The sequence below is a fragment of the Oryx dammah genome, unplaced genomic scaffold (assembly GCF_014754425.2).
Source record: "Oryx dammah isolate SB20612 unplaced genomic scaffold, SCBI_Odam_1.1 HiC_scaffold_27, whole genome shotgun sequence".
NCBI classification, from domain to species: domain Eukaryota; kingdom Metazoa; phylum Chordata; class Mammalia; order Artiodactyla; family Bovidae; genus Oryx; species Oryx dammah.
Window position 1 is genome coordinate 31038484 of NW_024070211.1, and position 71292 is coordinate 31109775.

General features: G+C 48.4%; 1 protein-coding gene and 1 non-coding gene across 2 annotated transcripts; both read right to left on the reverse strand.

Moving 5' to 3' along the window:
• Window positions 1-2975: 2975 nt before the first annotated feature.
• Window positions 2976-31892, reverse strand: IGFBP2 (insulin like growth factor binding protein 2). The gene is made up of 4 exons (XM_040228544.1): window positions 31386-31892; window positions 6816-7045; window positions 5662-5802; window positions 2976-3489 (listed from the first exon to the last, which is right to left on the reverse strand). Exons 1-4 carry the CDS (start codon window positions 31801-31803, stop codon window positions 3325-3327), a joined length of 954 nt encoding a protein of 317 aa, XP_040084478.1. The 5' UTR covers window positions 31804-31892; the 3' UTR covers window positions 2976-3324.
• Window positions 31893-36383: 4491 nt separating this feature from the next.
• On the reverse strand, window positions 36384-36455 carry TRNAC-GCA. The gene has a single exon. It is a non-coding gene; the product is annotated as a tRNA-Cys (tRNA).
• Window positions 36456-71292: the final 34837 nt, after the last annotated feature.

The following is a 71292-nucleotide window of genomic DNA, read 5'->3' on the forward strand; positions in this document are numbered from 1 at the left end:
TAGACATCCCCATTAGGTGAGGAAAACTGAGGCTCATCCCCATAGGTGAGAAAACTGAGGCTCAGAGAAGGTGAGTAATGTTCAGTTCAGCTCAGTTCAGTCACTCAGTCATGTCCGACTCTTTGCAACCCCATGAATTGCAGCACGCCAGGCCTCCCTGTCCATCACCAACTCCTGGAGTTCACCCAAACTCTTGTTCATCGAGTCGGTGATGCCATCCAACCATCTCATCCTCTGTCGTCCCCTTCTCCTCTTGCCCCCAATCCCTCCCAGCATCAGAGTCTTTTCCAATGAGTCAACTCTTCCCATGAGGTGGCCAAAGTATTGGAGTTTCAGCTTTAGCATCAGTCCTTCCAAAGAACACTCAGGACTGATCTCCTTTAGAATAGATTGTTTGGATCTTCTTGCAGTCCAAGGGACTCTCAAGAGTCTTCTCCAACACCACAGTTCAAAAGCATCAATTCTTCAGCAGAAGAACCAGAGATCAAATTGCCAACATCCACTGGATCATCGAAAAAGCAAGAGAGTTCCAGAAAAACATCTATTTCTGCTTTATTGACTATGCCAAAGCCTTTGACTGTGTGGATCACAATAAACTGGAAAATTCTGAGAGATGGGAATACCATACCACCTGACCTGCCTCTTGAGAAACCTATATGCAGGTCAGGAAGCAACAGTTAGAACTGGACATGGAACAACAGACTGGTTCCAAATAGGAAAAGGAGTACATCAAGGCTGTGTATTGTCACCCTGCTTATTTAACTTATATGTAGAGTACATCATGAGAAATGCTGGGCTGGAAGAAGCACACGCTGGAATCAAGATTGCCGGGAGAAATATCAATAACCTCAGATATGCAGATGACACCACCCTTATGGCAGAAAATGAAGAGGAACTAAAAAGCCTCTTGATCAAAGTGAGAGTGAAAAAGTTGGCTTAAAGCTCAACATTCAGAAAACAAAGATCATGGCATCCGGTCCCATCACTTCATGGGAAATAAATAGATGGGGAAACAGTGGAAACAGTGTCAGACTTTCTTTTTGGGGGCTCCAAAATCACTGCAGATGGTGACTGCAGCCATGAAATTAAAAGACGCTTACTCTTTGGAAGGAAAGTTATGACCAACCTAGATAGCATATTCAAAAGCAGAGACATTACTTTGCCAACAAAGGTCCGTCTAGTCAAGGCTATGGTTTTTCCAGTGGTGATGTATGGATGTGAAAGTTGGACTGTGAAGAAAGCTGAGCGCCAAAGAATTGATGCTTTTGAACTGTGGTTGAGTAACGTAGCTCTGGGCAAACGAATAGTAAGTGGTGGGACAAAATTCAAACCCAGGTGTCTCAATTTCGGCTGGAAAGCACTAGAACCTTAATTTAATTACATTAATTAATTAAAACACCTTGCCTGTTTTTTGATGGCAGGGCACAGCCCCAGGATGAGAAATTTTTTAGTGCCTCAGTCGATTCAAATATTAGTCAAGTTGAAAACTGCCAGGGTAGCAGCCACCGGCTGCCGACGACAGCTGAGGGGATCAGAGGATAGGGGAAGCACCCCTCGTGGAGGGGCTGGTGACCCACAGGGCACAGATCCAACCAGTGCCTAAAGCCCTCTAGACTCTCCGGGAGAAACTCCCTACTTCCGCCCACAGAGGGCAGTATCACTCAGGGCTGAGCAGCAAACCCACCTAGAAGTCAGGGAACCAGGTCCCAGTCAGTGCAGGTTAGGCATCTCTGGGGGACTTTTTCCTTATCTGTGAAGTAAAGCTAACAATAGCACCGTATTTGTGGATTCCTGAGGACTAACTGAGCTTTAATGTACTTCCGGGGCAGGCAGCCACTCGCCGGTACAGCCCAGAGGCTCTGGCTGGGGATCTGCCTGCTTTGGGGGACCTGCTTTTTTTCTTCTCCAAGTGAAGCTCGTCTCACCCCCAGGCCTGGCCCCAGGTGTCCTTCTGCCTCTCCTTCCTGAGTTGCCAGGTGGCTGATCAGGAGGGTGGTGGCCCCAGGCATGGCTGCTTCTGGTCCCCTCCTCCACATGGGAAGGGGTACGATGTCACAGAAGGGCGCTGCGGAAGGTAAGGCCGTGTGAACAGTGGGCCTGAAAGCACCGAGCACCACTTCCCCGTGGCCTCCTGCAAAGTGGAGCTTTTGTTTAGCCACTAAGTTGTGCCCAACTCTTTGAGATCCCATGGACTGCAGCCTGCCAGGCTCCTCTGTCCATGGGATTCTCCAAGGCAAGAGCATTGGAGTGGGTGGCCGTTTCCTTTTCCAGGGGTTCTTCCCAACCCAGGGATCAAACCTGCATTGCCTGCATTGGCAGGCAGAGTCTTTACCACTGAGCCACCAGGTAAGTCAGCCAAGTGGGGAGCCCCCTGGAATTGGCCGGGGCTGGAGATACCAACAGAACCAAGCGGGCAGAATTCTGCTTCAGAAATAGGGCCTGTGTCTGTGCCCTTTCCCTGGTCCCTCGGCTTCAGCCAAGAGGTGCTTGCTATTCTGGAGCCAGACAGCTCCTTGGGCCCCTCAGCAAGCAGGTCTGAGACTCCAAGTCACAACAGACCCACCAACTTCCCTTGGGGGTGATTACATGTCTCCCGTGGGGTAAGGGAGCGCTCCTTAATTTGGGGGGGGGGCCAGAGGACCCTAATTCCAATTTCCGGGATCCCTTTCTTCCTCTGCAGTGTCATCTCAATGTGAGATGGAAGAAGAGACACTGGGGTCCACCCCTCTCCCCCCAGAGCCCACCCAGGGGCAGGGGAGGTTGGCCAGATTCCTAGGGCTGTGCTGGGGGGCTCCACCTGGATTCATGACTTCCTCCCGCCCCATCCATCTCATTTCTGTTATGAACCCAAGGCTGGCCTGCCCAGCTTGCCCACGCAGTTGGGGCAAAGCTGGAGGGAAGGAAGCTGGTAAGCGTCAGAACCTCTTTTGGACCGGGGGCGGGGGAGCAAAGACTCAGGCAAAAGACACACAAGCTTTATTTTTCCTTCCTTTAATCTTAAGCAAAAGAGACACAGGGGTTCAAAAATAAAAATTTCTTTTTTTCCCTCGCCCAAACATTTACCCCAGCTCCGCCACTGCAACCATCCCCTTCCTGCCCAGCAGGGCCTCGAGCAGGGAGGGTGCAGGCATCTCCAGCTGGGGAGGGGGAAGGTGGGGGGGGGGGGTGTGCCGAGCTCGGTGCCGGTCTCTTTCCAAATATAAATACACATGTCAGAACTCCTGGAAGCTCCGCCCCGCCACCCATCACGCATGCGCTCTGCATGCTCTGCCCGCTCCGAAGAGGGATGGAGGTGGGGGGTGCCAGGCACCGGCTGGCTGTGGTTTACTGCATCCGCTGGGTGTGCACCCCTCGAGCCCCCTGCTGCTCGTTGTAGAAGAGATGACACTCGGGGTCCCCCCGGATGGTGGGGGCTCCCTGGATCAGCTTCCCGGTGTTGGGGTTCACACACCAGCACTCCCCACGCTGCCCGTTCAGAGACATCTTGCACTGAGGAGAGAGGAGGACATAAAGGACACCCCGATAAAAACGAGGGGGTCTCACTGAAATGCAGACTCCTGTTCAAGGTCTGGGTGTGCCTGACAATTCTGCACGGTCATTCAAGCTCCAGTGTGACGCGTGATGCTGGTTATTAGCAAGGCTGCTGGGGGGTGGCTTCAATAGAATGGCTTGGCCCCCACATGTGCGGAGGTCCCATCCAGCAGACGACCCAGTGTACGGGATGGATGGATGTACACTTGTAACAGGAGGTCAGGAATGCACATAATGGTAAAAGGTTCCGCTCTATGCTGGGCGTGGTGTAAGCAATCTCTATGCTGCTTGCTTACAGTTCCTATCTAACATACATTCATTTAATCCCCACAATCACCTTGCAAATTAGGTACCAATGTTTTACCACTTTGTAGATGGTCAGAAGGCCAGTGTCACAGAGCTAGTGAGAGCCACAGCTGGTACACCAACCCAGGCATTCCCCTAGTGAGAGCCACAGCTGGTACACCAACCCAGGCATTTCCCTCCCAGGGTGCCTGCTCTTACCCATGAGCCAATTCGTCTCGAAAATCCTGTTTATCCATAAGATTTGGAAGAAAAGATTGCTATTGCTTCTTTGGCGCTCCAAAGTAGCTGGCTTACATTTAGAGGGCAGGTGTGCGAACTAATAGCTTTTAATGGCAGGCTGATATTTCAAGGGACAAGATGCCTAGGCTAAGAAGATGGGGAAGTGAGATCCCCTAGGGGGTCAGCAGAGCCCCATACCCCATCTTCTGGCTCCACACACCCACCTTTCCTTTTAATTTTTTTATTTGGTTGTGCCAGGTCTTAGTTGTAGCATGTGGGATCTAGTTCACTGATCAGGGATTGAACCTGGGCCCCTGCACTGGGAGCACAGTCTTAGCCACTGAACCACCAGGCAAGTTCCCACATCCCCAGCTTTTAAGTCAGCTCCAATACCGACTAGGATCACCAGGGGAGCCTTCGAAAAGCCAGTGCCCAGAAAGCACCCCAGACTCACAAAATATGGATGTTTGGGGGTGGGGCCCAAGCATTCATACTGTTTAACGCTCCCTAGAGAAGCCCGTTGTGCACTTGGGCTCAGATCCTCCATTGGAAAACAGAATGGCTGGTGGAGCCCACAGTCTCTCATTCCTGCCTTACGTGAAATGCACACGGACCTTTTCTCCCTACACAAGGGATGAGCTTGAGGAAGTGGGCAGTGGGGTAGGTTAAAAGGACAACCCACCAAGATTAAACAACTGGTAACAATCACCACTGTAAACTCTATGTGGTTAGGTAAATACACATAGATCATTAAAAGGCATATGAACAGAGTGGAAGAGGGGAGGAAAAAGGGTTCTTTTCTTTTAAAAACTTAAACTTTCTTAATTTTCTCTAATGTACTCATGCTGTTGTTAACTGTTTAGTCGCTAAGTCATGTCTGACCCTTTTGACCCCATAGGACTCTACACCATCAGGATCCTCCGTCCATGGGATTTCCCAGGCAAGAATACTGGAGTGGGTTGCCATTTCCTTCTCCAGGGGACTTTCCCAACCCAGGAATCGAACCCGAGTGTCCTGCACTGGCAGGCAGATTCTTCACTGCTGAGCCACTAATGGAAACCCTCTCCTATTACCTTTTTTAGTACTATTTCAAGTGGTGTTTCTCCATTCCTTGAGATACTGGAAAACCAGAGAGGCTACCTGGTTTTGAATGGTTCAAGTCAGTGATTCTGGAAGTGAGGTCCAGGGACCATCAGCATCCCTGAGAGCTGGTTAGACATGCAAACTCTCGGACCCCACTTAACCTTCTGAATGGCAATCTCTTCCAGCTGGGTCCCCAGAATCACCAGCACGTGATTCTAATGCTCAGTAAAAGTCAAGAGGCACTGTTATGAGGCCCTATCTCTTCTCCAAGAGGCTCCCTCTCATGCTAACCGCTGCTGGCAGGTAGCGGGGGAATTGAAGTCAGCCTTGGAAGGGACTGAAGCCAACAAGCCCCCGCCCTCCCTGGCCTGGCAGCTGGCATCCCCACCCCCCTCGGCTGGCATCCCTGCCCTCCTCCTAGCAGAAGACTGGTCTTGGACTCAGCGCTGAGACCTCAGGGGCTTACTGGCGGCATGGGGGGCAGGAACAAGGCACACTCAGGCCAGGGACACCCTCACTCACCTGTTTGAGGTTGTACAGGCCATGCTTGTCACAGTTGGGGATGTGTAGGGAATAGAGGTGCTCCAGGGGACCCCGCTCATCCGGAAGGCGCATGGTGGAGATCCGTTCCAGGACCTGGTCCAGTTCCTGCTGGCAGGGGGTCTGCAGGCATAGGCACATGGAGAGGACACTTAGAGAACGGGTTCATGCAACGCCAGCCCCGGCACAGCTTCAGAAAGAAGCACGTGTGCAGAATGCCACTTTCCCACGGCCACACAGCAAGCTGGTGGAACCAGGAACTTCTGACACCCAGCCCAGCAAGCTCACTGCCTTACCACCAGGCCCGCCCCACTCCAAGAGAAAGTCACCCTGCAGGTGAGTCTTCCCTCCTCTCCTCCATCCCTTTCAGGGGTCAAAATGGGATCTACTTGCAAACACTGAATTCAAGTATCTCTACCCCATCCAGTGGCCCAACCATCATTCCCTTTCATAAACCCATCCAAGGGCCAAGACAGCAGAGCTGAGCTGGAAAGAGAAGAGGGGTGGCTCAGTGAGGGAAGTGTATTGCAACAAGAGTGGGCAAGTTCAAGCGGTGGTGGTGGTGACGTAGTTGCTAAGTTGTGTCTGACTCTTTCGATTCCATGGACTGTAGCCTTTTCTGGGGGGGCGGGGCCCGTATATCTCAAAGCCAAGCAGTGCTTCCGCAGTAGCTCAGCAGTAAAAAATCTGCCTGCCGGTGCAGGAGATGCAGGTCACTTCCTGGTCAGGGACGATCCCCTGGAGGAGGAAATGGCAACCCACTCCAGTATTCTTGCCTGGAGAGTCCCATGGACAGAGCAGCTTGGCGGGCTACAGTCCATGGGGTCACAAAAGAGTCAGACACATCTTAGCAACTAAACAACAACAATGAAGCCAAGCAGAAATGTGGAGGCTTTAGAAGGGAGGGACTTCAAGAATCCTTATGTCCAGCCCATTTCACAGCCGAAGATGCTGAGTCCCTCAAAAAAATACTGATGTGCTTGAAAAAACACTGAATGTTAGCAATGGAATCAGAAAGTACTTTGCCTGCAGGCACACAGAACATGGATCTCACAGCAGTGCTCCTGACCTCTCCTGCTGGGACACTCCCTTTGACCGTCCTCCCACCCCTCCCGCCAGACCCGACCCTCTCTGACCCTGGCAGGTGGCGGCCGCAGCTTCTTGGGCTCCTCCAGGCCAAGGTGATGTTTGCCACCCTTGCCCATCTGCCGGTGCTGCTCCGTGACCTTCTCCCGGAACACGGCCAGCTCCTTCATGCCGGACTTGAGGGGCTTCCGACCGGCACCACCTCCACCTCCCATCAAGTTCCCGTTCCCGTCCACGTGGTTCTCGACCAGGCCTCCCTCAGAGTGCTCCTCGCCATTGTCTGCAGAGAGAGAGGACGAGACTGAGGGCTGCAGGTCTGGTTTCCCCAGATGCGGGCCCTCCAGGGACTGGCTGAACCCCTGACAATGACAAGAAAAGAGATGACCAATGTCTAAGTAACAGCGCTAAGCAAGATGCGTGGATGATCAATTTCAGTTTCACAGCCACTAGGAGTACCAACATCCCCCAACTTCTACAGACGGAGAAGCTGAGGCTCACGGAGGTCAGCTTCTTGATCAAGATCACAATCCAGGATGTGAACGCAGACTCTGACTCCAGAAAGGAGCCTGGGCCACCTACTCTGCTCTGTCCATGTCCCAGGAGGCCAGGCAGGGTTGGGGGATCGAGTGGGCAAGGCCCTCACAGGGACAGGATTTAAAGCCATCAACTCTTCCCTAGAAACACCTCTCAGATTCACCCACCACTAACCTCCCCCGTTTAAAGTCTTCATCACTTATGGTCTGAAAAGGCGCGGATTGGATAAGTTTTTGAAATTCAAGCCACAGAGAGCACTGGGCTGTGCGGTGTCTGGTGGTTAGTGCGGTGGAGAGTCAGGTCACCTGCAGAACTCAGCGTCCAACGCCACCTCCGCGGTTACTCTTCACCAGCCCGCCTGCCCCCTTCTGTGCTGCCCGCATGGACACTCCGCTCCTTCAGCGTGACCCAGGGCCCCTGACTTGTCTCCCGGTCTGTCTATGCATGCTGGCCCGCCCCCCCCACCCCCAACAGGGCTGCCCTGGTGGCTCAGATGGTAAAGAATCTGCCTGCAATGCAGGGGACTGGGGGTTCAATCCCTGGGTGAGGAAGATCCCCTGGAGAAGGGAATGGCAGTATTCTTGCCTGGAGAAGCCCATGGACAGAGGAGCTTGGCAGGCTATAGTCCATGGGGTCACAAAGGGTCGGACACAACTGAGCGACTACCACTTTAACCCATGACATCGAGAGCTCCCAGACAGGAACAAGGACCACGCTACAGTGTGTTTCATCTTATTGCAGGGCGTGTAGCCTCATATCCAAATGACTCTCCAAGGTCCACCCATTAAGTTTTTGAACCTTCTTAGACCCCCAGCCAGTCAGCCACAGGCAACAGCTCCTACTGCGTGCACAGCTCATGTGGCATGCCCCACACCCCCGCCGTCTCACGTAGGCTTAGGTGTGTCCAGCCAGGGAATAGTGAATGGTCTGGAAGGGTCCTGACCAGGAGACCATTTCCGGAGAGCTCTAGGCAGGCCAGGTTGCACACAGCCCCTAACAGACACAGCAAGGGCCTCAGGGCCTCAGAGAGCACTGCAGCCCCCTGCAGGCCCAGGGAACACTCAGGGCTATCTCCAAACAAACCGTGCACATTTTCTCTTCCCCTTTAGTGCACCTCCAAAAACCTACAGTCTGGATAACAAACCTAAATGTCTTTTATGATAAATACTTCTACACAAGAATTTCAAGCAAGGCGCTTAATACGCGGTTAATTCAGACACAGCATGGTGGGCTGAGGGTCGCTGTCCCAGGTAGTGCTGTATGGAGGAAAGCAGCTGACCCTTACCTGTAAAAGGAGGGCGCGATAACCTCTCTGGGCTGTTGTGAGCTTTGGTGTTCACTCCCTCGTCAGCTAAGGGATGGGACCCTCCTCCGTGCCTTGGGGAGCCAGTACCTACATCCTCAGCACATCTCCTTCCAGCAGACTCCAGGGGACCAGGCACCAGCAGGGTCCCCACAAACAGAGGAGTTCAACAAAGGTTGGGTCCCATCCTTTCCCTTCACACCGGACCTGTTGCCTGTGTGTCAGGGCTCACTAGCCAGAGGAGAAGATCCCTTTAGAACGTGATACATTATTTCCAGACTGGTGAGCACTGGTTAGAAGGGCAGATTCGGGCTAAATCCCAGCTCTACCATTTTTTATACCCGCCTGTATTTCTCCTGCATATATACTCGCTCTGTGCCTCTGTTTCCTTAACTGCAAATTGTTGGATAATAATAGTTCCTACTTCACAGAACAGTTGAGTGTATGTTAAAGGAAAGCCATTGAGATACAGGTGGGCGCAGAAACTATACCCTGTTGGTGATGATTACTTTGATGATGACGAAAATGGTAACAGTGATGATGGGATGCTGATGACATCTGCCTCAGTGATCCGCTACGCTGGCCATGCGGAACTTGACCCAGAAACAGGAAGCAGAGGAAGATAAGTTTCACAAGCCTCAGAACAGCGGTCACCACGTCCGAGCATTGTAAAGCTGTGATGCTTTCCCAACAAGACAGGGAAAGTCAATGCATGAAGAACCCTGATGGTTCACAGGAGCACTGCTCCAGTAAGCCTGGTTTCTGCATGTCTGGTTTCCAAAGCCTCCACAGAATAAAATCAACAAAATTAAAAGGAATAAGAAGGCAGGCATGTTGTCGGTACAAGAAGTATCAAACGGCAGACAGGATAGAAGACAGTTAATAAAAACAGACAGAAGAACTTTGGGGATGTTCAGTGCCCCACAAACAACTCCACAGCCACTGATGACCCCTGAAAACCTCCACATTTTGTGGCCCAAAATAAGACTTATGTTGATAATATGACCTTGAGTATGTTTTAGTTGCTCAGTCGAGTCTGACTCTCTGTGACCCCATGGACTGTAGCCTGCCAGACTCCTCTGTCCGTGGAATTCTCCAGGCAAGAATACTGGAGCAGGTTGCCATGCCCTCGGGGCATGCAAAAAGGGAAGGGGTAAACATGTCAAGTATTCAGTATTTAAAAAAAAAAATTTCTATCCAAAATTGTTAAATTTAGGAAAATAAAAATTGAAGTTTTTAAATGAGTAAGCCTTCTAAAACCCAGAAGATGTTTCTCCAGAATGGCTATTTCCCCAGAGGCTCCTGGGAGCCCAGATTTTATCATAAATAGCCAAATGCAGGTGACTTCCTATTCCAGAAACCCCAGCACCACCCGCAGAGGAACTCGGGCCTGAAGCATCTGACACCAAGTCAGGTGGGAGTCCGGATCCACCACGGTCTACACCAACCTGCCCCGGACGCTCCTCACCCTGTGCCCCTCCTCTTTCTGTCCTTGAAGCCCAAACAGCAGAAACCCAGAGGCCCTAAGAGAAGGCGCTCCTGGTTCCCCAGCTCAGCTACCGGCCATGTTCCCCTGAATGGGGGGCTGGCTACAGCTTTCCTCTGGGAATGTTCAGGCAGCTGAGGCCAACCACAAAGAAGATAAGATCCCCCCTCCCTCCTCAGATATCAGAGGTGGAGGGCAGCAGGTTGCAGGGAAGGCTTGAGAGAGTCTGAGATAAACCTGCCAAAAAAACAGGATGGTCTGATTCAGGTAACCCTCTATCTCCTTCACGTTAACCTCAACGCATGCGGCAGATCTTGGCACAAGTGGAGGAGAGGACTCAACCCCAGCCTCACCGCCAGTTCTGCCATTTCCGTTTCTACAGGCTTCTTTGCCCCTGGACCCATGGGACAATTTCAGGCTCTCTGGCCCCATCCTTGCTGGCACGGCCCAGGGAACACAGGAGGAAAACAGCAAGATGATTACAAAAGTCTTGCTTCCATGCAGGAACCATGCAGGACCCCATGGGAAAGACAATACAGGAACCTGTGGATTGCCCTCGCCTAGCCCCGGTTCACCCTGGGCACGACCCCGACCTCACCATGCCATGCCCAGCCAGCTTCCTGCCCCACCGTGGCAGAATTTCTGGAGACCTCAACACCACTTCCAGCACTCCAGACCATGTATTCTGCTGACCAGGGAACTAGACAAGGGCTTTGGGAATCTCCCACCATTTCTGGACCCATCCGCTCTGCTGTCTGAAGCTGTGACTCTCAGAAGCTTACTTGGCTCCTCTCTTTTCATGGGAAGCCACCCCAAGGCTTAGATGAACACAGCCTGTCTCCACTGTGGCTGTAATCATACCGCCTTGGGTTGGAAGAGGGCAGGTCAGCCTGCGTGTTTAGTCCTCTCGAGGAGCTTCTGGAAAGGGCCTACTCACAGGAACCAATGTCTGGAACATTCTTGAGGTCGAGGTCTCCTGACCTCAGCACTACTGGCGTTGGCACCAGAAGAGTCTTTGTTGGGAGCTGTCCTATGTGAGGCGCCCAGCACCATCCCAGACTTCCACTCACCAAATGCCAGCAGCACCCGCCCCAAGTTGTAATAATCAAAAATGCCTTTGAACATTACCCAATGGCCCCTGGGAGGCGAAAATGCCCCCAGGTGAAAGCCACTGTTCGGGAGTTAGGCTTTATCCAGAGGCCTGATGCTCTCCGTGGCTCAGTGCTCAAGACCCACAGCCCCTCACAAAGCAGATCTGAGCTACACTGTACCCCCCTCCCCACCTCAGCTAAGACCCCCTCCACCACGGCTCCATCCCCAGGCACGCCTCTGGTCTCTGAGCCCACCTTCTTGGCAATGGTGGTGGGGACCCCACACAACTGGCAGCCTGCTGACCCCTCTTCCCCAACTCTCCCGGGCACTCGTCCACTGTGCCTAGAGGTGAGCCCACAGCTGATGCTCAGAACCAGGCCCTCAGAAAGCTCTGGGAACACTGGGCAGAGGCGAAGGGTACAGAGAAGAATGCTGGTTCAGGCCTCCAGCTCCTGGCAGGGCTGGCCTGCTCAGCACGCACCACGGTGGGCACAGTACCCAGAGCCCCGGGAAATGTTTTCATTTCTTTTTAAAATGAGAAGAAAAAACAATAAACTTTTAGGTCACAGCAGACATCACTGTGTGCAACACTGATCCGTGTGCAGTTATAAAAATAATGACTTGAAGACATTTTTGTGGGGGAAGGGGCCCATGGAGATGTTATGTCTAGGGACCTCAAGTCATATACAATAGCCCTACATTGGGTCCCAGAGGACAGGGCTCCAGGGAACAGTCTTATCCCAGGAGGACAGAGGCAGTTTCCTGTCCCGAGATGTCCCTGACCGGTCTGAGCTGAAGGTCAGTTTGTCTACCCTCACGGAGGCCGCCTGGGTTCCAGGGTATGTTCCTGGAACCCACTCCTTTATTGATTTCATCATTGCCGATGAAAGCGCTAATAAGATGAGGAAATCCATGGGCCTGGTTCGCTGACGCGGGTGCTGACTGCCCCCCACCCCGACCCCCCACCTTGAAGTAGAAGCCCAGAGCCAGGGAAATGCAATTGTTTCCCGGGATAGAGATGAGAAAGGCCAGTAGGCTGAGAAGAGCCTTGATTCCTTGACTGCTCCTATTACCAGCCAAAGAGGTTCAAGCACTCCGCCTGCAGAGCCTCATCGCTTGGCTGAATCCCAGCTTCACCACCGAGCTGTGCAGCCCTGGACAAGTTACCTAAACTTGCTGTGCCTTCACTGCTCATCTGTAAAATGGGCACAAACAGGATCCACCTCCCATGGGTGGCAGGCAGGATCCCAAGGGCTGCGTGTGTACACAGTGCCAAGCACACAGGGCTGGTCCTCCCTCGGGAACGAACCCACGTGGTACCCCCACCTCTTGGAGACAAGGACACCATCACATGTCACCAAGCTCTGCCCATCTGTTCTCTTATAGGTGACAAGGCAGTCCGCAGGAAAACATTCCACAGGAAGAACTCCAGCTAGAGATGGAATTTGCCCTCAGGAACAAAAATACCAAGTTGGAATTTTTTTTTTTCCTGCCTAGGAGTTTGGTTCAGAATAATATTTATTAAGCAACCACTTATGTATGCAGCTCCATGGGCTGCAGTGCAAAGGTCACTCTAAGAAACGGTTCTTAGCAACCCGAATCACTGAACTGGAAAAGCCTGAAGGCTTGGAGATGACTGACAGGGAACTCCAAGACCCCTAAGGATTAGCAAGCAGCAACTGTTCTCCTCTGCCTAGTGACCCAGGAAATGGGTCAATGCTGTAGCAGGCAGTTTCCTAATGATATATAGAAGGTCAAAACTTTTCCAAGTGGGAAGTGGGGAAGATGGTCAGAGTAGAGCGCACCTGTGGGAGACTTGTAGGGCAGGGAGAAGGCTGGTCACGCAGTAGGGACACGGTCCCAACTTCACCCCTTACACACCTGGAGGAAAGCTGAGTGAGAAAGGCAGAAGAGAGGAAATGGATGAGGTGTCCCATTTTACAGACAGCAAACTAGAGGCCCCAAAGAACCAGTACCTGGGTCTCCAGGCGCACACACAACCTCTCTGCTATTGTCAGAAGTGTCTCATAATTGGCCTCCACACTGCTCTGGGACCCAGCCTTCCTAACCTACCCAAGGAGGGTGGCATTCCAGCTGCCTACTTCTATGCATAAATACTAAAACTTAATTTTGGGCACAGTCCTTTCCCCCTCAGTGTCTTGTTTGATTGCAGCACTAACAACCTTATTTAACGAAGACCTTTGTGTCCAACAGACCCTTCCTCTCATGAAATGTTACCTTCTCGTACTATAATGCTCTGACTTCTGCTCCGTTTGACAGTTGGCAGATTTGATTTTCTTGGGCTCCAAAATCACTGTGGACAGTGACTGCAGCCATGGAATTAAAAGATGCTTGCTCCTTTTTGGAAGAAAAGCTATGACAAACCTAGACAGTGTATTAAAAAGCAGAGACATCATGTCTGTATAGTCAAAGCTATGGTTTTTCCAGTCGTCATGTATAGATGTGAGAGCTGGACCCAAAAAGCAGCTGGGTGCTGAAGAATTGATGCTTTTGAACTGTGGTGTTGGAGAAGACTCCTGAGAGTCCCTTGGACAGCAAGGAGATTAAATCAATCAATCTTAAAGGAAATCAACCCTGAATATTCATTGGAAGGACTGATGTTGAAACTAAAGCTCCAATACTTTGGCCACCTGATGTGAAGAACCAACTCATTGGAAAAGACCTTGATGCCGGGAAAGATTGAGAGCAGAAGGGGAAGGGGGCAATAGAGGACAAGATGGTTGGATGTCATCATCAACTCAATGACATGAGTTTGAGCAAACTGCAGGAAACAGTGAAGGACAGGCAAGCCTAGCATGCTGCAGTCCATGCGATCACCGAGTCGGACATGACTTCGAGACTGAACAACAACAATTTCTGATTTAGAAGAAACCTTAGCACACTCTGAGGAAAACAAGCCTTAAGACTCTAACAGCAACCCCTTACTCCTTCTGCTTATGCAGGACAGATGAGAAAAGAAGACCTTTTCCAAAAACCATCACACATCTTCATCATAGGTTAATACATCTCCTTTTTTATTCTAAAGAAATCCTAGCCATTTTCCAACCTTCTGTCTCACAATTATTCAGAAATCTGAGGGCTGAGGGCACCATAGAGATGATCTAATCCAACCCTAAATCCATCACTCACTCTCTCAGTGAACTCATTTCCTTCAACAGGTACTAGCATCCCCAGGCCCTTCGAGACTACACTGCAAGTAACAGGCCAGGGGAATGTTGGCTCCTTCCCTGGTTCCATCCCGGCTGGGTATAGAAGTCACATGGCTCTTTGTTGATTTTCCCCAAAATGCACTTAACCTTGACATATATGTTGGGCAAAAAACTAAATACTAACTACAATCTTTCTCCTCCCTCCCAGATAACTTCTCCATTAATATCCATGGCCGTGGACAATTCATTCACAAACTCGAATGGGCAGGAGTCAAGAGCCCTGAATTCCAGTCCTGGCTTTGCCACTGACAGGTCACCTGTGATTTGGGCCAAACCCTTTAACCTTCCTGAGCTCTAATTTCTCAAAGCTGAAAAAAAAAAAAAAAAAGAATAATCATTGTACTTAAGTGAAGGCTGAAGCTGAAGCTCCAATACTCTGGCCACTTGATGTGAAGAGTCGACTCACTGGAAAAGACTCTGATGCTGGGAAAGACTGAAGGCAAAAGAACAGGGTGGCAGAATATGAGATGGTTAGATGGCATCACCGGCTCAATGGATGTGAATTTGAGCAGACTCTGGGAGATGGTGGAGGACAGAGGAGCCTGGTGTGCTGCAGTCCTTGGGGTCACAGAGTCAGATATAATTTAGCAACTTAACAACAACAAAAGTGAAGGCTGCTACTTAAATAGTCTACAGCATTTGTAGACTCCCAATGTGGGCAACCAGGCCTTGGAAGAAACATGTGCAACATCTAGTTCTGGAATGAGTAAATGAAAGGTGCATTTGTCAGGCAGAGGGGAGTGGTGGGTGATATCTCATCTGCAGAATGGCCAAATGCATGGAATTGGGGGTGGGGTGGGGTGGGGTGGGGACTAGTGAAAAGAGAATTGTGTAAAACCATCTATTCAAATATTTCTTCTGAAACGATTCTGTTGATTATATATATATTAGTTGCAATCATCAAAGCTCTCTGCCATCTGATGAAATCCTTGGGCAAGGGTGGATTTGCCAAAATTACTTTAACTCTGCTTACGGAAACTAAGGGAAGGAAGGATGGGAGGCTGAGGGGAAGAAAGAAGGCAGAAAGGGAGAGAGGAAAAACAAGAGTCTCATGCCTGCCGTGGATGCACAGGTGAAGCAGGGCTCCCAGGTAAACTTGCCAACAAGCTTTCCGCTTTTGTGGGAGAGAATCTGAAGCCAGTCCCTCCCTTTGTATGGCTGACTGTGCTCACCAGACCCGCCTAGCCTGTGGCCACTGTGTTCAGTAACACATGCCGCCCAGAGGCTGGGGTGGGTAATTCAAGCCATGCTGGGAGGTGGGGGAGGTGGGGGCAGAAGTTAGAAATGAGTGGGGTAGAAAGGGGCTTCCCTGGTGGCTCAGATGGTAAAGAATCTATCGTCAATGCAGAAGACCTGGGTTCAATCCCTGAGTGGGGAAGATCCCCTCGAGAAGGACATGGCAACCCACTCCAGTATTCTTGCCTGGAGAATCCCATGGACAGAGAGCCTGGCGGGCTACATACAGTTCATGGGGTCACGTAAGAGTCAGACACAACTGAGCAACTAACATACACACAGGGTACAAAGGGGGCCTATTTGTTATTCTTCAGCTAAAGTTAAACCTGAGGTCCATAGTCTCTCTGGGTGAGAGACATCACATGTCATCCTCTACTTTTTTTTAGATGGTCACGGGCGGCTGGCAACAGTGACCTCTCACATGGGAATCCTGAGTAGTGCACGCATGCATGGATGTCAGCAGTGGCGACATTCCAGCTCAGTTAATGACTCTCTTGATCAGGCCATCTACCCCCTGCTCATACCCAAAGTCATTGCAAACACCTTTCCCGTTCTTTCCCCCACTCAGCCCCTGCTCGCCACAAGGGCGACCGCTGAGCAATCTGACATCTCTCAGCTGCCAAGACCAGTAGCTCCTCTGCATGGTTTGCAAACAAAGCAAGTTTCAAACAAAAGAAGTTTCTGACCACCCTCTATATAAGGAAATGGCTGCAAATAAGCAGCCTCTTCTGATGTTCTAGACTCATAGAAAGGAGGGAAAGCTAGTAGGGCTGTTGACCATTTGATATCAATTTCTCTGGCTCTTCAAGGACAGCCTGGCTCGCAGAGCCCCAGAGAACCGTGCTGAATTCGACCCAGGTGGTCACATCATACTGGTGCAGGTACTGACCTTTCTCACCTGAGGACCGTGGCCCTGCACCCCCACAGCTACCAGGGCCCACCACCCACCTAAGGGCTATAGAACTGGGTAAAGTCTGTGGAGGGGGATGGCCAGTGGGCACCCAGTCCCATCCTCAGGCTGGGAAGAAACCACTACCGGAGACAGCAACAGTGGACAACAGGAGGGCAGGGGGCAACCACCTGCCGAGTCTTTCTGAGCCGTTTTAGGATTTCCTCTGGAACGAGGGCTCTAGGGCTCAAAGCCTTGGCTAACCGGTTCCAGTGTGGTGGGAAGGGCAGTGCTGGCTGGGAAGTTAAAGTCCCCAGGTTCTAATCCTGACATGACCTCCAGGCCTGGGATTCTGGGTGATGCCAGCTGGGTGTCTCAGACGTGCAGGCCCCTGTGTGCTCAGCTGTAAATTCAGGGAGTGAGACCAGGCAAATGTTTCCTAATCATAGCTGTTCATCAGATAGCATCTGAAGAGCTTGTGGAAAAACAGAGTCCTACACTCCAGCCCCAGTGGTAAAGAACCTGCCTGCCAACACAGGAAACACAGGTCTAATCCCTGGGACAGGAAGATTCCCTAGGGAAAGAGATGGCAACCCACTCCAGTATTATTGTCTGGAAAATCCCATGGACAGAGGAGCTTGGTGGGCGACAGCCCATGGAGTCACAAGAGAGTCAGACATGGCGACTAAATAACAACACTCCAGCCCCAGAGCTTGGGAGACAGCAAGACCTGGGTGGGCGTCAGAGACTATACTTTTAACAACCCTCTTCTAGTCCAGGGCTCCATTCCTGCCTCGGTCTCCTGAAGAACTTCTTGGTGGTGGGAGAAAAGGCTTCTGCTCAAGAGAAACGGCTTCACGTGTACACCTTGCAAAGACAAAGACTCATAAGCTCTTTGCACCTGCTGGCAGGCACGTTCGTAAACAGACATGTGTCTACACTTGGATGCACACAGAGGGGCCGTCCTTGGCCAGGCACCATGGAGGTTTCTAGAACAGCTCTCATCTCACCCCCTCCCCGCCAACCTGAGTGAGCAGAAACACAGCACAGGGCCTCTCTGCTTCTGCGATCTCCAAAGGGCTGCTTCATAAACACCAGGGTCATTCCTGGAATCGCCAAGGCCTGGGGAGGGTCAGGGCGGAGGCAGACAGTTTGAGAAAACAAAAACACGCTGAAATTCAACACGGTCCTCTGGGGCTCTGCAAGCCAGGCTGTCCTTGAAGAGCCAGAGAAATTGATATCAAGATTGTCAACAGCCCTACCAGCTTTCCCTCTTTTCTGGGGGTCCCAAGCATTTCTCATCTGGTTCAATGCAAGTCATCTGAGAACCTGGCCAGGGGACCTACCTGCTGAAGGCCCAGGTGAGCAGAGAATGTGCTTTGGAGCAAACCTGGACCAGAGGCTAATAGGAGAGAAAAGAATGTACCTGACCCAGTAATTCTGCTTCTCTCTGACTTGTGCACAAAAGCTTTCATTACAGCATCACTGTACTTGTGAAAACTATTTAGCAACTGGATCCAAAAGCCTTTCAACAGATGAATGGATAGATAAATCAATATAATACAATGAAATAATCAGAGCAGTTAAAAAGCATAGCTCTGACCTGTGTCTACCAACATGGGTAGATCTCAAAAACCTAAAGTGGATGGGGGGAAAAGTTGCCAAAAGAAACCTTTCATGTACATTTTCCCGTTTATTCTCAGAGAACAACTCTGAAATGTTGGTCATCCAATTAGCAAATCTGCTTAGTTAAGGAAGATAAGCAGTGAATAATGCTAAGTGGTTGTCTAGAGAGCAGGGACAGAGAAGGGGGATGGCTGGTAGAGAGGGGAAGCTTTTAAAAAAAATAAAGACTTGAAGTAAATATGACAACAAATATCAACCATTCCCAGCTATGGGTGGTACACTGGCATTATTATGTCATTCTTAGTACTTCTCTGCATTTTTAAAGTTTTCTTTTAAAAGAAACTCACTCCATCCACTCCTCACCCTTCTTGTCCAGCAGGGGCATCAGTAATTACAAGGTGCTCCGTGAACCCCAATGGCTGAAAGAGGACGGCACCAGTGGCATGGCCAACTTCACCTACACTCTCAGAGGGCAGTGTTAGAGCTACCTGGTGCCAGCAGGGGCGAGACTGACACTGGGCTCCTGGCGAGGTCTCTGCAGCATGAAGAACTGGGAAATAAATCAGGAAAGGCTTGAAGAGAGCAGAAGAGGGCCACAGGGTCAAGGAGGGGAAGATGCAGGAATCGCCACTCAAGGGCCACTCACGCTCAGTGAAGGGAGATGACTGCTCTGGCTTCTTAAGAAGCAGAGAGGTAGCAGCCTTAACCTGAAACAGGAGAGATCCAGCTTAGAAGCCACCCAAGAGTTTCACGGGAAGAACGAAAACCAGTGACAAACTGCAGGCGGAAAAAAATTACACACCTTCTGTCATGAAGTTACACATCATCATTCGGGAGGAAGGACAATGCCCTCCAAGTATCCAACTGAAACTTGACTCAGTGGATGACGCACATTCCTGGGCCAAGCACCCTTGTAATTGGACTCAGCTTCCTGCACAGCCCTGGAGCCTGAGCGTACTGGCACAAAGCCATGGGGCCATGCTTTTCCTTCCTCCCCCAAAGGAGGGAGCTTCTTGAAGACAAAAACTTGGACCTAGCTTCCATAGAGCCTTTTTTTTGTTTTTTTGTTTTTTTTAAAAAAGTACTTATCATGAAAAGAAAGCAGGAAGGAAGACATATTGTGTGCTCAATTTTTTGGAAGAAAAAGGTTGTCCTTTCTTTCGTAAGACTGGAGATACCCTTCCTTCTGAGACTTCATCCACCAGAAAAGAGCCCCATTATTTCACGAAAGATCTTCTCAAGAGCCTTGGTCAAAAGGCTAAAAGAGCCACTTGTATGAGATTTAAATACATCTCTACTGACTTGATTTCCTCTTGGATAATAATCAACTTTTTCAAATGCCTGTCTTGCTCCCCTTTAGGATCAAAAAGCATGTGTTGTTGGGGAGGGATAGATTGGGAGTTTGGGACTGACATGTACACACTGCTATATTTAAAAATAGATAATCAACAAGCACCTACCGTATAGCACAGGGAACTCTTCTCAATACTCTGGTGGTGGTGGTGGTTTAGTCGCTAAGTCATGTCTGACTCTTGCGACCCCATGGACTGTAGCCCACAATACTCTATAGTAACCTAAATGGGAAAAGAACTTGAAAAAGAACAGATACATATATATGTATAAGCGGGGCTTCCCTGGTGGTTCAGCGGTATCTGCCTGCAATGCAGGAGACATGGCTTCAGTCCCTAGGTTAGGAAGATCGCCTGGAGGGAATGGCAACCCACTCCAGTAATCTTGCCTGGAGAATCCCATGGACACAGGAGCCTGGCGGGATCCAGTCCATAGGGTAGCAAAGAGTCACACATGACTGAAGCGACTGAGCAGGCACACACATATGTATAACTGAATCACTTTGCGGTCCACCTGAAACTAACACAACATTGTTAATCAGCTATACTCCACCATAAACAATTTCAGAAAGCATGTGCTATATAGGTGGTATGACTGTATCTGCAGAGTCAGTCTCATAGCTTGTACACGTGTTTAATCAGTGTTTAAACGTTAGGAAAACGGACTGTCTGAAAAACATCCCACCACTCTGGCCTAGAGCATCCTATTATATTACTTCTTCTCATCTTTCTGGTCTCTCCCTCACCATCTAAGCCCCAGAGCAGCGAGAGTGGTTAGGAGAAGAGAAAGGCAGTGAGCAAAGTGAAGCATGAGCTGGAGAGAGAAGCCACTTCCCTCAACTGAGACCCACATTCAAACAGCTGTCCCTACACTCAGCTCTGATGCCACCACACAGACCACCTCCCAGGGAGCCATAAACACTGGCTTCCACCCACTTCTCTCCTCCCACCCTCCCCTTCTGCCACCTCTTCTCCATCTCCAGGCCATTCCCAGATACCCCAGGCCTGACAAACTGAACCCACGGGATGCAAAAAGAAACTCAAAACCTGCAGAGATGTCCAGGATTGCCGGCCACATTCTCAAACCAGCACAAGAAGCGTCTTGAATATAAATAAGTGTCTTTAAATAGGTCACCATGCTTTCTCTTCCTTCAACTAAAAGTTCACTAATTTTGTCTGATATAATCCTGCAGTACATCAGTTGTCTTCCTTGGTTATGCTCTCTTGGTTTAGAGGCAACAGAGGAACCAGAGATAACCAGCAGGGCCTCAGGTAAGAACCCTCCCTTCTGGGGAATGAAGGTGCCCTGGTAGAAACACACACCGTAACAATGGAACCAGAGGCTGCGACTGCCCTCTGGAACATTGCCCACAACTGACTCCATTCTGGACTTTCCAAAGCAAAGGGCGGCGGTCCAGGTGAGCCACACCCTGTGGAAGTTAACTGTGCAACTCAGATTGAGACCTGAACCCACAGGCCGGGACTTGAACCCACAGACTTTTAACTTGAGATCACACACCTGGTCTCAGGACTTGATGAAGCTCAGGTTCTTGATGTCTCATCACAGAAAGAATTCAGTGAGAGACAAAGTGATAGGTAAGAAGCAGGTTTATTTAGAGAGAAACACACTCCACAGAGTGGGGTCCATCTCAGAAGGCAAGAGTGGCCTTGAAATATGGCATGCTTAGTTTTTATGGCCTGGTAATTTCAGGGGCTGGGCTTCTCTGGTGGCTCAGACAGTAAAGAATCCCCCTGCAATGGGGGAGACCTGGGTTCAATCCCCGGGTTGGGAGGATGCCCTGGAGAAGGGAATGGCTGATTCAGCATTCTTGCCTGGACAGAGGAGCCTGGCAGGGTACAGTCCGTGGGGTCACAAAAAGTCAGACTGAGCAACTTTCACTTTCTTTCAGTGAGTGGGAGGATTATTCCAACTATTTTGGGGAAGGGATGGGGATTTTCCAGGAATTGGGCCACTGCCCACTTTTTGGCCTTTGATGATTAGCCTCAGAACTATCAGGGCACTCTTGGGTGTGTCATTTAGCATGCTGATGTATTAAGATACGCTGGGGCTCAAGGTCTAATAGAAGCCAACTCATCCACCATCTTGGACTTATTTGATTATAATCAATTTAAGTCATGTCCTCGGGTTATGTCATTCTTTTAGTTTGTGCCCTTCCCTCCTTTCAGAAGCAGAAACACTTCCCTGAGATTCTCAAGTGCTTCTTCTGAGTTTCCAACCTGTGCTCAGTAGTTTGTGCACAGAACTTTGTTTTATCATCAAGCAATCACATAAGATTGATAATTTGTCTCCTTTCACAGTCGACTAAGAAGCCACAGGATGTGGGGCCAATGGCACAAAATCAGATAGCAACGGCAGAGCCAAAACCAAAGCCCAGGTGGTTTACCTCCACAGCTCTTAACCAACCAGAATGGCCCTTGCTCATTGGCAAGGGACCATGTAACCTCAGGGCTTCCTTTCTGTTCCCTATCACTTTGTCCCTTCCCACCTCCACAGGACCCTCTCTTGTCTTCCCAGAGAAGGAAGCCATCAGTCATAAGTGGCCGCCTACCCAACCTCAAAAACATTTAGGATCCAGTAAACCAGTCCCTCCTAAAGAACAGTTGGCTCAGATGGTAACAAATCCGCCTGCAAGCAATGCAGGAGAGCCAGGTTCCATCCCTTGGTGGAGAAGATCCCCTGGAGAAGGGAATGGCAACCAACTAACATACATACACACATCCCTCCCCACCTTCCTTTATCTTGCCTGACACACCTCTTGCCATTGTTGCCATAGAAACCATCCAGTGTTATCAGGCAAATGCAAGGGCAGGGCCCAGGGGAATTGCCATTTTCGGTTTATCATGGCCTCAGGCACTTTAGAAAGTAAGTTCTCCATCTACAGGCATCTTGGCACCTCTATCCAGAAGCCAAGACAATAGACCTAAAAGAAACTCCCTGGGGAGTTGCATAAAGAACATTTTTGAGAAGTTATGCCTTAATTACTACCTCCCAGGGAAAAGGAGCTTTTCTGAGCAGCAGTATATAATTCACTGCTTCTCTGCATGTGTGAGTCTGATGGGATGGAGCTCTGGAATGAGAAGCTGGAGCCCCAGACTCCATCCTGGTCTGTACTTTCCTTGGCTTTGAACCTGAATGCAGCCTTCATTTCTTCACCCGTCAAGTGGGGAGAATCCTGAGGCTAAAACAGTTGGGGGCTGGGGGAGGCGCGGGAGGGGGAACCCTACTGGCATTTAGGTGGCAGTGAACAAAGTCTAGAAAGAAAAGCAATTTAATTATGATTATTTTGCCATTTACCCCGTGAGGTAGACCCTTCGCTCTCTGCAGTCCTACAACTTGGATCACTCCCACTAGAAAGCACCGATCTCCCCAACCCCTATCAGGAGGGAACCCCTGAGCCTTCCCCCGCTCCCCACCCCCCTCTCTTCCTGGGCTCAGTGCCCCTCCTCGAAGGGCTTCCTCGCTCCCAGAGCTCAATTCCTTGAATGAACACAGGCTGACACACCTATACCCCATTCACTAATTAGAAGCCTCCCCAGGCTCCGCTCGGGGCCAACTTAAGCAGAGCCTGTGGGCCAATTCCCCAGCCTGGCAGCTGGAGGTCTGCCAGCCCCCGCCCCCCTTCTCCCCAACCTTCACTCCTGCCCTGCCTTCCAACAGCCAGGAAGAGACACGGGGCTGGCAGCCAGAAGGGGCCCCAAGGGCTGCCAAATGCCCCCCTCCCCCCTGCAAAAAAAAGGGGGTGATGGGGGGGAAGGAAACAATTCTTGACTACAGTCGACTCTGTATTTCTTTCCGGGGGAGCCGGCATTCTGAGCAAGGTCTCCCTCTGCGTCCTGACTGACACTCAGGAGCTGAGCCAGCCCAGATCTTCCCTGGCTTTGTTAAGGAACAGGAGTGGCCCAGGAGGGGGAGGGAAGGGGAGGGCTCAGGAGCCAAGTGGGGGAGGGGCAGACAGAGATGGTCCATTTTCCAGTAGGGGAAAAAAAAAATTTCCTATGGCCCATCCACTCTATTCACAGTAGGGGTGAGGGAGGGGGCAGTTACTCTGGAATCTGAAAGCCAACACATTTCACTTCCCTAGACCTACCACCCCATCTGTAAGGAGAGCTTATCCTCTCCTCCCCTCCCCCCTCACCAATACCAAGATGTCTAAGAAGAGCCTCCACCCAGATTCCCTGGGAGAAATGCTGTGCTTTGTCCCTACTGGCGTGGGTTTCACCACAAGTATCTGTTGAGCCCTGAAGACTCAAGTACCCAGCTTTCTTGGCTTCCTGAGGTCTCAGCTCCATCCGAGGCTTGACACTGAATCGCTGTGTCGTGTCACTAGCCACTCAGGCCATTCAGAGGGTTTTCCAGGACCACAGGTGGAATCGGACATTAGGAAGAACCCCAGCGCCCAGAAAACACGCCCCCATATCTACTAAGAACCCTTCAGTCCCCACTCCACTCAGGAGTGAGGTCAATGCTGGAGACAGCGGAGTAAGGAAACATCACTTTTTTGGACAGAACATCCGGTTTCTTTGCCAGGATCATGTTCAATGTTCTGGCACCCGAGGCTCAGACATGGGCTCTGAAAACCCATGTTCTTGGAGCGGGGAAATGGCGCCATGGAGTCTTCACTGGCTGCGTGGACAACACAACGGCTCATCCTGCACACACCCTATGTACCAAGCATGTTAGCACATGCCGCTTCTGATCCTCGTCTGATGAAGCTGGGTCCTGGCAGGTGTCCTGTGGAGGCCATTCGTGGAGAACAGTGCTGCCCAGCCCCGAAATGTAACCTCAAGGACTCCCCAGTCCTCTGAACGCCAGCAACTGGAGAGCTGGGTCCTAGAGTTCAGCTGGCAGATGAAGGCAGGACTCTGCTTCTGGGAACTGGGCTAAGTTCTTAATAATGTCCGACTATACCCATCCCGTTTCTGAGCAGCACCAAGTGTCCAGGGTCAAACTCTGGGGCCCCCTATGCCTCCACAGCCACTCCACCCACATTCTGAGCACGACAGTCTCATTAGAAAAGACCCTGATTCTGGCCAAGAATGAAGGCAGGAGGAGAAGGGAACAACGGAGAATGAGATGGTGGGATGGCATCACGCACTCAAGAGACATGAGTTTGAGCAAACTCCGGGAGATGGTGAAGGACAGGGAAGCCTGGAATGCTGTAGTCCATGGAGTCTCAGAGAGTTGGACACAACTGAGCAACTGAACAACCACAAGAATGAACCTGCCAGAGGATGAAGGGTCAGCCCCAGACGGTAGTGCACAAGCCCTAAAGAGCACGCCTAATTCATCCATGGGCCTCCCTGATAGCTCAGTTGGTAAGGAATCCACCTGCAATGCAGGAGACCTGGGTTCAATCCCTGGCGTGGGAAGATGCCCTGGAGAAGGGAAAGGCTACCCACCCCAGTATTCTGGCCTGGAGAATTCCATGGACTATATAGTCCATGGGGTTGGAAACAGTTGGACACGACTGAGCGATTTTCACTAACTCATCCATGAAACATGTAAGTCTTGGACCTCAGTCATCTGTTTACTGTCAACTGGGTTTATGCCACGTGGAAAGCAGTTTCATTACCTTTTCTCCAAACAGCACCATTACAGTCTGCAAAAGTGGATCCGATGCGGATGCTTCCAATGTATAGACAGAGAGGTGGAAATCAAGTGAATCATTCCAAAAAGAAACTACACCCAAGTGCTTAGGCTTTATATGTATTATTTATCTTTACACACTTATATACACACATGCAGACCTGACCCTACGCGGTTGATGCTATCAATTCCTCCTTTACAGATAAGGAAACGGAGGCTCAGAGAAAATATATCTCTTGCCTTGGGTGGCAAGTATGTGGTAGAAAACTGGGGTTTGAACCAAAGCCATTTCATACCAGGATGAGGCCCCGCAACGCCGGGTACAACCTGCAGAGACAAGTGGCCTGTCTGACATAGCCAGTTTGGCCTTTGTTTTAAAGGCTGGCTGACTAACCATCAGAGAGGAGACGTTGCTTGCCAAGATTAAGGCAGCTAAGAGAACCTACTATGTGCCAGGCATTTTGCATTATCACAGCTGACCTCACACACACCCCATTTGAGAAATACAATCATCCTCATTTCATCAAAGGACAAGACTCATATCACTCAGGTTCTCAGAGAGACAGGCTTGCATCGGAATGCAGGTCAATCCGCTAGCCAAGGCCAGGCTGCTTCCACCATCATCCCCTGCCCAGCAGCTCCTCTCCAGAGGCCTTTGCTGGGGCCCTTCTGTGCCTCCTGGCTGCTGCACGCTGGCCACTCCCATTTCTGAAATCCCCAAGCTCCAGTTGTGCCTCTCAAAAGAGTGGAGGGAATGCAAATTACGGACAGTGGCCCAGGCATCACCTGCATGTGGCAGGTGTCTAGGAACAAACCTTCTGGTTGATGGGGCCACAGGCTTTTGCTGTCAAAGGCCCCCACTCCCCCGCTTGGCCATGGAGGCAGAGGGGTTCAGAAGAAAGGGAGCCAAGTTAGCTTCTCACCTCACTACTTACCTGCTAAGGCGGCCCCTCCTCTGAGCCCGAGTCCACACCTGTGAAATGTAGGTAAAAGGCCTCCTTCACAGGGTTGCTGTTAAGACAGGAGATGAAGCAGGCAAAGAAGTTGGTTGCAACCAGGACGGGGACAGATGGGAGGCTGCCTGCCATCTCAGCGAACTGGCCAGAGATTGCAAGGAGAAGCAGAGGGGCTCTGAACATCTACCAACCAGACCACCAGCGTCCTGGGGGCATTAGAAGTATAACCTCACTGTGTCTTGGCGGTGGCAGAAGCAGCTTGAGCAGGAACCCCCTGGGAGGATAAGGCTTCCTCCCTCTACCCCCAGCCAAGCCCAGTTCCTGCACCGCCAGCTAACCACCCTTCTCATTTAAGAATCAGGTTTGGTTCAAACATGCCAATCCCCAATTATCTATGTGGTCTCCATCTACTTCTGGATCTCTGAGGATGGCTGAGCCAATCTATTGCCCACGTCACTTTTTCTCAAGCTATGTTCTGCTTAGCATCCAGCAAAGTATTCTAGAGCCACAGGAGGAGAAGCACGGGAGAAGAGAACAGTTCACAGGCTGGAGAAAGCAGAGGTGGACAGAGAGCAGAAAGACTAAAACTAAATGCAGTCCCTGGATATGCAGTCTCCTTAAAAACAATAATAATGATAACCAAACTTTTCTTTTTTTTCCAGTAGTTTTGTAGTATGTGAGGAGGACCAATCACAAAACCAAACGTGGGCCCAAGCCTGTTCATTTTCTGCTTCTCCCTCATTCCCTTTAGCATGTCCTGCCCTGCCCTGCCCTGCCCTCCTGCCCACTACCGTCACCACTCCCCCTCCACCCCCCCACCGCCCCACCCCCCGCAATCCTGCATTTCATTAAACCAAGAATTTTTGGAACTTGCTCATATCAAAACTAGCAATTGTGTGTCCCATTTTCTATGGCAGTGAATAGCTAATCTGAGAAACTAGAAGCTAACTTGATCAATGGGCTAGAGAACAAAGATGTTCTCAAAGTCACCCTCAGTGTGTAACAGCTGATGACTCTGAGTAACAGCTACCCTGCAGGCATTTCTACAGGAATAATTTCCCCCAAAGAAACTATGTGCATGAAAACGTATTTTAAAGCTGAGTGCTAAGGTAAGCTAACAGTGAGAAAATCGAAACCTCCCTTTTCCCTATGCCTGCCAGGAAACTCAATGATCCATCAGTGGTTGGAAAGATCCAACTGCATGCCTTCCACCACATAGAAAGACACTCATGTCCACAACAGACAAGTTCTTCTTTCCCCCTGGACTTCACCACCTATGCTAATTCAGAGGCTCCTTACCTCTGGTTTTGTTTCTCTAAGTTCTCTGACACTGTTATATAGGACTTTTTTTTCCCTCAAAGCTCACTCGAATACCCCATCAAAGGAATAGATGGGGTCATTGTTTTTGTTTAGTCACTCAGTCATACCCAACTCTTTACAACCTCATGGACCGCAGCATGCCAGGCTTCCCTGTCCTTCGCCATCTCCCAGAATTTGCTCAAACTCATGTCCACTGAGTCAGTGAGGCCATCCAACCATGGGTCATTATTTCTGCACAAAGGGAACAAGCTCAATGAACTCTAGGCAGGAGTGGAAGGTGAGCAGGGAGCCTGCAGGCAAAGACTCCAACACAGCCTGCCTCTGCCAGGCTGGTTCAGAACCTGGGGAGTCACACCCTCCAGAGAAGCCCTGCCTCCAAGGCCATAGCGCCCAGAGCCACGCCCAGCTTGATCCTGTAGTCCAGGAACTATAAGTCTCCGGTCTCCCCAGAAGAACCCAGGAGCAGCAGCCCTCTAGTCCCCCATCTTCCCTTCCAACATACTCAGGCAGAGCAGCTTAGCAGAGCTAGTTCTGGGTGTTCTGTCCAGAAGGGGGTGGGGGTGGGGGGGCCGGAAGGTAGTGATGCTAGCAATCAGTGACAGTGGGTCCCACTCATTCCCCGAGACTGTTTTACAAGTTTGAACTCAGTATGCAAATTTATGCAAGACAAGATGCAAAGCAGTGCTCTGAGCCAGAAGTCCCGTTGCTTTTCTCCCCCTTCTTTGAAGCTGCACTGAACCACTGTAAATCAGCCCTCGCCTCTGCCCCCCTTTATGCTGCCCCAGCAACTGCAGATGCAAAGCCTCCCCTGGCCCGCCCGCCGGCCCGCCTGCCCTGGGACTTTGAATGACTGCACATTTCTATAGCACCTTTATAAGTGCAGCGGGCCAGACGGCCACTTGGGCGGCTCCGCCCCTCGGCATAATCCCCGGCATTGTCCGCGGCGGGGAAGGAGGCTGGGGAGATGCTGGAGGGAGCCAGTCCGGCCCGGCCGAGGACCTGAATTCTGAAAGGGCCCGGACCGGCCCAGGCCTGCTTCCTTTTCTTTCCCTAACATTTCTAGGCACTTCTGCACACTCCGCTACCGAACACACCCACACATTTCTCAGGTCCAGACTTCAGGCAGGTCTCAGGGTCCCTCTGATATTTTTCTTCCAGGCCCACCTACTCCAACCCCCACCCCCTCCACACCAGCCCCCCGCCTCGCCTCCGTGTGACTTCTGGGTTTCTTTGAAACCAATTGGTCCCAGCCCATCACCCCCATGGGATGCAAGCTCAGCACCCGCTGATGTGCCCAGCCCCACCCCCAGCATCCCAGCCATCCCCAGGAAGCCAGCAGCACAGCCCCTGAGTCCTGGGAACAAAGACAAAAGAGCTAACAGCAAAGCCGGAACTGCTGGGGTTTGCTGCCTCGAAATAAGAAGGGTGTGTTTAAAATTCTCAAAAAGCAACCTGCTCACAGAGGAAAGCAGGCTGGGATGGCGGGGGGCGTTATTCTTCAGAGTCGGGGAGAAGAGACCGGTGATGGAGTGGAGGCAGTGGCGTTCAGTGCTAAGGTCTCATCTGGGCCACCCCACCCAACTCGGACCTCCGCATTCTTCACTCAGCATCCCAATTCCTGCCCCAGCCCAGGACCCTCTCCTGCACAGGAGCCTCCAAACTCCCCCTCTCTCTTCCCTGCACCCCCAGCCCCCCTAGCCTCCCCCCTACCCCAGCAAGCCCAGGCTTCTCCCAGCAGTGTCCCCTTCCCCCCAGCCCTCCTCACACTGCAGACACCCTGCTTTGGGCACTTCTTTCCAGGGCACCCACTCAGCTTCCACCCCACATTCCCCGCCCCCCAACCCTGGTGTCCCCTCTTCCCAATGTGCAGCACAAGAGAAAAATGCGGAAGGCGGCTGTCTGGCCACTGGGAGCAGGCAGAGGAGGCAGCTGGGGCTAGCTGGCGGAAAGGAGTCCCATAACCAGGCAGAAAATCCGGTGACATTCTTCCCGTGAACTCACTCCATTGTCCCCGAGTTCCCCTGACGACTGCAGGGAGGAGCGCCCGGGAGAATTCCCCGCATCGGGTCCCTTCCGAAGAACCCTAACCTGCCTCGGGGGTTGGGAGGCAGGAGAGTTGGTTTTTCAGGCAGAAAGTAAGAAGAACGAAGAAAGAAAAAAAAATACTAAAACGTTTAAGAAGGACGTGTACTACCGCACTTGGTTACAACAGTCAAAATCCAAAGGATTCTATGAACTTGGAGGCCTTTTGAACAAAAGTTCACCCTGCTGGGGGAGATGTTTAGTTTGTCAGAGTTCAGTTCAGAAAACCACAGTACCTCCCGGTGGACCACGGGGTGCTAGCGGGCGATGGAGGAGGGCCGCGGACGCAAGGCTGGGGGATGGGCGCCCGCGGTGAAAGGACTTTGCAAAGTCTTTTCCCTGGCATCAGCGCTTTCTAAGAGAAGCTGGAGGGAAGGGTTAACCTCCAGGCAGGCTGGGGAGGGAGGCAAGCCCCAGCCAGAAGAAAGGGACCGAGGGGTTCCGCTGGAGGAAGCCCTAACTTGCTGTACACTCAAGGTCAAAATGCGACCGAAAAAAGATTTCAACTCTGATCCCTACTTGTCTTCTCAAGGAGAACAGGCAAAAAATAACAGCAGGCTGAAGGAACGGGGGCAGGGGGTGCGCAGCGGGGAGGGGGTCAAGACCACAGAAGCTAAGAAGGGAGCAAGAATTTTTCCCTTTTTCTTTCCTTCCTTTTCTTTTTGTAAATGTCTCTTAAGTTTGAGAAACTTGGTCAGACTCGCTTGCTTTTTAAACAACGGCAGCAGGCAGTGAACACATTTCACCACTGTCTCCAAGAGGAAAGAAAATAATTACAGCTTCCTCCAAACCACTGAAGCAGGAGGCTTTTGTAATTAAAAAAAAAAAAAAAAAACACGCAACAGCAATAACAAAAAAACATGTGAGATATAGTCTGGTTGTGTCCAAAAATAAGAAACAAAAACTTGTGGGCGGGGGGCGGGGGCTAAGAGCTCCTGACAAAGAATCTCGGAGCCCCCATTCTATGGGACAGGAAGAGCTCCGTCAATTAGGATGGGACGGCGGGGGGCGACATCTCGCTCCGGTGAGGGTAGCTGCGTCCCGGCTGGGGCATCCTCCCGCCCGGACGCCCGGGGGCCCAGATGCTAAAATGAGCGGCAAGCCTGCCCGCGCCCCAGACTGCATGCAGCCGGCGACCTGGCTTGAGTTACAGTGACTCAACGATTGGGGTCTCCTTTTCGCCTCCCAAATGCTCCTCTTTTATCATTCCACCCAACACAAAAGCGAGCGCCTTCTTCGTCCTCTCTGTAAAATAGCAGCGTTCCTTTTTTTTTTTAAACTCCTAGGCAGCCCACCCTACAAAAAGTATGCACAGGTCTTTTCTTCTCACCTCACAATCCCAGAAGGAAGGGACCTCAATGCGCCGCTGCCTTCTTCTAGCGTCCCCTTCTCACTAGAGGTCCCTGGTGTCACCGGTACCCGCCAGCCTCCGCCCCCGCACCCCCCCCCCCCCACCCCGGGCAGCGTCCTCCACCAGGACCTCTCCGGGAACCTTCGGCCGGCGACCACCAGCTCAAGTGGTGCCCCAGATAAGTCTCAAGCCCCTACCCCCACCGATCTGACCAGCACCCTCCTCCCGGGCAAATCCCCCCCTCGACATAAGTCGAGTACTTTCCACCAGGGAAGCCTATGGTAATAGGGATGCCTTCTCTCTCCGTATTATTCCCCACTAAATTAGCAGCCGGCGATCTCCAACTCCAGTTCCTCTCCCCGGACCTGACTTTCGGGTCTGTCCCCCTCCCAACAACCCCCCAACCCCCACCCAGAGCCGGCCCAGGACCCTGCTCTTCCTCCGTTAAAACGGTCTCTGAGGTCCCGCCGCACACTCCTTCCCTCCAGAAGGGCCGCTAGCCGGGCTCCCCCCCGCCCACTAAGTTTCTCCCAACTAGTTGTCCCAGCCCCGCGTTACCTGCAACCTGCTCGGGGCTGGCGCTGTACTCGGCATCGCCGTGCTTCTCGCAAGTGCCCTCGCCGTGGACGAGCGCCCTCAGGGGCAGCTCGGAGCCCGGGTTGGGATAGCAGCGCAGCCCCTGGCCGCAGCGCGGGGTGTACACGCCGCACCGCTCGCCCTCCAGCCGGGCGCACACGGAGCAGCAGCCGCAGCCCGGCTCGCGGACCAGCTCGCAGGGCACGCGGGCGTCGCCGGCCGGCCCGGCCGCGGCGCCGGGCGGGGGCTTGCAGGCGGCCAGGCTCTCGGGCGTGCAGGGCGGGCAGCGGAACAGCACCTCGGCGCGCGCCCCGCAGTCGCCGCCGCCCGCGCCCAGCAGCAGCAGCAGCAGCAGCGGCGGCAGCAGCAGCAGCGCGGGGCCGCCCAGTTTCGGCTGCATGTTGGCGGCGGTGAGCGCGACGGCGGCGAGCGAGCGGGCAGGTGGCACGGCCCTGCGAGCGCGGGAGCCGCCTCCTCCGCTTCTTTCTCCACCCCCGCCGCCGCAGCCGGGTCCTAAAGGGCCCTGCTTCTCCCCGCCCCCTTGCCTTCTCCCCTCCTCCTTTTGGAGACCACCCCCTTCCCCCCGACACTCCCGCGCGCGGGCCTCTGCGTGCGCGCACGCCCACTCGCCCATCGCCACCTCCTCGCAGGCAACGTGGGTCCTCTACACCCTCTGGCCTCCGTCCCTTCACGCACTTCCACCCTGGGCTCCCTGACTCCAGGAAAAAGAATAACTTGGGGGTTTGGGTTAAGATCGACGCGGGAGTGGGCAGGAGTGGGTGCTTTTGTCTCCTGTTTTCGGTTCAATTCGGAAGGACTTTGTGCGCTTCCCATGTGGCCGGCGCTGGGCTCACTGCTGGAGGGAATGCAGAGGACGTCAGGCATGACCTTCAAGTAGATTTCGGTCTACTCCCAGCAGTTGCCTCCATCCTCGAGGTTTCCCCCACTGCTGACGTGCTGCTTGGGACAGTGACTTAGGAGTCAGGAGGCTGTTCACGTCCTCTAGATCAGCCTACCCCCGAACTGCCCCTCTTAGGGACCATTGCAGTTTCTCAGCCCTGCAGGCATCTGGTAACGTGTAAGTACCTGAAATGCAATTTCTGGACACTAAGAAATCTCCCCTCTTCCGGGCTTACTCGGCTCCACACCCCCTCCCTCCGCAAAGAATCCCTTGGGGACCTGCCCCACCGCACCCACTCCAGGTCTGAAGGCATTTGCTGCAGGACAGAACACCTTGCTTCAGGGGTCTTAGGTCAGATGAGTTTTCCAGGTGTGGGAGAATGCCCTGTGGTAAGGTCATTTAGAGCTCACTCCAATAAATGCAGGTGAACAAGAATGGCCTCCCTTCACCGTTCAGCTTGATTTACTGATTCATCCATCCAAGCTGTCCCCAACTCAGAAATTCCAGACTGGACCCCACTTTAATTATCACACATCTCTTGTGACCCTAACAAAGATTCTTGTCAGATTCTCTTGGTAGGGATAGGACCATTGAACTGCCTCCAGCCTGGGTCTAATTTCTCAATACCTCCATGCCACCCTTCCACGTGGCCACCTGGCCTTGAAAGTTAGCACCATGCCCCAGGAGGGCAAGTGCTTGATCTTAAGGAACCAACAATGTTATGGGGGTGAGTTTGGTGAGACGAACAAATAACTGGTTGTCAGAGGCTTTGAGGAGGAGAAATGTTTAAATGGCAAGGTGATGGGGATTGCAGGGGTGGATCAGAATTTAAATTGAAGCTTGGAATTCTACCAGGGGACATACAGGCATAGCAAGGGCATCTTGAGCCAGAGGGACCAGCTAAAGCAAGGTCCTGAAAATAGGAAAGCAAGGATGGAGAAAGGAAGGCTCGGAGGCAGGGGGAGGACTGGCAGGAAATCCGGTTGGCTTGGGTGGAGGTTTGGCTTCATATAATGGGCAGGGAGGTGCAGCACCCGTGTTTGGGCAGAGGAGTAAAATAGACAGAGCTGGACTTCTGGAAATCACAGCGCTGTATCTAGTGCAGATCTGATGGAACTCAGAAGAGACAGGCATGGGAAGCTGCTGGTCACTCTTTGGTGTGCCCTGGCGTCCTGTGCCAACCTTGTAACATTTGTTTCTATTGGTCTCATCCATTAGAGTCTGAGCATCTTCAGAGTAGACACACTCTGGCATGATGCTGTCCAATAAAAATCTATTGTAAACCACAAACGTGAACCACATGTGCAATTTTCAATTTTATAGTAGTCATGTTAAAAAATAGTAAAAAGAAATAGATGAAACCCATTTTAGTATATACTTTATTTAGTTTCTTCAAAATATCATTTCAAGGTGTAGTCTATATTAAAAGTTATTAGAGATTTAAAACTCCTTTTTTCATACTAAATCCTCAAACTCTGAGGTGTATCTTATGCTTGTGTGTCTGTGTGTGCTCAATTGTGTCCAACTCTTGGCAACCCAAGACTGTATACTTGGGCTACAGCTACAAGGACTGTAGCCTGCCAGGCTCCCCTGTCCATGGGATTTCCCAGGCAAGAATACTGGAATGGATTGCCATTCCCTTCTCTAGGGGATCTTCTCGGGTTGAGGGATCGAATCCACATCTCTTGCATTGCAGGCAGATTCATTACCACTAAGCCACCTGGAAAGTGCCAATTTTATGCTTATAGCACATTTCAATTTGAACTAGCCAAAATTCAATACTTTCTAGCCATATGTGGCAAGTAGCTGCCAGATTGGACAGGAAACAGGTCTAAAATATAGTGCCTGGCACTTTGTAGGCACTCAGTAAATGTACTGAATGAATGAAAAGTGTGGTTTCTGGAAATACTCCTCTCAGGGCCTTGATAATCAGTTGCCATTGCAGTGACCAGTAGCTAGAGATGAAAGGTAAGGCTCAGTCATGACGCTGTTGAGAGGATAGGAGAGACATTCATTCATTCAGCTCCTCACTTATCTTTGAGACGCATTCTTCTTCCGTCTCCTTTAAAGTTCTTACTCTCTTAGCCCAGAACCATGGAGATGAGCGGGCAATGTAAGGCTAATTTGACACATGCCAAGTGCTCAGCAAAAGTTTTCTTTCTGATGAGTCTGAAGATCCTCCACCGGTTCCCTTTGTTCCCTGATTAAGAGTAATCCTCCTCTCTGTGTATGCACATTCACTCGCTACCAGCAGCCCCATCTTTTTGAAGTCCTTTCCTAACCACCCTGAAGTCCACAGTCCTACTCCAGATAGACCAGCTTGTGCTGAGGCTTCAATCACAGAACATCCTCAGTGGACTGAAGTCTCAGGAAGAGGAGCAAGGGCTTGACCAAGACCCCACGCAGGTTACTAGCTGGCCTGGGACTCCTCCGTTTTGTTCATCACTGCAGTCCCAGGGCCTAGAACGGCGCCTGCTACGCACAGAGTGAATAAATCCTGAGTGAACCCAGGTACTCAGCTCCTAGCCCCCTAGAGCATATCTACCTTTTCATTTCTCATGAGTTCCTCTGTGATGTCCTTAGGCTTGTCCTGAGAGCCTGTCTGTGCTAAGGATGAGGCAGTAAGGACTCCCTGAGAGATGGGGACAGGCTGCAACTGGTTTACTCCCCTCCCCCTAATCCCTGCCTTTTTTCCATTTGAAAAGTGCTTCACAAACCCCACCCTCACAAGGTTTACCGTAACTAAGTACCACCTGTACTATTATTTACATAATATTTTCTTAATGAAAGTCAATCCCCCTTTTTTTTCCTTTTTTACTTAAAGCTTTTTTTAATGCAACTTTATATCACTACCATAAATGGAAAACCAGTATTGATGGATGGCCATATATAGATAGCAACCATAAAAATAAACACAACGACAACAAAACAATGTTACTCATTTCAAGTTGCATACCTCTTGCTTACTGCAGCCTCTGAGGCTGGCATACTCCTCTGGTTAACAAAAGATGAGCCGAGTCTAAAGAGCAGTAGTAAAGGCAAGCCTGACCCAAGCTGAAATTTTTCCCCCTTAAGTCATCGGAAGGAGAGGAATAGTTTTAAAAACATTTTATTGAAATGTAACATACATGCAAAAAAGTACAGGTATCATAAACTTGAGGAATGTTTGAGGAATCCCATATAACCAGATGAAGGGCATTGACAGCACGCAGAAGACCCCTGCCTGCTGCCTTCTAGTGGTTACGGCCCCACCAAGGGAAACCATTATCCTGACCTCTACTAGCATGGATGAGTTTTGCCCATTTTTACATTTCATATAAATGAAAACATACAACATATAGTCTTTTTGTCTCTGACTTCCCTTGCTCAGCCCTACACTCATGAGATTTGTCCATAATCTTGCATGTAGTTGTTCATCCCTTCTCCTGTTAGGCACACATTTTTGTGGCCTCCCTACCTGGATGTGGAATTTCTGGATCATGAAGTGTACCAATGCTCAGCTCTAGGAGATCTAGCCAGAAAGTCTTGCCAAATAAATGTATGACTCTAACATCCTATCAACAGTTTTATGAGGGTTACACTTTCTCCCCATCCTTACCAACACTTGGCATTTTCCATCATTTCTCAATGTATCCGTTCTGATAATTGTATCTGATTATGGTTTTATTTTGGAGTTCCCTGATGACTGAAGAAGCTGAGCACCTTTCTAATGATAGAAAAGGAGGAATTTGCAAAGGGAATTGTGTCATATAATGTGATGTAATGTCATGTCCATGTATCATGATTATACATCTTGAGTTGCACCTAAAATCATCTTGCATGTAGGAGTTGCCACCTTTTTTATTATGGAGGTTTTAATTGTAGTTGTTTCAAGAGGAAGGGAAAAGAGAAAAGGTTAAGACTATTGCTTGAGCAGAGGAAGTGTCCTCTACTCTCTATCCATCCAGTGAACGAGTGAAGTTGCTCAGTCATGTCTGACTCTGCAATCCCATGGACTGTAGCCCACCAGGCTCCTCCATCCACAGAATTTTCCAGGCAAGAATACTGGAGTGGGTTGCCATTTTCTTCTCCAGGGGATCTTCCCTACCCAGGGATCGAACCCAGGTCTCCTGCATTGCAGGCAGATGCTTTACCATCTGAGCCACCAGGGAAGCCCTTCCTCCAGACCAGCACTATCCACCTCCTCTTTGATGCATCCTGAAACAAAATAAACAGGCAAGAGGACCTTCTGATCCAGTGGTTGGAAACCCCAATAACCAATATGCAAACTGAAGAATAAAGGCAAGGCTGCCTGCTTTGTGAGGGTTTCCCAAATGAGCATCGGGTACCAGGGCAACAACGTGATCAGATCACCATCATCATCTTTGTCTTCAGAACTTCTTTACCACATACCTCTCTGCAGGTGCTGGCTTGGGCTTTTGTGCAACCCTTTCTCTTAGAAGTTACTGAATCGAGTTGGATGACTCTAAAGTGACCAAAAGGAGAGGACACAAAGGGAAAGAATCGGATGACAATGTGAGCACCGGAGGCTGGTGGAAGAGTTCAGAGAAGGCGCTGCAGCCGGCCTGTCTGGATTCATGTCCAACTCCTCCCCTCCCTGGCTCCGTCATTTGGGACAAGTTTACTTCCCTTCTCTGAGCCTCAGTTTCCTCATCTGTCATAAGGAGGTAATAATAATAGTACCCATTTGAGAGAGTTGCTGCAAGGAGTGAATGAAATGATCAAAGTGAGTCCTTCACACTCTACCTGGCACACAGCCCTCAACAACAGACAGCTGTGCTGTTGTTATTACCTGATGCTCGGGAGACTGAGAGTTCCTCAGTGTGGGGTCAGGACAGTCTCACATCCCTTCCTCTAACACAGGTGGTAAGATGTCTGCAGAGGGAGGAACTGAGCTTGACGGGAAGGGGGAGTGGCTCCCTAGGCTCTAGCGAGGTAGGGCGGGGATAACTGCATGCCCTGAAGAGTGACAAGGAAGAGAAGACCTCAGAGCATAGATGCCGCAGAGGCCTGGCAGAAAGCGCAGATTCAGAGCCTTCTCCCTCCCGTAAGGAGAAGGTCCAGCGGACCTACACAGCCAAAGCAACAGGCAAGGAAGTACAGTGGCGACAGGAAGAAAAGACCAAAACCAGGAGCAGTAATTCCATGCAAATGCGTTCACAAGTATTACTTCATTTCTCATAAATGTCATCAGAGGCCCGAAGAGGTTAAGTGACCTATCTGTGGTCACCCAAATAGTATTACCTTTCTACAATCCCAGAGAAGCAAAGAAACCAGCACTCAGTTCAAAGTCAGCTGCTGACTTCAAGGTGTATGACCCTAGTCATCGCGCCTGCACCTCACGGCCCCCATTGCCTTTGTCCTGGTCTGGTTATTTCTCACTGTGGACCCATCATCCCAAAGCTTAAGTCTTAAAACAAACGTGTATCATCAGTCGTGGTTCTACGGACTGGTCAGGCTCTGCTGGGTCATCGTCCCGTGGGTTCCTCCATGTGGCTGCAGTACATGGAGTCTGGGACCTGGGTCAGCCTAACTAAGCTTAGCATTCAGGAGCACCGTCCTGGCCAGTAGTTGAGCCAGGTGATTAAATGAACCAATGCTTTTCCTTGCACTGGGTTCTCTACCTCCCAGCCTCCAGGGCTCACAGTCTTACACCTAGCACAGCAAAGTTCCACATGGCAGAAAAGAGGTGCTACCCATTAAACAAGTCACATATTTTCCCTCCTTTTTTGGGAGGTTGTTGAGGTCAACGTGTTGTGGAAATTCCTGATGGGTTTGGGACCTTGGTTCAGTTCAGTTCAGTCGCTTGGTCATGTCCGACTCGTTGCAGCCCCAAAGTCTGCAGCATACCAGGTCTCCCTGTCCATCACCAACTCCCGGAGTACCCACTGCCTATGAAAGAGAGGCGTTGAGCAGAGCATCCCCTAGCCTGCATATCAGAGTCCAGAAGACATTTTTAGTTTTAAAAAATCAACCAAACAAAAAATAACCCTTCGGTAAGTATTTTAGGCATTGCTGGCCTCTTATGGTTGCTGTCACAACTGCTCATCTCTGCCATCCCAGCCCCAAAGCAGCCAAGGATTATAGTCAAACAAAGGAGTATAGCTATGTCCCAATTATGTTTCTTTTTCTTTTTCTTTTTATTTATTTATTTTTTTTTTTGAGCTCTTGACAAACTTTTTTTTTTTTTTTTTAATTTTACTTTACAATTCTGTATTGGTTTTGCCATACATTGACATGAATCCACCACGGGTGTACATGCGTTCCCAAACATGAACCCCCCTCCCACCCCCCTCCCCACAACATCTCTCTGGGTCATCCCCACGCCAATTATGTTTCATTTATTAGAACAGATGATGGCTAGAATTCACCCAGGGACAACAGGATACTGACCTCTACACTAGGGCCTCCTTGATGCTAGACAGCAGGTTTCAAAGATGCTCAAACCCAGGAGATAATATAGACCCTGGAGTGCTACTCCTCAGTCTGCATCCAACTGACCGCCCATTAGAAAGTGCCTACGTGCAACCACAAGGGAGCAACAGGTTGCCTGTTGAAAAGACCAGCTTTGTCCCCTCTCCAGGGATCCTCGTTCCTTCCCAGAATCCCACCGTGAGCTGTCTAGATCCCCAGTGTCACCAGAAAACGATCTCAATCTGGCATCTGGCCAGGCCCAGGGAGATCCCCACTCTTACCCCCACCAGCCGACCCCAGTTGTATAAGACAAGATTCAGAGTTCAATAGGATGCTCCCTGAGACTTCCTGGAGGAGGAAGTCAGGACAAGCAGCACCAGGAGGCAAGGCAGATGCCATGGACCCGAGCAAGAGAGCACTGGCTTCCCTGAAAAGGTTTTGAGCAGAGTGCAGCATCTGTGAAAACTTCGAGCAGGGCCACTGCTCCCATTAGATGGGCCTGCCCCCCTCCTCCAGGCTGCAGCTTTTCTTTCGAGGAACAAGACTACATCTGTTTGGCGATATTCTATCTGGAATCGTTAAATAAACCTTTCAGGCCCTGGCAAACAACAGCCCATCTTATTCCGATGGGGGAGCTCCTGAAACGCACCAGACTTATTAATCCTAAATCTGTCTGCACGCACCCCCCTCAACTCCCCTCTGGGCAAGTCCCCAACGCCCCCACTCCCAGCCCTCCACTGGGGGAAAGGCTGCTCACCCTCGCCACCTTTGGCCCCTCTTGATGGGAACAGATTCTTGGCTTTGAGTGTTTCTTCGAGCTTACTTTTAGTATCGTCTACTTGGGTTTTTTTTTCCTCCCTCCCCCACTCTTCCCAGGGGGTCTCTCTCCCTCACTGACTTGTTCAGTGGATTGCAGTCACACAATACTGTCTGAGCAAACTTGCTCAGGGCCCCACAATTATCTCATCTTCCCATTACCCCCAGCCTCACCCCCTTGGGGCCACTGAGAAGCAGGCAAAGCTAAACAAATAAAGGATGGGAGGAGGGATGCAGCCAGCTTTTCCAAGGCCCTGGCCATGTGGAATTGCAAGCTCACAGGCTCAGTTCAGCTTGCCTTCTGCTCCCCCAGGGCACCAGCAGTACACACACACACACACACACACACACACACACACACCCTGAGCCCCTCCTACAGCTGAAACCCAAGTCCACCACAAAAGCCTGTTGCAATGCAGGCTAAGGGATCTGTGTGTCCAGCTGTGCACACAGAACTCTGCACACACACCCCCTTCCCCCTACCTCCAGTCGTCTCTGGCTTCCTACACGGTGGCACACACTTCATCGCCCTGACTCCCCTTTCCAGGAAATCTGTTGCCTCCTCTGAGAGTCAGGGAAGGCGTGAAGTTGCCGTGGGCACGTTTGGGCTCTTACATAGTTGCTGCCGGATGCTGGTGACACATGGGTTTGAACGTGCCCTTCGGCCACCCCCCTTCCCCTTTCCCACCAGGGAGAGGACTGCATGGGGACACACTAGGATCCAACACGCACGCCTCTGCTCTGCAATTAAAGCCCAGCCTCGCCCCTCCAATCAGAAGCCCGCTGGTGAGAGGGCCACTGCTCAGCGGAGGTTGAGGGGGAAGGGAGGGAGATTTGAGCAGGGGAGGAAATGATGAAATCAGCCAGCTGGTCTGGAAGCTCAGTCATTGAGGGGGTTGGAGGTAGCAAACAGTCATTCCCTTGGGGAAGAAGAAGACCCTCCAAATTTAGAGACTCTAAACAGGCCGGTGTGAGGATGAGGGAAGTTTCCTGGGAGGCGGGAGGTAGGGCGGGGGGAGCAGTGAACACTCTTTTCTAATAGCATTCTTGCTTCACTCCTTGTAGAGCACCTTGGGCGAGGGGTGACGCCAACCCCGTGTGATCCCGCCCATGGTGCCAAACACCTGAACCCTGGCATTCAGGAACGGAGCTCTGTGGCAGCTCTTCTAAGATCCAAGTTTACGTTACTTTGTGCTTTTGCGTTTCCCACCCATCTCCCCACGCGCTGTGAGTGTACACCCCTCTTCTGCCTGGCTTTGCCCGCAGTAGATGGAGATTATCCCACCCTGCCTAGGTGCTGACACGTGGGCAGGCTCAGTGAGTCCTCTTTGCACACATGGAAGAACTGTGGCTTGAGGAAACCGAGCTCCTCCTGGTTCAAGGTCAGGGGGCCAATCTGCGGTTTCACTCCCAGAGCAATGGCTGCTCCATCTGGCACTCCTGTCTCCTTATCTTGGCTGTGGGCAGGATATAAACTGCAATGGCTGGGCCGTTGCAGACAGAGCAAATGCCTAGCAATGTTTCCCAAATATCAGTCCTTTGGAGACCTAACTTTGAGTCACTTCAATTATTTCTTTAATATTTACCTTTAAATCAACTCACATATTTTATAATAAAACACTGCAGTAGTACTATTTCTGAAAATAAGTTTCATATGTTTCCTTTACACATGAAAAAAAAAAGCATAACTTAAAAGATGTTCTTCGAAATACACCTAAAATCACCTTGCGTACCATACTCTGGTACACAGTATAGAAGGTATTAAAGTATTTCAAGCAAGTCTCTGAGGTTCAGTCCTCTCCATAAAATGGGAATGAAAGTACCTTACTCTGCCTTCCTGAGGGTGTCAATACCTCACAAAGGACAGTGGGCACTATACAGAGTTATCAAGTAGAAAGGGGATTTTTAACAGAAACCGTAGCCAGGAGAATGTCCCAAAATTTAATAAGCATGGGAATTGTGAAAAGTGTAAGTTGCTAAAAGAGGAAGGAGTAGAGAATGCTGTACATACTCAAAAGAACAGGAGCCCTGCACAGATCCTGCGAAGGAGATCTAACAGAAAGAGTAGAGAAATGTACAGGCTATTAAAAGAAACAATACACTCCCACATGAAAAACACAAAGAAAAGAACCTATAGAGATTTCTGACCCCGATTAGAATCTCTTGAGCCACGAATGTGAAGCGAGGGGATGATGAGGCATTGGGTGACCCAGGGGGAGCCCCACAGCCTAAACAGTGGCCTGGGAAGCCTTCCTGGAGGTGGTGTCACCCTTCCCCACATCTCAGCTCCAAAACCCCCTTGGGCTTGTGTCGTGGACAGCAGGTGCATGTTGGAATCGACTTTTCTGGAGGCTGGTAGCAGTTGGCAGGACATCGGGGCTGCTAAAGGCAGCAATGCTGTGTTTCTGGGGTGTCACCCGGCGCTCAGCACCCTCTGCTGCTTCTCCACAGCCCCCCACGCACCCCCTCACCCACAGCCTCCTGAGTGCATGTTCTTCCCACTGGAAATCTTTCTGATTGCTGCCTCCAGGGAAACTTGTCTTCCTCATTTTCTGTAGTGTTTCTCTCTCTTCTGTGCAACTGTCAGAGTGCAACTATTTCTATCTCCTCTGCTGTTGCTTCTCTCTGCTACTCGGTAGCTTATCTTGGTCTTTTTTTCTGTGTTCTCTGCCTCCTTTCTCCATCCTGGTTATCTTCTTTAATGATATCCTTTTCATATCCTTTTCATCCCACGCTGACCCCCAACTTGAGGCCTCTTTCTATACCCCATCCTTTCTTTCCGTAGAGAAAAGTCCCAGGGACTCTGCTCTATTGTAATGATTATCAGTGGCTATGGGACTCTAAGGTATTGTCCTCTGGGATCTGGGCAGAAAGGAAGGTTTAGAGTCACAGTGAATACTCTAACACCAGTACACACAACACAAAAAACACACACACACAGTGCGGTGTTGGGCATTTTGCCAATACTTTCCAAATTGTGCCTCCAGCCCACGGTCAGAATGGAGAATCGATAGTTATTTCCATCCACATCTTTACGAAATAGCTACAACCCAGAAGCTCAGCCAAATGACCTCAGTTTCTGCTTTTGGTCCAATCCTGATCTCTGGACCCTCAGTGTGTAAAGGGGCATCTGAGTTGTAACACTAAGGACTTCATAGCTTGAAACAACCAGGACAAACCCACACACTTTAGAGGCCGCTCTGTGGGGTCCCAGTGCCAATTCTGCCCAGGATGACTTTATACATCACCAAACAGCTTGGAGCCTCAGTTTAACCATCTGCCAAATAGGCGAAAGAACACGTAGCTCACGGGGCTTCCGTAAGGATTGAGTGGAATCATCCATGACAGCCTCTGGCAGGATGTCTATTTCAAAAAGCAGGTTCAACCTACTGTCTGCTCAACCCAAGGGGGTTCTTACCGTGAGGATCTTGCTTCTCAGAACAGTCAGTTCCCTCTCTGTGAAAACTTTGGTCCAGGACATGAGGTGCCTGGTATCCTTCAAGGCCACCTGTCGGCACCTGAGCCTCATCCCACCTTCCCTCCAGGCTAGAGCGATGCTGAAGGCTCCACCCCCTGGCACTACCCTCTCTGGAGACCTTCACCTTGTAAGTGTGCCACCTGCTGCTGCCTGTCCTCTCTGCTTGGTCCTAGCCATCTGGAACAGGTCCTTCTCTCTGGGGAAAATATTATTGTTTTTTTGGCCACTTGTTTGATCCTCCAAAGTCAATATTTGTGGAGATAAGCACCGTGTCCTGTAGCAGTGCAGTTGTTTATGATTCTGTCCACATCCCATTTGATTCCAGCTCCTTCTGGGCCACAGTGGGAGGTTAGGGCGCATTTCAACCACAGTGGGTCCCATTACTCACCCAAACTGTCTCATCCAATGAGGAGGAAGGGCTGGGTTCAGTCTTGTCCAGCTCCTGGACGTGTGCTCCCAGCCTGCCCTGACAGAAGCTGGACAGGAATTTAATGTGACCTTCCAGGAATCGAACCCGAGTCTCTTGTGTCTCCTGCATTGCAGGAGGCTTCTTTACCTGCTGAGCCATGGGGGAAGCTCTCCAGGAAGCTGGCAGTCTGGACTCCTGTGCGTCCAGGCCTTTCCTGTTAACACATCCCAGGCCTACCCCAACCTTCTCCACTAGATGATGAGGTCCCGGACTGGTCTTTTCTATAAAAATGAGATTTTATGTTTCCACTTCACATAAAAATGACTGGTGAGATTTTTCCACCCAGACAGGAGAGCTTATTTCAAAGGATTTGACTTAAAATATAGGTTGTGAGGGGTATGCAAAATCCCCTTTGAAGTGGCCTGCAGGGAAGGGCATTCCCCAGAGAGTGGGGTGGGCAGCCATTCTCTTCTGCAGCTACACAAGAGATGCCATGGCAGGCTGGGATGACATCCGATTTAGGACAGACATGCTACATATATTAAGCCGTTGAGAGCAGAGAAAGCAAGTGTGGTTTCAAGTGAAGCCCCAGAGCAACAGGCATAAGGACATGCAAGGTTGCAACCGAGCTGTTTCTTAGGTGGGCAACTCTGTATAATTATAAGGGAATGCAGGAATTATGAACTAACCATGATCAGTGGCTTTCTGGGGGGCTTCCCAGGTGGCACTAGTGGTAAAGAACTTGCCTGCCAGTGCAGAAGACATATGAGATGCCAGTTCGATCCCTGGGTCAGGAAGATCCCCTGGAGGAGGGCGTGCAACCCACTCCAGTATTCTTGCCTGGAGAATCCCATGGACAGGGGAGCCTGGTGGGCTACAGTCTATGGGGTCGCAGAGTCAGATACAACTGAAGCAACTCAGCACACATGCACACAGTGGCTTTCTGGAGAGCCACCAGGGAGGCTAGCTAGTGAATAATAGTAATAACAACAGCAACAGGAGAGAAGGAAGAACAGGAAAGGGAAAGGAGAAAGAAGGAGGGAGAAAGGAGGTGGAGAGGAGGGGGAGAGGGGGAGGGGGGAGGGGAAGAGGGCAGTGGTCTGCTCTGTACCAGTCTCTTAGCAAAAAGACTTGCAAAAATAACCTCACTGAGTTACTTAATTCTCAGAACAAACCCACAAAGCAGTTCTTATCATCCCCATTTTTCAGATAAGGAAAGTGATACCCTGAGAGGTTAAAGTGACCTGTCCAAGGCATACAGCTTGCAGAAAGCAGGCGCCAAATGAGATTTGGCTAGATCAAGCATACTCCCAAAGATTCATTTTTGCAGAACTCATCATTCTGTACTGAAGACAGGCCCTTATTATCTTGTCTTAGTCATTTCCTTGATTATTCTTCCTTCTCCCTTTGAGACAATGGGATCCTTTGAATCCTTGGCCTGAGCCCATGCTAGGCTCCAGGACAAATTATTCAAATGAGTCAAGATGACCCATGCCTGTCTTAGCCACCCATGGATTTGAGATTGCCATAACCTTCCCTGAAGCACCTGGAAAGTTTGGAGACCTTCAGGAATTTGGGGCAACTGCTATGCACCGGGAATGGTTTTCTTTGTTTGGGATAAATCGGTGAACAAAGCGGACAATGCTCCCTTTCCTGGTGGAACTTATGTGGGAGGAGGGTAGGGGACACAGAGGTGGTGGGGAGAACAAGAATGACTGGCAGACATGGAAGGGGGTTTCTCCTCATGGGCTTCCTTTTAAGAAAGCTCGACCCAGCTCCAGTCTGCTCTCCATGCTGCAGCCGGAGAGGATTCTGTTCCAAACACAACTATGAGCAACTCAAATTCCTGTTCAAAAAGTCGTCTCCCTTTGCTCTTAGGATAAAGACCCAAAGCCTCAGATCTGCCATCAAGGGCTTAGGTGGGGTCCCCATCCATCTCGAGTCTCACTGCACACCGAACACCTCCCTTTTCTAACTGGTGCTTCCAGTCCCTTCCCTTTTTACCAGCCAGCATCTCCTTCAACCATCTCCTCCATCATCTCAACCTTCTGGAAGGCCTTCTCCCACATTGGTCAAACCATCCTTACAGACTCCCCAAGCACCCTAGACCTCTCTGTGACACTACTCAGCCTTATGGCTTCACCCTGAGTTAGGCACGTAGCTGATGACTGTGTCCCACATCAGACTATAAGCTCCTTACAGTCTGACCACGTGGAGGTAAGCTCCACACTGGACTGACTGTTGCACTTACCACCGTGTGCCTAGAACTTAGCCAGGACCTGGTCCAACACAGTCTGCTGAATGAATGACCTTTCCCTGCACCCCGTACCTCTAATGACCTTCTCATCTGAGGGGTGCAAACTTCCCTTTCCTAAAAAGTGAACAGGCATGGGGGTTAAGAGCTGAGGGCAGGGTGCCCATGACACTCCAACTTCCAACCAGGATCTGTGGTCTCAGAGTATAGGTGCATATATAAGGACAAAGACAGAATGTTTGACCGCCCACAGTCCAGGTCATATGGTCACAGCACCTGTGATGGAAAGCATTCCACTGCAATGCAAAATCCTGGAGAAATAACAGTGTGAAATGAGTCACTAGCCAAATCCATCTCTATAAAAATGCTGAGCAGAAACCCTCCAGCCTCACAAAGATTGGAGTTGCAAACCCAAGAACTCTGTTACATAGCCCCTACTCCCCTTTCATTGGAAAAGTACAGGCCTAGGCTAAAAAAGGGAAAGTGAAGTCGCTCAGTCGTGTCCGACTCTTCGCAACCCCATGGACTGTAGCCCACCAGGTTCCTCCGTCCACGGGATTCTCCAGGCAAGAATACTGGAGTGGGTTGCCATTTCCTTCTCCAGGGGAATCTTCCCAACCCAGGGATTGAACCCAGGTCTCCCGCATTGCAGGCAGATGCTTTAACCTCTGAGGGAAGCTCTCAAGGCTGCAAAAGCTACCTTTTAATTGGAGAAATAAGAGGCATCCCTTCACTTATTGAACTAACATGCATCAATTAAGCCCCTACTGTGCTTTTGCTGTTGTTCAGAAACAAAGTCATGTTTGACTCTTTTGAGACCCCATGGTCTGTAGCCCACCAGGTTCCTCTATTCATGGGATTTCCCAGGCAAGAATACTGGAGTGGGTTGCCATTTCCTTCTCCAGGGGATCTTCCTGACCCAGGGATCAAACTCACATCTCCTGCACTGGCAGGTGGATTCTTTACCACTGAGCCACCAGAGAAGCCCTCCTGTGCTTTAGGGATATAAAAATAAACTAGACCATGAACTCAGAGTCTTGCCAAATGAACAGAGCAGGCAGGCTGGGAGGAACAAGGGGTAGGGGCAATGAGGCAGATACCTACCTCAGCACAGGAAGGGCCTCTTGGAGATGATAAGACCCAGGAAGAGTCTAGAGACAGATAAGAGTTGGGTTGCAAAAGGCTTTCCAAGCCATTGGAATGGCACAGACAAAGGTAGGGCAGTAGACAGAGGCTGGGTTGTGGGGGGAACTGCTGGAGGTTTGATATTGCTGGGAAGTTAAGGGTAAGACAGAATGGAGGGAAGGGAGCTGGAGCAGGAGGGAGGAGACAGGCCTTAGAGCAACTTTTAAGTCCTATGAAGAACTGTGAAAACGTTTATGTCCAAAGAAAGGAGGAGCACTGAGCACTTTAAGCAGGAGAAGAGCATGGATAAAACTGCATTTTAGGTGGCTCCTAATATGTGGATAAAAGATTTGTAGGAGACCAAGAAAGGCCATGCCAAAGAATGTTCAAACTAACGCACAATTACACTCATCTCACATGCTAGCAAAGTAATGCTCAAAATTCTCCAAGCAAGGCTTCAACAGTACTTGAACCGAGAACTTCCAGATGTTCAAGCTGGATTTAGAAAAGGCAGAGGAACCAGAAATCAAATTGCTAACATCCACTGGATCAAAGAAAACGCAAGAGAATTCCAGAAAACATCTACTTCTGCTTCATTGACTAGGCCAAAGGCTTTGACTATGTGGATCACAACAAACTGTGGAAAATTCTTCAAGAGACAGGAATACCAGACCACCTTAGAAATCTGTATGCAGGTCAAGAAGCAACAGTTAGAACCAGACATTGAACAAAGGACTGGTTCCAAATTGGGAAACGAGTACATCAAGGCTGTATATTGTCACCCTGTTTATTTAACTTATACGCAGAGTACATCATGTGAAATGTTGGGCTGGATGAAGCACAAGCTGGAATCAAGATTGCCGGGAGAAATATCAAAACCCTCAGATATGCAGATGACACCATCCTCATGGGAGAAAGCAAAGAGGTACTAGAGAACCTCTTGATGAAGGTGAAAGAGGAGAGGGAAAAAGCTGGCTTAAAACTCAACATTCAAAAAACTAAGATCATGGCATCTGGTCCCATCACATCATGGCAAATAGATGGAGAAACAATGGAAACAGTGACAGATTTAATTTTGGGGGGCTCCAAAATCACTGCAGATGGTGACTGCAGCCATGAAATTAAAAGACACTTGCTCCTTAGAAAAAAAGTTATGACAAACCTAGACAGTATATTAAAAAGCAGAGACATTACTTTGCCAACAAAGGTCCATATAATCAAAGCTATGGTTTTTCCAGTAGTCATGTATGGATGTGAGAATTGGACCATAAAGAAAGTTAAGTGCCGAAGAACTGATGCTTTTGAACAGTAGTGTTGGAGACTCTTGAGAGTCCCTTGGACTGTACGGAAATGAATCCTGAATATTCATTGGAAGGACTGATGCTGAAGCTGAAGCTCCAATACTTTAGCCACCTGATGTGAAAAACTGACTCATTGGAAAAGACCCTGATGCTGGGAAAGATTGAAGGCAGGAGGAGAAGGGGACAACAGAGGATGAGATGGTTGGATGGCATCACCGACTTAGTGGACATGAGTCTGAGCAAATTCTGGTAAATAGTGAAAGACAGGGAAACCTGGCATGCTGTAGTCCATGGGGTTGAAAAGAGTCAGACTCAACTGAGTGACTGCACTGAACTGAAGGGGACCAAGGAGAGGAAAGAAGCCAGTTAGAAAGCTGTGGCCATGTCCCCAGATAAGAGACAAGAGCATAGTATTGAGTTATAGGAGAGGCATAGGGGGAGGGGTTCAAGAAGGGTTTAGAAATCTATACTCAGAACAACTAGAGTATAATAAAAGCACTAACCCACACTTTACAATTCTGAGTTCTTTCTATGCTGGCCACTCGGGAAAGCTTTATGTACATTATCATAAGTTTTAACATTTATCCAAGTAGGTGGGGGATCCAGGATGAGAAAGGCCTTGAGGCTCTGGGACCCTCTATGTAGGGTCTAAATATCTTTAAGGTGCTCTACAGAAGCTAATGTCAACTGAGCTTAGATTAGGGGAGAGGAATGAAGTAGGTGATGGAGTGTAGAGTAGAAATGAAAAAGAGCAGGTCCCCATGAATCCTGAAGAGAAGACTTTCATTAGGGACTTTGGGAGAAAGTAAGTTTGGACAAAAGTTTGCAAAGTCAAATGTTTCTGTGTGCCAGAAAGTGAATGCAAGTTCCACAGGCAAAAGGCCAGGCAGTTAGGAGCGGTGGGGACTGCGGCAAATGGAGAGTCCACGTGCCATCAAAAGAGTCAGCGGCTGCCCAGTTCTAGTGACAGTAGCCTTTCGAGAAAGAGGGTTTGAGGTGATCAAACTAGCTGATGTTCAAAGCAAAACCAGTTCTCCAGACTTTTGCCTGAACTCTCCCAACCTGAAAATATTTGAAAATTTGGAAAAGAAAAGAAAAACCTTGTACAAAGCACCCCAACCTGCCTCCAAGTTGGACACCAGTCTAGGATTGGCAATGTGAGTGCTCTGCTGTCGCCTCCATCCAGCAACTGAGTACCTCAAGGAGAGGGAGACTCTGGATGGGGCACACAAGTGCAACCAGGATGAAAGCACCTCAGGGTCCTGGAGACTTGCCAGCTTCCTGCCCAAATGCCATTTGAAGAAAGAGAGATCAGGCGTGGTAATGTCTCGTCCCCACCAAGTGACAGGATCTGCAGAGACATGCCTTCCGAGGATGAGTGAGATCTGTCACGCTGTCAACAAGGGTTGTCAGACACCAAGAATATCTTCAAGATCTAGAAGCTCAAGCAGCAAGTTATATGCTCAGCATCTGAAAGGCAGCTGCGAGTGGGCTAGACTGCCTGTTGGAATTCTGCCACCATCTCCCATCCCTGTCTCCTGGGGCCATCCTCTGCTGTCCTTGCAGAGTCCCTATTTCACTTCCTATCCTGTGACTCAGGTCCAATGACCCTCAACCCCATCCCTCCCTCTAGATGTCTTCTCTTCAGACCCCAGTGACTGGCTCCCCTCTCCTGGTCTATCCCTGACCTCCCTGACTGTCCTAGTCGTGGACCCACTGCTCTGGGCTGACCTCGTGATCCAGGTGTCATTGTGTGGTCTTGTGATTTAAGGCAGCAAGTGGGGAGTCTAGGGAAAGAACCTGAATCAGTACTTACTGAAACAGCAAAGAGTGGGAATAGAGCTATGTCCTCAGAAAGCTCCAGAAAGAGGGTCAGTGGAGAATGATCCTGGAGGTTCAATCAACTCAAATCAAGGAGCCTCGGCTGGCACCCGTGCGCCTCACTCTGCCCGCAGTCCTGGTGCTCCTCTGCTGAACGTGGAGAATCTGAATGCTCCCAACAATCCCACTTTATTATCCCATGTTGCAGAGGAGAAACTGATGTCCCGGTGGAGAGGTTAAGCAGTCACACGCCAGAGGACCTGTAGCCTCTTTCCCAGCCCAGACTCTTCAGAGTCTGCTCTTAACAGCGCTTCTCCAGGTACCTCTGATGGAAGCCCAGTTTCCCCCCGGTCCCTCAGGGACTTGACTCTTGTAAAATACAGTAATAGATGAATTAACAGAAAAAGGATCATGCGCTTGGATGGCGTGTGCAACTGGCAAATTGCTGTGAATGCTTCTGGATGCTTCAGTTTCTACACCTATCACACAGGGGGCTGGAGCCACAGGGACTGAGAAACGCTAATCCACCTAACTGTACCCTCGCTCAACTACTGAGGATGGGAAGGCATGGGCTGGGCGCTGGGGTGGGGCGGGGGGCCGGGGGTGGACAAACACTTGTATATATTCCGAAGGCTGAACTGTTCACCTCACTCCAGTGGTGCGCACTCCAGTACTCAGGACGCGCCAGAGCGTCCCGCCCCGCGTTCCCGGTTCGGGTGACTTAGGGCAAGAGTGCCCCGTTATTGTCCAGGGGTGAGATTCGCTAGCTCCAAAGGGCCCTTCCAAAACCAAAACGCTGGGATTCGGCCTCCTTTTGCAACCCCCCAGCTCAGCAGAAATGTTTGCAAGGGCCAGCTGTTTTTGCTCCCGCATTCATTAATAAAAGTAGTGAATGCAGCCAGGGCCACCCTTTTCTTTCCTTTGTCCTGTCCTGAAAAGGGGCAGGGAGGGAACAGGAGAGCCTGCAGACGCAGGGGACGTGCCAGACGTGCAACAGGAAGGGCTCGGAGATGAGGACTGAGAGGAAGGAAGGCAGGTGGGCGGATGGGGAGGCGGGGGAGCGGGCGCGGGGCAGGGGGAGGGGCCGTGGACAAAGGCGGAGAGACACGTGGAACGAATTCCCCGGGGCACCTGAGGATTGAAAAACACCTGGCAGTCTCTGGAAACAGGAGGATTAAGAACTGCTGAGAAAAATGGGGCCGATGGCAGAGCAGGGCTGGCTGGGGTGGGGGCACCCTCTGGGAACTGCACATCGAACTCTGAGACCTTCTTTTTGATCCCTTAGAGACTGGGGAGAGGTTAACAGTGCATCAGTTGGCGGGTAGCGGCGGGTGGGACACTCTAGGTCTTTTATTCAGTCTTTAAAGCAGGGAATTGGTTACAGAAGTGATAGAAAGTCTCGTGGGCCAGAGGGAGCACAGAGGAGTTGAAGGAGCAAGGATTCTCTAGCAGGAGTTCCCACATAGAATACCAGACGCTGGTTAAATTTCAGAGAAAGTATTCTTACTAAAAGCACTTTTGCTAAAAACAAACTTAGTATATAATGTATTAAATGCCGCAAATGCCAGAGAATTGTACATTTTAAAATGATTTAAAATGGTGAACTCTATGCTATGCACATTTTACCATCATAAAAATTGAATATAACATTTTCTTTTGTTTATCTGAAATTCAAATTTAAGCAGTGCCCTGTGTCTTATTTGTTAAATCTGGCCACCCTACACACAGCAAGAGCTAAGACGGTGCCAGGGGTCTTCCCACACGGAGCTGGAGCCACGGAGACCCAGCTGCGGCTGCAGGGGATGGAGAAAGACAGGAAGTCCAGGGAAAGGAGGGAAAATGGTCCTGCTTCTCCTCTCCAGTGACCCCCAGTTCCTCCCGGCTGTCAGCTAAAGTTCCTAGAAGCCCAAGGGCAAAGGAGTCTCAGAAATGCAAGTGCAGGGAAAGATATAAGAGCACACTTGCTATTGCTTTACATGACCCAGGAAGGCCACCAGTGACCACAATTTTATTTTATCTGTGTCAACCAAAATAATATAGTGACATGATGAGGATGCAAGAGGCCACAAATAAGAAAAGAACTTATTTATGGTTTTAAGATTGCAGTCTGGAAAACACAAATCTGGGGTAACTGCAAAAGAGTGTTCCAGAGAAAAGAAAGAGTCAGGGGCTTATAAGGACAAAAAGCCATGAGGTCCCTGGTTCCGGAATATCCTCTGGAGAAGGAAATGGCAACCCACTCCAGGATTCTTGCCTGAAAAATCCCATAGACAAAGGAGCCTGGCGGACTACAGTCTAACAGGTCACAAAGAGTTGGACATGACTAAGTGACTAAGTACATACCTTAAGAGTTGCCTGGCAAGAACTGTGATTGATTCTGACTCGAGTCAGAAAATATTTGTCCTTAAGGATTCATGAGTTGTTTTAAGGTAAGGGTCCGATAACTATAGACAGGCTGTCATGAGTTTCTGGCAGATGTTTGGGATGACTTAACATCAGGGCAAAAGGTCAGATTCCATCCAGGCTGAGACATTCGTAAGTCACACTTCCTTAATGGCTCTAAAATGAGAGCTCTCAGCAATACCAATTTCGCTTTGATTTTCTGTTCACATTTCTCCCTTTTGATTGATTCCTTCCTTTAAAAAGCATCAGTGGTCAACCACTTGGGTTTTGGGCATCAGTATGAACTCCATCAGGACTGGGAAGGCTCATTCCCAGAGAGTTGTGTCTCACAGAGAGGGGAGTGGGGTGATTTGTGGGAGAGGTCTGCTTTTAGAGAGTTTATCCCATATTTGAGCAACAAGGAGCCATCCAGGAAGAGAGTCTTCGGCAGTGTTCCAAATGGGCATGGATCTTTATCAGGAGAAATCTTATAGGAGTGAGCAATCACCTCTAGTTGTCAATCTGTCATTATTTCTGAACTGATGCTTTCCAACTCTGAAGCTGGAGAAAACTCTTGAGAGTCCCTTGGACAGTAAGGAAATCAAACCCATCAATCCTAAAGAAAATCCACTCTGAATATTCATTGGAAGGACTGTTGCTGAAGCTGAAGCTCCAATACTTTGGCCACCTGATTCAAAGAGCTGACTCATCAGAAAAGACCCTGAAGCTGGGGAAGATTGAGGGCAGGAAGAGAAGGGGATGACAGAGGATTAGATGGTTGGATGGCATCACCAACTCAATGGACATGAGTTTGAGCAAATTCCAGGAAATAGTGAAAGACAGGGAAGCCTGGCGTGCTGCAGTCCATGGGGTTGCAAAGAATTAGACGCGAATGAGCGACTGAACAACAGCGTCGAGAAACACAAAATCCAAACAGTTTAAAAACAACAACGAGAGAACTGTTAGAACAATGATTAGTAAAACTGGTTGCAGTTCAGATTGCACTAAGCCACCAAGACCAGAGGGGAGTCAGCTGAAGAAGACTTCTAGATGTCAAGGTTGAAGCATCTTTTGGAGTTTGAGATGTCTCTGATGACATCATCAGTTATTTAAGTAAAGGCAGTTTTAGCTGTCAAGGATTTCAAGGATGGAAGAAAAAAACTGAAAATGTTTGGAGAGCCATAGATACTGGAGGAGTGAGAATTCAGGATCTAATCTAGTGCTAAATCACCCCAGTCATGTCCAACTCTGTGTGACCCTATGGAATGTAGCCTGCCAGGTTCCCCTGCCCATGAGATTCTCCAGGCAAGAATACTGCAGTGGGTTGCCATTTCCTTCTTGAGGGGATCTTGAGGGATTGAACTCGAGTCTCAAGTCTCCTGCCCTGGCAGAAGGGTTCTTTATCACTAGCACCAGCTAGGAAGCCCCAGGCTCTAATCCAGTTTACAGGTAAATACTGAAACCCCAAAGAAAATTAATAGTGCTAGAACCTAATATCCATGAAGGTATGATATTGAAACATACTTTTTCTCTCTAAAATCACCATTATTCCCATCAAATATAGTCAAAATGAGACTAATTTGTTTGCAAAATCAGTACGGTTTCAATAATGTGGCCTGATTACATAAATTTAACAAGAATACTGTTGATCTGGACTTCCCTGGTTGGTGGTCAAGTGGTAAAGATTTGATCCCTGGTCCAGGATGATCTCATATGCTGCAGAGCAACAAATCCCCTGTGCTCTAACTACTGAGCCCTAAGCCTGGAGTCTGAGCTCTGCAACTACTGACATCCAAGTGACGTGGAGCCTGGGCTCTGCAGTAAAAGAAGCCACCGCAATGAGAGGCCCACACACGGCAACTAGGGAGTAGCCCCTACTCGCAACAACTAGAGAGGAGTCCACCTGCAGCAACTGAGACCCAGTGAATCCAAAAATAAATAAATAAAAGCTTTTTTTTTTCTTAAAAAAACAATAGCAATTGATCTTACAGGCTCTTTTCTTTCTTATTTTAAATTAATTAAATGTTTTTCTGACTGTGCCAGAGCTGGTAGGATCTACTTCCCTGACCGAGAATTGAACTCAGGTTCCCTGTGCTTTGGAAGTGTGGCGTCTTAGCCACTGAACCACCAGGGAAGTTCATTAAAGGCTCTTTCAAATTTCTTTGCTGGAACTTTTCATAAGAATCTAAGATTGAACACTTAAAGGCCTCTTGGGGCTAGGAAAGCAATACCCATGTGAATTTGTCTCTCCTTGAGGTCCCCAAAATATCCTGAGATTCCTACACTGGGAAGGAAGGGCCCTTCCTTACTCCCTGGTAAGGCTTCTGGGTACCTTGTAAGTAAAGTATCAGGCTGTTTATCCAGGGGTCTTTATTGGCTGCATAAAATCAGTCTTAGCTTTTTTAAGCTGTCTGGTCATATCTGAGTCTATGAATGTTTCTCTCAAATATAACATTTTAGTCAAAATCTTGGTAACATAACCAAAGTTCCCAATTGTATTCTGTTATAAGGAGAGGAGATTCTTATTGAACTGATACAAATAACTATGTTACCATCAAAATAAGAATACTCACTAGGAGTTTCCAAATTCTGGAGGGAACAGAAAAAGAGGAATCAGAAAAATGATAAATGTTTTTTCTTTGTTGACAAGGGTGTGCTTTATCAAACTGCTGCAAGTCAAAGATAGCTTGGGAGAAAAGGTTTCCTTAAATCTGAAAAAGCAAAACATAAAAGAATCAACAATGTTTAAAACAAAATGTCATACAAATTATAATTATCCCCATCCCTTCATTCAGTCCCATGGAATTAATTCTTGATTTGATCTTTTGTTAGCAGTTTTATGAAGCCATCAGTTTCTTTGTTAGTGTTCTGTAAATTCTTTCCCAGTTCAATGGCATGATCTGAAAGTCTTTCAGAAACCTCTATTCTAGAGTGTTGATGTCCTTTCCATGAATCTCTCTGAAGATGAAACATATTTGCAAAAGCACGGAGAATAAAACAATATTGTTGTTGTTAGTCACTCAGCTGTGTCCAACTCTTTGGTGACCGCTTGGACTGCTGTCTGCCAGGCTCCTCTGTCCATGGGATTTCCCAGGCAAGAATGAGTTGCCATTTCCTTCTCCAGGGGGTCATCCCAACCCAGGGATGGAACCTACGTCTTCTGCATTGTCAGACCAGTTCTTTACACTAAGCCACCAAGGAAGCCCAGTAAAACAGTAACAGTCTGTAAATGACAGATGACTTAAAAACACCCACTTTTGAAGATCTGAGAGTTCATTATAATGGAATTGAAAAGGAAATTTGGTTATTTTTGTGACATAGAACAATTTAAGATAATAACTAGAATTATGACTGATAACATTATACTAGGACATATCAGATATCCAGAAATTTCACATAGTTACTAGAACACTTACATACTTACACAGACACAATGTAAGGAAGGTTTTGTGTTACTTATTCAGCAATCCTTCCCATGTAATTTAACATCTAAGCCTAATTAGTTTAACAACTCTCCTTTTATAAAGAGAGAAAATAAATCTTTGGATTTTCCAGGCAAGAATACTGGAGTGGGTTGCCATTTCCTTCTCTAGGAGATCTTCCTGACCCAGGGATCGAACCCGGGTCTCTTGCATTGTAGGCAGACACTTTACCGTTTGAGCCACCAGGGAAGTCCTGAGATAGTTCAGGGGCCCTGGGGTCGCACAGAGTCAGACACAACTGAAGTGACTTAGCAGCAGCAGCAGCAGAAGCATCTCCTACCTCAAATTAGTTCTAAATTTAAAAAAACAACAACAAACTTCACTTAGAATTTGATTTGGAGAAATTTGTCAAAAGTATCAAAAGCTATAAAAAAAAAAATTTGGTTAGATAGAATCATAGGTCACTGTGAAACAATGACCTACCTATTTAACCAAAAGAACAATTAAAGACTTCATGGGCAGTTTTCCCCGGTGGCTCAGAGGTAAAGAATCCTCCTGCCAATGCAGGAGACACAGGTTCGATCCCTGATCCTGGAAAGTCCCACATGCCACAGGGCCACCAAGCCTATGTACAACAACTATGAGCCTGTGCTCAAGACCCTGGGAGCCTCAGCTGCGGAAATCCACGTGCCCCAGCGCTGGTGCTCCACCAAAGGAGAAGCCCGAGCACCACACGGCAGAGTAGACCCAGCTCATTGCAGCTAGAGAAGAGCCTGAGCAGCGAAGATCCAGCCCAGCCAAAAATTAATAGATAGAAACATAAAATTATTTTTAAAATATATTAAAGTCTTCATGGATAAATATAAAAGGGTGTATACTTATCAAAAGCCTTGTGCTGTGCTTAGTTGCTCAGTCCTGTCCGACTCTTTGTGACCCCATGGACTGTAGCCCGCCAGGCTCCTCTGTCCCTGGGGATTTTCCAGGCAAGAATACTGGAGTGGGTTGCCATGCCCTCCTCCAGGGAATCGTCCCAACCCAGGGATCGAACCCAGGTCTCCCTCATTGCAAGTGGATTCTTTACTAGCTGAGCTACCAGTAAGTTCAGTCGCTCAGTCATGTCCGACTCTTTGAAGCCCATAAAAAGCCTTCGCTATAAAATATGGAATCTTTGCTTGTCTAGTCAGATTACATTAAAGATAAAGAAAACATCATTTCTCATTAAGATTAGATCAATTAAAAAAAGATTAGATCAATAATCCAAGAAAACTTTGTTGTTTTAACGTAGAGAAAAAGCAAAGTTTGGTTTTGTACCAGTTTGCTTTTAATATTAAACTCATTTACTAAATTAAATTCATTTCAATCTTAGCCAGTCCTGACCACACATAAAATCCTTTCCAAAGATTCCTTTTTTATTTTTACCTCCACAAACCTTCTACAACTTTCTATATCCATTTTAGTTTGTCCTTTTTTTATTCTCATTTAGAAATAACTAGCTTGAGAAGAAAATCACTCTCTCTTCCCTTAAAAAAAACGCATTTTCACTTCTTACATCTTTTCTTAAATATTTATTTATAACAAAGATGCTTTTCTTATTAATTTTAGTAGTTTTAATTACATATATTAATTAGAATTTTTAACCCTTAGAAACCTTAATTGCTTTTGAAAAGAAGTGAGCAATTATAACTGCTTTTTATATTAGCATTCTATAGATTGGCAAACTTACAAATATCTTTTATAATCTCTAAAAGCCTGTTTTTTTATAGAAAATTTCTCAGCATGGCGCTAAATGCATTTACTAATAGCCCCAAATATCTTTAGTTTTCCTGTGAAAGGAAGCCTATGTTTAGTTATTAATGTTTCAGCATCTTATTTTATTGGGGAATGATCTAGGTGTTTAATAACTTTCCATCATTTAACTTAACCTAGCAAAAAGTCTAAAGTTTCAAGTTACCAAAAAGATTTGAGGAAACTGTTTTAAGTAGACATATCATAAAACATAATTATTCTTAAACAGTTCACCTAAGAACTCTTATCCTATTTACATGTACTTAATTGATTGATACTTATGAAAATATCATATCAGTTTATTTTTCTTGATGACAAATTCTATAACAAAGATAACACATGAACTTATTTGACTTTTAGTAAACCTAGGTACAATAAAAATATTATACTTAATGCTGATGACTCTAAAGATATGTCTGTATTGATTAAACCAAAAATCTTAAACTAGCTTTAATAGTGAATATTAGGTTAATACCAAATATTTCCCAGATTCTGTGAACCTATAATTCATTTGGATTAGTTTCTATTATATTTCTGAAAATTTACATAAGTGCTTGTTTTCTTTAATCCAATTAAATAGAACTCCTTTACAAATTAATTTTGGCAATACCATCTACTATCTGTAGAAATAGATACTATAGATATAGATAGACGCTATATCCGTATACATAGACACATACATACAGATAGACACAGACAGAGGTCTTATAGTTTTCATTTTAAAACTTTAATCATGAATCAAATATAACACAAAATTTACTAGTTTATAAATAATAGCTAGAATAAATTAAGTCTACTCACTCAAGTGGCCTGCCAAGTTGCTTCAGTCATGTCCGACTCTGTGCAACCCCATGGACGGCATCTCACCAGGCTCCCCCGTCCCTGGGATTCTCCAGGCAAGAACACTGGAGTGGGTTGCCATTTCCTTCTCCAATGCATGAAAGTGGAAAGTGAAAAGTGAAAGTGAAGTCACTCAGTCGTGTCTGACTTTTCACGACCCCATCTGTAGCCTTCCAGGCTCCTCCGTCCATGGGATTTTCCAGGCAAGAGTACTGGAGTGGGTTGCCATTGCCTTCTCCATCAAATGGCCTAAGTCTTTCACTTTTTTTGCAGAGAAGAATTTTAAAATCTGTATTTGCCCTTGACAAGCAATGTTAAGGAGACTGGGCAAGAGAGTCCTTTTTACCGTTTGAATTTTAAAAGGCCTCTTTTCTTTTTCTTCCTTTTTTTTTTTTTTTTCTGTTGTTCAGTCATAAATTAGAGATGGTCTAAATAGTTCCCTGAGATGACCAGGTAGAATATTTACATCTCAAAGGTACAAGGAGAGAAAAGCAATTTCCTCTAGGAAGGGCTTTTGTTCCTTTAAGGTCAAAACTTTAAAAAAAAAAAAATGCTTTTTCCAAATTGCCATAATAATGATAGACATTTTTCTTAGGCCATTGGATGCGTAATTGCCTTCTGCAGGTGCTCAAGCTCACCATCATAAAACAGAAGTTCAGAGAGAAATGGATAGCAAGGAGGAGAGCATGGTGGTAGACATTCTGAGGTGCACGAAGGAGCAGAGGGATCCAGAGGGAGAGAGAGTGAGCTTTCAGAAGCCCCAGAGGATTTTTCCAATTTGGAAATCCTTTGAGATAATTGTCAGTTTCTCTAAGGGAAGCAACAGTGTATACCTTATTATGTTTTTGGAGGTCTCAACATACCAATTGAAATATGCTTCCATTCTTGTCTTACATTCCTTTTCTAATTGACCATACAGACAAACTAATTTCAGAATTTCGAAGGAGTCCAGGTTGGTCAATTTAATTTCAAATCATCCTGGGTAATCATAGTCCAGCAAGGCAAATACTTGCAGGACTAGGGCCCATAACTCTTATACACAAAAACAGCAGAAGTTCCAGAAGGAGGCTGCTCTGAAGTCTTGCCCTTAGAAAGTGAACTCCCTGTACTACAAGAGAAATTACACAGCAGAACAAAAACAGGGAATGAAATCCTGAGAACAGAAGCAGGCAACCCAGACAATATGGGAAGCAAAATCCTGAAGGCCATTCAAACAAAACAAACAAAATAGGAAGTGAAATCTCAAGGTCACTTAAACAAAACAAGAGTAAAACACCAGAGTTCACTTAAACAAAACAAACATAAAATGGGGAGTGAAATCCTAAAGGTCACTCAAACAAAACAGGAAGCAAAATCCTGGAGGCCCTATATGTAAAACAAACAAAAGTGAAAAAGTGAAAGTGTTAGTCACTCAATCGTGTCTGACTCTTTGAAACCCCATGGACTGTAGTCCACCAGGCTCCTCTGTCCATGGAATTCTCCAGGCAAGAATACTATAGTGGGAAGTCATTGCCTTCTCCAGGGGATCTTCCCAACCCAGGGATTGAACCCAGGTCTCCTGCATTGCAGGAAGATTCTTTACCATCTGAAGTACCAGGGAAGCCAAAACAAGCAAAATGGGAAGCAAAATCCCGAAGGACAGAGCTGGTCCCAGAGGGCTGCCAAGTAAGCTAGAACCTCTACCAAGGTGGAAGGAAGCCTCTGCCACCACAGTCTGGGACACAGAGAAAGTGACAGCACCCAGTTGCCTCTTGTGTGGGTGTGTGCATGCTAGGTCACTTGAGTCATGCCTGACTCTGCGCAGCCCTGCAAGCTGCAGCCTAGCAGGCTTCTCTCTCCATGGGGTTCTCCAGGCAAGGGTACCTAAGTGCTGTGCCATCTTCCGCAGGATCTTCCTAATCTAGGGTTTGAACCTGTGTCTCTTACATCTACCTGCATTGGCAGGTGTGGTCTTTACCGGGAAAGCCCCAGTTTTTTGTCTCTTACCTTACACAAATCCAAGACAGTACTGGAGAGTGGGTAGGCTGGTCTGTATCCCACTTCTGACACCATATAACGTCAACCAAAAAATAATGCAAGAGGTTGCAATTAAGAAAAGTGTTTATTTGGAACTATAAGCATTGCAATTCAAGAAACACAAATTCAGGTAGCCCCAAGAGAGTGTTTTGGGAAACAGAATGAATCAAAAACGAGAAAGGAGCCATGAATTGCCTGGCCTGCCAAGAATTGTTGAAAATTTTAAAGAGTTGCCTGGTGAGAATTGTGACTGACTCTGACATGGATTAGAAAATATTTGTCCTTAAAGAATCACAGTTGTTTTAGAGTAAAGGCCTGATAAGTAGACAGGCTGTCATGAGTTTCTGGCAGATGTTCTGGATGACTTTATAAGATCAAAAGGTCAGATTTCATCCAGGCTGAGATGTGCGAAAGTCACACTTCCTTAATAGCATTCCAGCTCCATTTTTAGGGAGCTCTCTTAGCAATATCAACTCCATTTTTATTTTCCTTTCACATCTGCAGGGTGAAATGAAGTCCCGAGTCTCAATCAGGTCATTCTCTGAAGTCCTTGACCTAGCTCACTCTCACGATCAATCCACAAGCAAGTAGTTACTGCTTGCTGCTAAGACAACAGATAAGAGCACATTTGTGAGCATCCTCAAACTAAGAATCAAAGAGAAGTGCTTTGTTTAGAAAGTGGAGGATATGGTTCCTTTCTTGAAGCTGGGACCCCCAATGTCTATTCATTCTTTTATTCAATGTCTACTTATGAGATAGGCACTGTCCTTGGCAATTCAGTGTATGTCAGTAAATTAAACAGATGCATTCCACATTCTTAAGGTGCTTACAGTTCTAGTTGGTTGAGGGAGTATAAAATGCATGAAACTTTGCTAAAATATAAGATGTAAATGACAAATGCAAGAAAAGACAGAGAAACTTATAATGAATAGGAAATAGATGACTTAGGTGATATCTATAATAGATATACAGTGTGCCCAGCTTGATGCTAGGTCCTGGGGGCAGCAGAACAGAAATGGACACATGACCCTTCTCCAGGAACTCATGATGTTGTTTACAAGAATCAGCAACAGATATTCGTCCACTTGTCCTGACTCCTTAAAACCTCATAGAAAGCCATTAAACAAAGAAAGCAGATTTACAGATTTAGTTGCTCAGAGGTCTTGGGTTCCCACCAAGCTTTGCCTCTAGCTCTGTGAATCCTGGGGCCTCTATTCCCCATGGTGGAGGGAAACTCTGGCCTTGTTGACCTCTGCCTCCTCCTGTTTGGTCACATTGGTTACTTCTCCGTTTCAAGTCCCTGGTTACCTCTGGCAGCCCCCTGAGAAGTGACAGGAGCTAAGTCACATCACTGGTAACCCTGGAGCAACAACCTCAAAGCTGTGAACAAATCACTTGCATATTTACGGCCACCCTGTGCAGGAGTTAGCAGAAAGTAGGAGCAGGGCTCTGGTGTCAGGCTGCTGGGGTTGAATCCTGGCTCTGCAGATGACCAGCCTGAACAAAGTTATGTAAACTCTCAGTGTGTCAGATTCCTCACTTGTAAATAGGAATAATAATAATGCTCCATCCATTTGTAAGACTGAATAAGATAGTGCTTGTGAAAGTGTGTAGAACACTGCTTGTTAACTGTCATTATTTATTATCGCCCTTCATAGATTTCATACGTTCACTTCTTCACTTTCAACTGCCTACCTCCAGGTCATTGCTTTGGCTTGCAGAATCCTAGTTCTCAATCGTTAATCAAACCCAGGCCCTCATTAGTGGAAGTGTGGAATCCTAACCTCTGGACCGCCAGGGAACTCCCCAGGTCATTTCTTTTCAATCTATGGGCTATAAACCACTGAAATTGAACATTGCTCAGTCATGTCTGACTCTTTGCAACCCCATGGACTGTAGCCTGCCAGGTTTCTCTGTCCATGGAATTCTCCAAGCAGGAATACTGGAGTGGGTAGCCATCACCTTCTCCAGGGGAATCTTCCCAACCCAGGAATCGAACCCAGGTCTCCCACATTGCAAGCGGATTCTTTACCATCTGAGTGAAATCACTTTAATAGGTATTAAATTATGTATTAAAATAAATATTATAGCTATATACCAAAACACAGGTATGTAACAAGAAAGGAGAAAGATAATAGAATGTCATCTATTATTAATATTATTTTATTATTAATAAAACAAAATATTAGTGTATAACATGCAGTAAGGGTAAGTGTTCTGTTGAACTAGGGGTTCAATTGTGTGTGTGCATCTGTGTATACTATGTTGCAATGTAAAATTTTTCTCTCATTGTGGGTCAAGAAAATTTGAAACCATTGTTTTAGGTTAAATCACTACTGCTCATAATTCTACCTTTCCCACTTTTCAACACCCTTGCTCCTTCTGACCCCCAGGCAAATACCACTTACCCTCTTCCTCACACACATATTCATCCCTTCCTTTCCCTTCCCTTCCTCCTTGGGATCCCAGAGACCTGGTCTTTCTCTCCATCCCTGCTCCCCTCGAGTGGTCTCCTTCCTCCACTGTCGGACACCAGAAAAGTGCTCTGGGTACGGGACAGGGACATGTGGAAGGCCACAGAGTTGTCCCCAGATATCAGCAGTCTTGGGAGGGGGCGGAGGCAGTCAGGTTTGGCTTAGGGGAGGACACCCTGGGAAGCAGGCTTTGTGTTCAGTTGATGGAGGGGAGTAAAAGTCTGGGTCTGGGTCACTTCTGAGGGAAAGACATTCCTGAGGGGGGAGTGGGCTTAACCTGAAGGGAGGCTGAAGAGGAAAGAAAAGTACTGGAAAGAATACCTGGAAGGGGAATCACTGAGACAGGAGTCAAGGAGGTGCTGGAAGAGGGAAGCAATGTGTGCAGCAGAGAAAGACTGTCTCCGGGTGGACAGAGGCTCAGTGTACAAGACCCACCAGCAGGAAGGGGTTTCCAGGGAGGCCTGGAGACCACCTCTGGCCTTGCGGTGGGTGGGGGGATCCTTTTCCCCTGCTTTCCACTCCTCCTCCCCCTCCTTCCTCTTCTCCCCTCCCGCTTCTGTCAAGTGAAGTAATAAATAACCCAGGTTGTTCAGGGTTAAGTCAGCTTAGCTGCAGCTGTCATGACTTTAGCACTCCACCCCATGCCTTTGTTCATTCCAGCTCTGGGTCTTCTAGTGCTGTGGGATGCCCAGCTTGCATGATAAAGCCTGCTGTCCAGGCTGGGCCCCTGCAGATGTCCAAGACTCTCTTTAGCACAGCCCCCTTTCCCATCCTTCTTTTCCACCGAGGGTATCTGTCAGGTTGAGAGCAGAGAAAATTGACAGACCCACTCTCCCAGCTTGTCCAAATGTCAAGGCCAATGGAAATGGCCTTGATCATCCAGAATCTCATCCTTGAAAGCGTTCCAGTGGATCAACGTTGGGGTCCCAGACTGGACCGGCAGGACCAGGGGCTCTGGGAGGTGCTAGTTCCCACAGCTGATCCCTTCGCCTCGGTTTCCTCAAGAGGGCGTTCTCCCACCTTGCACTGGCTTTGAACTTAGTCCTGATGGCCACCCATGCCACCTCCCCTCTGTGGGCTCTGCTTCATCATCTCTGTGAGGTGGGGCTCCCATCGAATGACCGATAACACGTTTTATAGAAAAACACTTCTGTTACAGCTGTTACCCAGGGTAGAGACAGGTAAGGGGAGTGAGGGAAGTTTGGCACCCTACAACAGGGAGCAATGGGATGAGTCAAATAGGAGAACCCTTAACTGTTTCAAGGGGCAGCTGCTCTTCCACTCTGCCGCTGACAGAGAAGCTGGAAATCTGAGATTTAAAATACTGACACTTAATTTTAAATACTGACACCTAATTCCAGAGTTTTCAGCCATCATTACAGGCCAAGCTTAATCATCTGCAAGCCTGACTCAGCCTGTGGGTACCAGTTATCTGCCACATCCAAATGGTTCTCAAACTTAAGCCTGCATCAGAATTGCCCCAGGGGCTTGTTAAAACATGGGTTACCAGGCCCCACCCCCAGAGTTTCCAGTCCCGTTAAGTGTGGACTGGGGCCTGAGGAACTGCCTTTCTAACAGGCTCCTGGGTGATGTTGCTGCAGCTGATCCAGGGAACATACCTTGACAACCACTGCTCTACTCTGCAGGCTTCCCTGGTGGCGCAGATGGTAAAGAATCTGCCTACAACACAGGAGACCTGGGTTCAACCCCTGGGTTGGGAAGATTCCCTGGAGAAGAGAATGGCAATCCACTCCAGAATTCTTGCCTGAAAAATCCCATGGACAGAGGAGCCTGGCAGGCTACAGTCCCTGGGGTCACAAAGAGCCAGACATGACTGAGTGAGCCCTACTCAATAGGAAGATGGCCACTAGCCCACGTAATTCTTTATGTGATGCCACAGCAGCTTCTCAGGAGGCACTGTCGATATTCGAGTTCCCTGATTTGACAAGTAGAGTGAGGATGACGATGATCACAGGGGTGATACAGATAGCAGCTGCTGCTGCTGCTGCTAAGTCGCTTCAGTTGTGTCCCACTCTGTGCGACCCCAGAGACGGCAGCCCACCGGGCTCCCCCATCCCTGGGATTCTCCAGGCAAGAATACTGGAGTGGGTTGCCATTTCCTTCTCCAATGCATGAAAGTGAAAAGTGAAAGTGAAGTCGCTCAGTTGTGTCTGACTCTTAGCAACCCCATGGACTGCAGCCCACCAGGCTCCTCCGTCCATTGGATTTTCCAGGCAAGAGTACTGGAGTGGGGTGCCATTGCCTTCTCCACAGATAGCAGCTAACTTCCTAAAATCCGTACTACAAATAGCAAGTATTTTACATGCCTTATGGCTGTTAGTCTTCAAAGGCCTCAGAGGTTGGCATTATAAACAGTCCCTAATTACAGGTGAAAATAGCTAATACGTAGTGGATTTGAAGCCAGACTGAGACATCAGAGGTCACCTTCCCCCCACGAGGACTCACAGTTTTCTTACACACCGCATCACATAGTCGAATCCTCTAGATCAGTGGTCCCCAACCTTTTTGGCACCAGGGACTGATTTTGTGGAAGACAATTTTTTTCATGGATGTTGGGGGGTTAATTTCAGAATGATTCAAGTACATTACATTTACTGTGTGCTTTATTTACATTGTGATATATGCTGAAATAATTATACAACTCACCATAATGCAGAATCAGTGGGAGCCCTGAGCTTGTTTTCCTGCAACTAGAGCAGCTGTAAATACAGATGAAGCTTTGCTCACTTGCCCACCACTCACCTCTTGCTGTGATGCCCGGTTCCTAACAGGCCACGGACTGGTACTGGTCTGTGGCCTTGGGGCTGGGGACCCCTGCTCGAGATCATACTCTTCATGAGTAGATCTCTGTAAGTCAAAGCAAACTGCGTATTGGTTAATCACTCATTCACTCAATGAATGTTTGAGTTTAAAATATAACTGCAAGTCACGATATACGACGTGAACACAGCAAACACAGTAAAAGCAAATAGTGATGGGGGGAGGTGGGCAGGGCTATTGTGAGACACAGCAGTCAGGGAAGGTCTCTCCAAGGAGGTGACATTTGCACAGAGACCAAGTAAAAGGAGGAAGAGGAAAACAGGGCAGCAAGCACAAAGGTCCTGGGGTGGAAACAAGTGTGGCACATCCTAGGACCAGCAAGAAGACCCGTGCAACTAAGAGTGAGCACAGAAGAAGCTGGAGAACGAAGCAGGCATCCTAAAGTCCACACCAAGGAATCTGCCTTTTATTCCAAGTGTAATGGGGGAGCCGTGGTGGGGGTTTGAGTCAGTGAGTGATCAGCTCTGATTAGGTTTGGGGCCAGAATCCCTCTGCTCACAGGGTGAAGACTTCAGGGAGGCTAGAGTGGAAAACACGGAGCTGATGTCTAAATGACAAGATCCCCAGAGATGCCTGAGTTGTGAGCTGTTGCAGCCTGTCTCAGCCTCGGTGGGCAGGGGAGAGAAGCAGAGGGAAGGAAACGGATGCCAGATGCAAAATTACAGCTATCTGATTGTGGCGTTCTCTAGTGTCCAGTGATTAAGACTCGGTGCTTTCACTGCAGTGGCCCAGCTTTAATCCCGGGTCAGGAACTAAGATCCCACAAGCCACACAATGTGAACAAAATGGAGGGAAAAGCTATCTGGTAAATGAGGGCATGAGTCCCCATCAGGGGGGCAGAAAAAACTTTAGGGCCACTTCTAAGGACACGAGCAACTCAGGTTTCCTGCCTCCTGGTCTCGGTACCTGGTACTTGACCTTGTCGGGGACAAGAGGCGTCTGTGTGAAGTTCAGATCTGCAGAAAGACAGCTCCAGTCCTCGGACTCGTCTCCCCTTAAGCCTGTCTTAAGTGCTCAAAATTTCTCATTATGGGAGATGGAAATATTTGAAAACTGGATTGTGGTGATGGCTGCATTAACTGTATAGATTTACCAAAAGTCATGGAATTTACTAGGGAGTGAACATAATGGTATGTAAATCCTACTTCAATAAGGTTGCTTAAAAAAGAATTAATCTTAGCTCACAAGGGAATCATCCTTTGACCTTGAACAGTTTGTCTATCACTAAAAGAGCCCACAGCACTTTAAAAATATACACGTTAACATCCACTGAATGGAGTAACAACCATAGTAATCGATACTTTTGAAGAACACTTGAAAATTTAGATATAAAACTATGTATGTAATTTCAGTCGTATCGTATGTATTTGTGTGTATTTATGAGAGAGAAAACCCATTAATTAATTCTTGGTACTGGGATTGTTTTATTCCTCTTTTTTTTTGTTTGTTTCCAGCTTTTGATTTTCCAAGTTTTCTACAATGAATGTTAATAGTCAAGATGCCCTATTAATCAGGAGAATGCAAATAAAATCCGTATAAAATTGAGTTAGAAAAAAGGCCAGAAAATAGGTCATATGCACTTATTGCCATGCACACTGTCTGTATGTAAGATCAGCAGAGGCAGAGACCAAATAGGAAGGAAATGAGTTATGTTAACAGAATCACAGGTGATTTCAACATTTTTCTCTTTGCCTATCTCCGCTGTCTCATTTTCCCACAATGAACATGTATTGTTTGCCTAGTGAAAAGGAGGGATACAATCTTCTAAATCATTGGCACTCTGGTTTAAAGATTACTTTCTGCTTTTTCATGGACTATTTCATTCTTCTTTTTCCACTGTGAAGATTTAATTTAGTTCAAAAATTTCACAACTATTTATGGAACGCTTATTCTGTGCCAAGCACTGAACTAGGCACGGCAGGAAATGGAAAGATTATTAAAGGAAGATCGGATCTCTTTTCCCAAGTAGGTCATCGGACCAGTCAGGGAGGCAGATACGGATGCAAAGAACGATACCGCTGCTCCTCATGGTCACAGGGCACAGAGACAGAAATATAAGGTGCAAGGAGAGTTCAGCTTATTAGTCAGCAAAAATGCTTCTTTTTTCCTTAAAGGAAATTCTTTTATTATTGCAAACGCTTAGAAGTAATCTCTCTTGCCTTACTAGCTTGCCAAGTAACAGATCTCTGATGGCCTGAGCTATGCGAGTAGGTGGGATATTTTTGTTAGGAGCTAATTGGACATCAGCTGTGTGGGGTGAGGTGGAGTTTCATGTTTCATCCTCCCCACTCAGTGATGCACTTCATGAGGGACAGGAAGAATATTATAGCTGCTAGAAGATCAGGCTCTATAGTCAGGCTGTCTGGATTCTACTTTGGCTTCTTTTGCTCCAGTTACAGAACCTCCAGCAAGTTTCTTAACCTCTCTGTACCTCAGTCTTTTCCTCTGTAAAATGGGCATAATAACGGTACTCACCTCATGGGGGTCTGTGGCAAACACCAAACACCTCATCACGCACTCAGAATTAGAACCAGACACACAGAACACACTCTAGGACTTCTCTGGAGGTCCAGTGGTTGATTATGGATCCACCTGCCAATGCAGGGGACATGGGTTCAATCCCTGGTCTGGCAAGATTCCACATGCCGGGGAGCAGCTAAGCCCACGAGCCATGCACTGCAGCTTCTGAAGCCTGAGCACCTGTGGCCTGTGCTCCATAATAAAAGAAATGACCGCAATGAGAAGCCCGTGTGCTGCAACTAGAGAGTAGTCCCCATTCTCTGCAGCTAGAGAAAGCCTGTCTGTAACAGTGAAGACCCAGCACAGACAAAAGTAAATAAATAAAATAGAAAACACACTCTAGGATTGTATTGTTTTATATTTATCCACCACGTAAATATTCATCTTACTTGGTACTACCTTTTTCATGCACTGCTTTAAATGTTTTCATGCACTGCTTTAAATGTTTTCTCCTTAAGACTGAATTTATGACAATGATTCAGCCAACATTTTTGATCCTCTACTGTGTACCGAATTCTGTCCCCTGTGCAGGGAAAGCAAAGAGGAACAGACAGGACCCCACCTTGGGTCTGCTCACAGATTAGCGCAGGAGAGAGATACAAACACAAATAACAGGACAGGGCTCATAATTAGTAACAGTAGTTGCCTAAAATGTCCTGAAGTCCCAGAAAACATTTTTGCCTCTCTCTGTCTAATAGTTAAAATGTGGTTCCCATTATCATGTTTATAGTGTTTGCTTGTGAAGGGAAGGAAAGGAACTTTCCTTGGACGTCTGGTGTGCTGGATGTGGTAGGATTGCCTGTAACAGGAGGAGGCTCACCGTGTACCTGTCCCGTGCTGAGATCCACATAAGTTTATTCTCATTTAATCCTCTGAAAAGAGTATGGTGATTATCCTCATTTTCACATGGGGAAGTCGAGGTCTTTAGTTCAGAGGTCAAGAAACTCCCCTAGGTTATATTGCCAAGAAATGGCAGAGTCAGGATTCAAAATCAAGTCTGTGCTCTCTCCACACTGCTGTATCTCCTCCAGTATGATATGCTACACGGCAACCCACTCCAGGATTCTTGTCTGGAGAATCTGCATGGACAGAGGAGCCTGGCGGGCTACAGACTATAGGACTGCAAAGGGTCGGATACGACTAAAGTGACTTGGCATGCACACGGCATCTCATCTAATTCTTGAAGCAGCTCTTTGAGGGAGATGCTGTTATGCCTGTTTTTATACAGGAAGAAACTGATGCTCCAAAGAAGTAAATGTTTTGCCCAAGGTCAAAGAGTTAGTAAGCAACAGACCCAAGTGTCTCTGAAGCCGTGGTCTTTTCCTGGTTACTATGAAGTCTCCCATCTCCTCCCATGAGAATTGAAGTTGAATTTCCACCCAGGCCTGCAAGAGCACACCTAGCTCTCTGGGGTGGGGGGGGGGGGGGGGGGTGTTGGGGGACGTTGGGAACTTGACTTCTCATCCTGACTCTGTCCATTACAAGCACCATGGTCTGGGACAGATTGCCTTCCCTCTTGAGGCCTGCATGCCCTCATCTGTCAAAAGATACTGTAAGGTTCATACTCCCTAGGAGTCTCCAGAGGAATGTAGCAGAAAATAAGCTTAGACCAGACTCTGCTGGTGTAGACCTAGGGTGGGAGCCTGGGGTGAAGCCCAAGGAGTAAAGAGGGGGGAGTCTCTGAAGATAAACAATTCCGTAGTCATGCAGGAAAGGGGTCTCCATCCTGCCACCTGCCAGAGAGGGAAGGGCAGCCTGGCGAGTACCCAACTTCATCAGGACTGACAGATGTCCTAGTTCATCTTTGTCAACATCAACAAACACACACGAATACCATACATGAGGCTCTAGGGTTATACGCAGTCCTTGCCTCATTGGAGAGACAAGGAGAAAGAAAGAGAGAATGAAAGAAAGAGAGAATAAAAGAAAGGAAGGAAGGAAGGGAGAAAGAAAGAGAGAGGGAGAGATGGAAGGAGAGAAGGAAGGAAAGAAGAGTTCAGAGGAGGCAGCGGGGCTGGAAGAAAATAGGGAAGAGTTTATAATGAGGATGGAAGGGCTTGATGAAGGACTCGAGGAATGGCTCACAAGAAGAGGAAATGAGGGCATATCTTGGACAAGGGAATTCTGGACGGCAAGAATGGACCAAAATGGACGCATTTTGCATCTAATTAGACCAGTTGCCTATAGTGGATAATCTGCAAGATAAGATGGAAAACTGGAGGCCAGTTGTGGAGGACTTGAAATGCAAGGATTAGGAAACTGTTTTTACCCATTTATCCTTAAAGAATTTTTAGCAGGAGAATATTACCTGGAGCCAAGTATGACAAACAGATTACCTGGAGCCATGTATGACATACAGATTAAAGCCCAGAAGCAGTTGAGAAAAATATGATAAGAACAAGCAAAGATCAATGGATTTGGACAATAAGGCACCGTGGATGACCCTGCCATAGTGCTCCCAGAGTGACCTAGGTGGAAGCCAGGTCACAAAGGAGGGAGAAGAGGGTAGCCAGTGCTAAATGAAGATGAAGAGTATTACAGTTCTAGTGAGGATCTCCTGAGTAAACCCTAGGTCAATAGGTTATGGGACAGATTCAAGGAAACCTGTGTTTTTGTTTTTTCCCAAACAGGTTAAAGACAGAAACGAAGAAGTTAGCAGAGAGAAGGAAGAAAGGTGCTAGAAGAAGGGGCAGAGTGATGGAAGGACTACTACGAGGTAGAAAGGACTCCCAAGAAAAGGTAGACAGGGGGCTTCCCTAGTGGCCAAATGGCTAAGACTCCACACTCCCAGTGCAGACAGCCTGGGTCCAGTTGCTGGTCAGGGAAGTAGATGCCACATGGTGCAACTAAGACCCCGTGCAACCAAATAAATATGAAAAATGAAAAGTGGTAGACAGGAGTTGCCAACTTTTCCCTCATCCTTCCCTCTCAAGTTAAGCTGTATGGATATGTTTGTCAGTTTAAAGGTTTGGATACAGAGGTGAGTAAATGAGGTTACAGAGCTCTTCACAGAAACTCAGTTCAGTTCAGTTCAGTCACTCAGTCGTGTCCGACTCTGCAATCCCATGGACTGCAGCACACCAGGCTTCC

What these genes read in the sequence shown, in the direction of transcription:
- IGFBP2 (XM_040228544.1), bottom strand. Translation starts at nt 31,803, where the DNA reads ATGCAGCCGAAACTGGGCGGCCCCGCGCTGCTGCTGCTGCCGCCGCTG. An exon ending in CAGCCCCGAGCAGGTTGCAG is followed by an intron (nt 7,046 to 31,385) that starts GTAACGCGGGGC and finishes CTCTCTCTGCAG; the next exon opens with ACAATGGCGAGGAGCACTCT. An exon ending in TGCGGCCGCCACCTGCCAGG is followed by an intron (nt 5,803 to 6,815) that starts GTCAGAGAGGGT and finishes CTATGCCTGCAG; the next exon opens with ACCCCCTGCCAGCAGGAACT.